The following is a 71,240-nucleotide window of genomic DNA, read 5'->3' as shown; positions in this document are numbered from 1 at the left end:
TCGCAAGGTCTATCATGTTTCTTGATAGTCCTTTTGTGAAAGGATCTACCAGATTTTTAGCACTTTGGACATAATACAATGCTATCACTCCGGAGTTCTTCAGTTTTCTGACAGACTTCAGTCTCCTCTTGATATGTTTGGAACTTTTCATATTATCCTTAGAACTTTTCACTTTAATAATCACAGTTTGATTATCACAGTTCATGAGGATGGCCGGTATTGGTTTTTCAACCATAGGCAAGTCCATCAAGAGCTCACGAAGCCATTCCGCTTCGACAGTAGCTGTATCTAATGTTGTGGGCTCTGCTTCCATAGTTGACCTCGTTAAGATGGTCTGCTTGCAAGACTTCCAGGAAACGGCGCCACCACCAAGAGTGAAGACATATCCACTTGTGGCTTTCATTTCAGCATCATAAATCCAATTGGAATCACTATACCCTTCAAGTCCACTTGGATACCCGGTATAATGAATTCCATAACTCATGGTTCCCTTTAGATAGCGCATTACTCTCTCAAGAGCATGCCAATGATCATCTCCCGGGTTGGCCACAAACCGGCTAAGTTTGGACATAGCAAACGAGATATCAGACCTCGTAGCGCAAGCTAAATACATGAGTGAACCAATGATTTGAGAGTATCTCAATTGATCTCTAGTTGCCTTTTCATTCTTTCGAAGCAAGACACTAGGATCATAAGGTGTGAGAGAAGATTTGCAATCATCATAGCCAAATCCGCTCAACACCTTCTCAACATAATGAGATTGCACAAGTGTAATCCCATTATTCTCATCTCTCAATAGCTTGATGTTGAATATAACATCAGCTTCTCCAAGATCTTTCATCTCGAAACACTGAGATAAGAAGGTTTTGACCTCCTCAAACACTTTGAGACTTGTCCCAAAAATTAGTATATCATCCACATACAAGCATAGGACAACTCCCTCACCCCCACCATGGCGGTAGTACACACATTTGTCGGCTTCATTGACAACAAAGCCCACAGATGTCAAAGTTCTTTCAAACTTCTCATGTCATTGTTTGGGTGCTTGTTTAAGACCATACAAAGATTTCTTTAATTTACACACCTTTCTTTCTTGACCTTGTAGTACAAAACCATCAGGCTGTTCCATGTAAATTTCCTCGTCCAACTCTCCATTTAGGAAAGTCGTCTTAACGTCCATTTGATGAACGAGAAGACCATGTGAGGCAGCCAATGACAGTAGTACTCGAATGGTGGTCAATCTCGCCACAGGTGAGTAGGTATCGAAGAAATCTTCGCCTTCCTTTTGGGTAGCCTTTGGCTACAAGCCGAGCTTTGTATTTCTCAATAGTACCATCAGCTCGAAGCTTCTTCTTAAATACCCATTTACATCCTACAGGTTTGCACCCAAAAGGACGCTCAGTTAACTCCCACGTTCCATTAGCCAAGATGGAATCCATCTCGTTTTGAACCGCTTCCTTCCAGTAGTCTGCATCAGGAGATGCGAGAGCTTCTGAAATGGTAGTGGGGGTATCATCCACAAGATACACAATGAAATCATTACCAAAAGACTTTGCAGTCCTTTGTCTCTTACTCCTTGTGGGAGCTTCATTGTCAGCTTCATCAGAATCTGAACTCTCATCATCAGATTCCTCATCAGACTCCATGGGAGTTTCATGTATTGGATCAGATTCCCAACCAGACATGCCATGCATATCTCTCATAGGGAATATATCCTCAAATAATGTAGCATCTCTTGATTCAAAGATGGTGCCAACATTCATGTCGTCCACTCCAGATTTCACAACAAGAAATCTATAAGCAATGCTATGGGCAGCATAGCCAAGAAAGACACAGTCCACGTTTTTGGTCCAAGCTTTCGCTTCTTGGTGATTGGCAAATTCACTTTAGCCAAACAACCCCAAGTTCGTAGGTAGGCGAGTGTTGGTCTTTTCTTTTCCCATTCCTCATATGGGGTAATCTCTTTATTCTTCGTTGGAACACGATTTACGACATGACACGAAGTCAATATAGCCTCCCCCCACCATTCCTTGGATAAACCCAAAACATCCAACATGGCATTAACCAAATCTGTTAGAGTGCGGTTTTTCCTTTCCGCAATCCCATTGGATTGTGGGGAATTGGGAGGCGTCCTCTCATGGATTATACCATGTTCCGCACAGAATAAATTGAACTCATTAGAAAAGTACTCTCCACCACGATCGGACCGAACCCTTTTTATCTTTCTTTCAAGTTAATTCTCAACTTCAGCCTTATAGATTTTAAATAAATCAAGAGCCTCATCTTTAGTTTTCAGTAGATACACATAACAGTACCTAGTGGAATCATCAATCAAAGTCATGAAATATTTCTTTCCACCTCTTGTCAACTCACCATTCATCTCACATAGATCTGAATGTACGAGCTCTAGTGGTGCCAAGCATCTTTCCTTCGCAGGCTTGTGAGGCTTGCGAGGCTGCTTTGGTTGCACACAAGCATGGCACTTAGAGCCTTTGACAAAGGTGAATTTCGGAATTAAACTCATATCAGCAAGCCGCGTCATACAACCGAAATTAACATGACAAAGTCGTGAATGCCAAACATTAGTTTCATTAACACTAGTGCTTACATGGTTCACAACATTATCACAGAAGTCTTCTAGAGAGAAGCGAAACATTCCCTCACATTCATATCCCTTTCCAACAAAAGTTCCATACTTAGACAGTACAACTTTATTGGACTCAAACACCAACTTAAACCCATCTTTCATAAGACGGGAGCCACTAACGAGATTCTTCTTGATAGATGGGACATGCAGCATGTTCTTCAGTTGCACGATCTTTCCCGAAGTAAACTTCAGATCTACCGTGCCAACACCACGAACAGTAGCATGTAACCCATTCCCCATCATTACTGAGGAACCTCGGGTCTGATAAGAGGTAAACATGGAGATGTCAGCACACACATGAACATTGGCACCTGTATCAACCCACCATTCTGTGGGCTGAAACACCGAAAGAATAGTAGGTAATATATTACCATACCCTGTAGTTCCTTCCTCTGTGTTGCCAATGACCATGCTGACAGAATTTGAGTTCTGTCCAGCCTGACATTTCTTTCCTTTGCGTTGTGGACAACGATTAGCCCAATGGTCTGTCTCGCCACACACCCAGCAAGGATCTTTCTTCTCCGTTTTTCCCTTCTTCTTGAAGTTGGTAGTCTGGGAGACTCCCTTGTTCTTTCCATTGGACTTGTTGGCATTTTTCTGTACCATGTTGGCAGCAGAACGTCCATCGGTTCCTCCAGTGTGTTTGTCTTTTGCCCTCTCCTTCTCCTCAACATCCAGAGAGCCCATGATATTCTCAACAGAAAACTCATGCCTCTGATGTTTCAGGGAAGTGGCAAAGTTCCTCCATGAAGGGGGAATCTTAGCGACAATGCATCCCGCGACAAACTTGTCCGGTAGCACACACTTGAGGAGCTCAAGTTCCTTTGCCATGATCTGTATCTCATGAGCCTGTTCTACCACAGATCGGTTCTCAACCATTCTGTAGTCATTGAACTGCTCCATAGCATACAGTTCACCTCCGGCATCGGCAGCACCAAACTTAGCGTCCAGTGCATCCCACAGTTCCTTCCCATTTCGGATGTGCAGATAAGCATCAACCAACTTGTCACCAAGCACACTTAGGACGGCTCCCACAAAGATTACGGTGGCATCCCCGAACGCTTTATCCTCTTCAGGAGTAAGCGGACCTCTGGGATTACCTTCCGCAACTCGGTGCACACCCATAGAAGTGAGCCACAAGAGGGTTTTATTCTGCCATCTCTTGAAATGAGAACCCGTAAACGGGCTCGGTTTGAGCGCAGCCGCAAAACCAGACGGTGAAAATTGCCTAAGCATATAAGGTTTTTGGATTGTTGGATTATTAGGCAATTTCCGTGTGAGTTTAATTACCGAAAGCAAGATTACAGATGCACAAGCATACTTAACCAAACACATCAGACTAAGCACATGCATCAGATCTGAACATGGAACAAGTAGCAGTGCAAGGTAGGAGAGGAAAAGCACGTACATCGCGACCGGAAAGGTCGCACCAGTAGCAGCACCACCATGGGAGTTGTTGATGTCGCCCATGGTGTAGTTGGATCTGTCGATGAAGCAGCCGAACCGTCGAAGAAGAAGACGAACAGCAGCGAGCAGTCGCGCCGAGACGCTCCCCAAAAACCTTATCGCCCGTCTCCCGGTGCAGAATCTCAACGGACAGGGTTTCGGGCCTGCTCTCCCGGACGGCTGTGCACGCAATCGTCGGGATGGGGAAGACTAGAGAGTAGCGCAGCAAAAGGAACTTCATGAGAGAGAGAGATCTAAGAGCACTGTTTTTCCAGATCTGATCGGTCTCCTTGTATAGCCTGGGAGGAGAGCCGCCCCGACCGCGTTGACACGCATAGGAAGCCAGGGACACGCGGCGAGCATGCACATGCAGGTCGACACGTACCCAACTCAGTTGGTGCACCAAGCAAAAAATTAGGCTTCCTTGAGTGTGTCTCGAACTCGAACTCGAGTCACGAAACGCGACGTGCGTGACGTGACGTGCCGAGGCGGGGCGGGCGGAGGAGGAGGAGTGCGCGAGGGCTCCTTCTATTCTCACTCACTTGGAATGACTAGAACAGTAGCCCTTATATACCACTCCAACTCTCTCCCAACTAGTAATGTGAGACTAAACTTTGTCCCCTAAGGCTGTCCCAAGCTGCCAACGTGATGGGCCTTGAGATTTTAGGAATTCTAGACTACATGGGCTACCTTACTGGGCTGCAGCCCATCTACATTTAACAGTATACGTGTAGGAGGGTGGAGCCGTCTGGCGTCATGGTGGCATCGACGGCAGGTCTTGCAAGGCTAATGCGATGATCTCTTTTGAAGATGGAGTCGAGGAAGACGGCGGGAGCAACTCCTGTGGCGTGTGGTGTGTGCGTTGACGTGCGCTGAGAGTCTGCTTGACTGGATGTGTTTCTCATCTGCTATTGGGCGGTTTGGGAAGACATTTAGTTTTGGATAATGTGAGTTGGTGTATTGTCACCCTCTTCATCCCACTGTAGGTATAGTAAGTTTGCTTCGAGTTTGATCTTTTGTATTATTTTTTGTAAGGTTTCGTGAATAATCTAATAAAAAAAGCCGTGTGTGGGGCGATACTTCCCCCATTTCGAAAAAAAAAAACAGGACAACTGAAGGATCCGGCCGCGTAGAACTGGACTTGATGTTGTACTGCAGCAGCCAGCAACTTGTCGCAGATAACCAGCTCGAAATCACCTCCTGCATCAAGGGATCCCAGTTCATTCAAAACCCGTGAGTGGGAACAGAGCCTTTGGCGGACTGGTGGAGATGCGACTCTGGGTGCACACGGCTCGAGTGGGAGATGCGCCAGTGCAGGATCAGCGCAAGCGACAGCTATCCATCCCACACAAGCATACTTTGTCGACGGAGATCGAAGCTCCTGAACAGCCATCATGGCCACTCTGCAGCAGTACAGACGGAGTCTCCCAGGGAAGCACCAGAGCATCACTTCAGAAGCTAGTGAGCCACCGTGTCAATGAAAGGCGTGCAAACCATGTCGTATTTTGCATGGGCCGGTAGGAACTAGGAACTAGCTTTGGCACAAAATAAATTTAACAGACGTTTAAGTCTAGTGTCTTGCTACCTAGCAACCAAGTGTTTGCTTTTGTACATGGTATCAAGTGTATTTACGTCAAATAAAGGACTAATTGTTATATAAAAATATATTTATTTAATTATGAATACTAATCGGGCGACCCATCGGGTTACCCACGGGCACAACCTTATGACCATGCCCTACCCATAACTAATCGGGTTACCCATGGGTACGACCAATGAGCGAAATAGTCGACCCATACCTACTCATTCGGGTTGGGTGCCCATGGGTGCCCACAGGCCCATGGGCAAGATTGCCGGCCTGAATAAATGGAGACCTGATGAACCGTGAGCTGAAACAAGCAGGTAAGCCTACACAGCTGTACAACATTTGACGGCCTTGTTTGGAACACTGGAGAAATTATTATTATTCATGGAAATATAATGATATCGAAAATCTTTTCAAATTTCTGCAAGAACTGGAGACAAATTCCTGCGTTCGGAACATGGCTTAATCAGTTATAATAATGCACATTCTGAAATCTGATCTTTCTCCCATATCCAAGAATTCACCATCCCTGACCTTTTCAGTGCCTCAAAACCAACTGCCACTCAGGAACTACAAAATAGACACCCCATCCAACAACACCACCATAAGCTAGAGAGGGAAAGGACACAGCCATGAGCCACATCATGAGCCCTGGCCATGAGCGCTTCGTGCACCACAGGTTAACTGATGATTCAGGCTTTGTAGTGGAGCTGGGATTGCAGAATCTGGTTGTCCTCCAACAGCCGGTCGTACTCCAGGAGCAGCTCCTCCGACTGCTTTTGCAGGGCGTTGACGTGGGCCTCCGCCTCCGACGCTTTCCTCTCGTGGTCTTCCGACTTGGATTTCAGCTTCTTCATGTCCTCGCGCAGCTTCGCGATGTCCTCATGAAGCTTCTTGATCTCTCCGGAAGACTTGTCCTCCTTCTCGCGCAAGGATCGGTTCTCCATCTGGAGCTTCTCGACCTCTTCTCTGGAGGTGCTGGCGGCTTTCCTTAGAGTAATGAGCTTCTGAAGGTAGTGGTGCAACCGGTCAATGACAAATGCAAGGAACAGTGTGTATCCTGTCAAGAGTGATGAGCTGTTAGAAGGAAATAGACCGAATTGGACAAACAACTTCGAATTTGAGGCATGCATTTCATTTAAAACAAGCCTGATTACTTATGGGTGCCTAGATGATTCATTTGTTGATAGCACTGCTCTTGGGTATGAATTGCAATTAAAAGGACAATGTGTGTATAAGAGATTGTGTTCCAGTTCGCTGACAGCCATATACCAAGTTCAAATGGGTCCAGAGTGATTTTAGACTTCCCCATATATCCACCGCAAAAAAAAGATTTCCCCATATATCGTAATTATTATTAACTGCACCAGATTCAGCTTTAAACAGGCCCTAAATCCCAAATTCAGTGAATCATGGCAGCCAAAACTAAGTTGTCTCTAATGTTACTAAGTGCAACTGCCGTAGTTTGCAGATCATGATTTCCAAATTGTAAGTAAGATTTTTAATCCAAGAATAGGACACAGGGAATAAAATGACAAATTAAAGGTAAACTGTAAGAAACTAAACCCTAATTAACTGAAAAGTAAATAAAAGTAAACGACAATATTCTTCTTCATTGCCCAATTGGTACATTTGATGTCATTTATATAGGAGGACTTACTTGACCCCTAAGTAATAATCTAAAGGATACAGATTTGATCTCTTAACTCTAAATCATCTCTTTTCCTATTTAAATAACTTCCATATATCTCAATATAGCATAATCCTATATTCCTACACATAACAACTACCGACACCTTGACAAGCAGCTCGTCCTCAAGCTGCTCAGGCGGTGGCCGAGGTAACGCCAGCTCCCTGTGTTCTGAGATGTGCTGAAGACAACTTGCTCCCTTTGTGGGTGTAGCAAAACATGATATTTCTTGATTAATTCTGACCCTGCTGCTGGAGGAGGTGGCCCGTTTGCACCAACTGCTGGTAGGTGGGGGGCAGAATTGGAAAGGGATTTGGCCTGGGATTTGAGCTGTAAGGTGGGGGTGCGAAGTTGTGGAGGTGACCATTCTGCCCAGCGGGCAGAGTTACAATGGCAGCGGCAATTCCACCGCTGGAGAAGAGGGCACCAGAGGTGCTGTTGGTGAGGGACATGGAGGTGGCGTCATGGGTGGCTGTTGCATCTGCGGAAACTGGTGCCGGGGGCTGGGCTGGCAGCCGTTGCTCGAGCGCCGTCAAGCGTTGGTCCAGCCCGGCGAGGAACCTGGTCCTCCTCTCGTTGGCGCGTGAGGTTCTCCAACTGCTTCGCGATGATCTTCATCTGCTCCACAACCTCTACCTTGATTTCTTTTCTCGCCATAGTAAATGGCTCTAATACCAAATTGTAAGAAACTAAACCCTAATTACTGAAAAATAAATAAAAGTAAACTACAATATTCTTCTTCATTGATTCCCAAGTGGTACATCTGATGTCCTTTATATAGGACTTACTTGAACCCTAAGTAATAATCTAAAGGATACAGATCTGATCTCTTGACTCTAAATCATCTCTTTCCTATTTAAATAACTTCCATATATCTCAATATAGCATAAATCCTATATTCCTACACATAACATAAACAGTAACTAAAAAGGCAAGTTGATTTCGGCAAAAATAAAATGCACCTTCTTTTCAAGCCATGCCTATCTAAATCTTAATATGGAGTACAAGATATGATTGAGTAAGATATTTGCTATCTGAATTTTACATACATGCTCTTGTCCCTTATTCAAACCTATCGTCTTCTTACAGAAAACTTACCTTCTTTTAGTCAGATCACTTGCTCACAAGGCTCAAATCTTACCATCGAACATATTTTCACTATACTGTTTGTTCAATCTTCTCTTATATTCAGACATGATGTTGACTTAACGCACAATATAAAATCAAAGTGGACCCTGGACAGCTTACTTTCAGCCAAAGGGCTGTCATCCGAACTACCACCAAACAATCAACTACAGTTATGTTCTACTGCCTGCGCAGTTACACCAGATCCAGCTACCCTGTTTTATAGTAACACCTAGGAGGCGATAACACAATATAAATCTGATACAAGCCTAAGCAAGATCAGTTCTTATTGTACACAGGCCAGACCACTGTTATATACTATTGCTTGACCAGTTGACCGCCAGGCACACCACACGAAAGACTAACGCTACTAACAATAACAATAAGATCAGCTGCACTAAAGTATATTAGAATTTTCAGCTTGAGATTCCAATTGTACAAACTACACTACACACTGTTATTCTACACGCCTCAACTGAACTATAAACTACCAACTGGATACACAAACAAGTACGTTAAGAAAGGACTGTATTTCGTTCAGGCAGAGACAAGAGTCAAACTATACACTACATATTCTAAACTACAGATTAGTATTATAACCCTAGGATTACAGATGGCATCTACAAAACTACCCCCTTCGCGGTGTAAGAATTAAATTCTTGCTTGCGGCATGATTTACACCCTACTTCAATGAACTGCAGATTACCAATTTGATCCAAAAGCTTAGGTTACAAAGTCCCGAGATATCCTAATAGCAGAGCATATTCTAAATTAGAAGTTGGTACCATAACGCTGTTATGTACTTCATTAAAATCGAAAGCACCTTCCTCTCCGAAGGCTAAGCAGCAATTGCAGATGCTAATTAGTTACTACTAACTACAGTATGTCAACAGCATTAGATCCAGAAGTAGAAGCGTCCCCTCCAATCGTGTAGAGTAAAACATCAACTCAAAGAACGAAGGCGAGAGATGCGTGCTGACCGATGAGGGATGCCTCGAGGAGGTGCGTCCTCCAGAGCACCTGGTCCATGGGGCTGACGGTGCCGAGCTTGTGTCCCCTATTCTGGATCTTGAGGATGGTGGTGACGCTGGACAGGAGGATGACGGAGAGCGTGCAGGCGATGGTCTTGACGGTGGCCGGGCCCCTCCCCATCTTGGCCTGCTCCACGCCCCGCATCGCCAGCTCCCGCAGCGGCCCGACCTTGACCATCAGCAGCAGCGCCACCGCCGCCTCCGCGAACAGCACCAGGAACAGCAGCTGGAACATGGCGGCTGCGCTCCCCCAATCTCCTCCCTTGCCGAAATTAATCAGCTGCTCTCGATTGCTGCCCTAACCGCGCACGGGTAAGGCGGCGGTTTTCAGCAGCTCCGCGGCAGCTGCCCCGGTTTTCAGGAAGCGGCGCAAGAATTAATGGCGAATTTGACGGGGAGATTTGGAGGGGGACAAGAACGCGCCACCTTTTTCTGGCCTGCGAATCAAGAGGGTTAACGCGTCAGCACTGAAATGACCAGATTGCAAAAGGGGGAGCAAATGGGAAAGAAAGAAAAATCAGACCAGAGGGAAATGAAGAAATTCCACTTCTTGCCAAGAACCAATTAATCCGAGGAACAAACGCTGAGCAGAGCAACTAGAAATCTGCAGCCTTGTGGGCGCGCGGATTACGGGACGACGACGGTAACTGAACCCAGGAAAGGGGAGTGAGAAAAGAAAGGAGACGGAGTGGAGCGGAGGGCGGCGGCGGCGAAAGGCGACGAGGAGGGGGAGCGTGCGAGCGCAGAGGGAGAGTGGAGTGGAGTAGGAATGGGAGTGGCCGAGAGGGAGGCCCCCTCTGCCTGCTCGTTCTGACTTGAGTACTTCCTCCTACTACTAGCTCTTTTGGACTCTTTCTTTTTCATTAACAATGCTGATTAACGCTGTCGATCTTAAAGTTCACCAACATGCTTAAGGAAAAGCTGGAGTACTTATTATGAGATCGGCAACTTTACCGAAACAGCAGTGCATGGTAATTTTGGCTATCTTTGTGTTACTTCACTTTTGGGAAAGGAGAAAGTATTCAGGAAAAAGGTCTGCAGGTTCATCTTTCTTCCTGGAAAAAATATACATTTGAACGACTTTTTTTTGCGAACTCATTTGAACGACTTTTTAGATTTAACCATTTTCAGGAATATTTGTAGGAGTTCACTTTTCATAGAAAACTTTTTTAAAATGAGTGATTAGTTGGTTTCCTAATTATGGTACTCTATTTTTTTATAAAATTCCGTGGCATTACATTGATATTTTTCTTATTATTTCCATCATCTTCAAGGGGATATTCCTCTGGAATTCATGTGATGTTCACCTCTATAATATTCAACATGATATAATCTTATAGAACGTTCTATTTTTTTGTATGTTTAGAGTTTCATTCATTCATAGGGTTTCATAAGGAAAAATAATAGAAAAATAAAATTAGCATGGTCCAGATGGTGTTTACACCAAAGTTTGTTTCGCTCGACCATAAAGAATCTTTCCAGTAAATTTAGATACATCGTCGTATTATATCCTACAATCAAACATAGCATGCTCTTGCATATGCACCCATGATCAGTTTTGGTTTTCCGGTTTTGGATCTCTTTATTTAGTTTCTTACTTTCTTATAGAAAGATGGAACAAAGAGGGCTCTTTTGGATCTTGTGACGCCACAAGGGATAGACTACTACTAGAGTACTAGTACAACAGATTCGCTGTAGTATCTTTTATGATCATAGTTTGCCTGCTTCTCTGAGGAAGTATTTTTTTACAGCAATGAGAAAGTAAATTATTATGGAACGTGCCTGTCTATGGGAATCTGCGACCCCTGTCTATAGCCTTGTTTGTATGTTTTATGATAAAGGCCCTTCGTCTTTCGGAAATAGCTAGTGTAACGTGGGTGTAGACGCACACTTATTTAAAACTTGAAATTTTGTTAATTAAAATTTTCTAACAATTTTAAATAAATTTTTAAATGTATATATTATCTTCATACTTACTCGTGCCTATTTTCAAGGAAAAATAAGATTGTATGTGACTTAGATAAAAAAAATATGCAAATGATACTATAATGATAGGATTACTATTCAAATAAATACAATTTTCACTTCAGAATTCGCATGAGTAGGTATCAAGATAATATGTACATGCAAAAAAAAATTGCCAAAACTTTAAATGGATTTTTTTGATTTTTTTAACGGGTGCATCTACAGTTCTACACCCATGTTCACCAAATCTGTGCTGCTTCGTCTTTCTGATATTCAATGTTACCATGTTCGAAGGCTTTCATCGGCGATTAATTTGAGATTCTCCATCTGGCACTTTTTATGGATCTGACGTAGTATGTTTTTTCAGGATAACATAGAATCTTTTTTTAGATTACAAGTAAACTATATGCATTAAGATTTCCAACGGTCTTGCATCTATTTTTTTCTAAAATATTGCATGCAGACCATAATTTTCTTAAAAAAAATATTACAATTAATTATGAAAGACGAAGCCATGTAAGGATGGCAACTTTATCCATGGATCTGGGTATCCACGAATATCTAGCCCGCAAGGCATGGATATGGAGGGACGGTTACGCCCACGGATTTCATGGGACGGATATCCGCTAACTCATGGGGTGGGCATGGGCAAAGTTTTTGCCCCATGGAATGCAGTTGATATGTGGGACCCACATGTTAGTGAGACATGAGATTTGACAATTATATGTATTTATGGTGTGATCGTGTGGGATTTTACATATTTGAAGTACTATGTGGTTGAAATATTGTTGCTTTGATATTCCTATGTATTTCCCATATAATTATCATTGATATTGATGTTGATATGTTGTTGTGGCAGTGAAATGTTGCTTATATTGTTGTTGAAATGTTGCTGAAGTGCTTAAATGCTGCCAAAATATTGTTGTAATGTTGTTTTTATGGTGAAATGTTGTTATGATGATGTATATAGTACGATAAAACCATGGATCTCCATGGATACTCAGATATCCAGCGGATTTAGATTTGGAGCGACATCCATGTGCATGGATATCTTCGTGGGTGGGGCACAGTGAGGCTGATGAATATGGATCTGGTTTCGGTAGATCCGTCCAAACCCGATTCATTGTCATCCTTAAAGCCATGTCTGCAAATGCATGAAAATATACTTTTCAAGTGATGTAAATGTTTTTTCCACACAAAAGTATGTTTCACAACTAATCTGATTTCATTCCATGCTGAAATTGGTAGATGCATCAGCCTTCCTAAAGAGTTGACTAATTATTTCCTCATCCCATTGAATAGTACTCCATTTTCGTAGTAGATCGTACCCAAAAATGCTACTCTTTGTGAGATAATTACTCACTCTGTCATCTATGTTTGTGCTAGGTATGTTTTTGGATTTTTTGGATTCATCCATGTACTGCATTGCAGCGGAGAAGGGGTATGCTGAGCCTAGACAAGAGGTGTTCGAGCGGCATGGGCGGAGCTTGGTGGGTCGTGGCCTACCCTGGACTTGGGGGGAAATCAGTATCTAGTACTATTTGAAAGCCCAATGTAATAAAAGAGCCCATTTATAAGTTAAACTGGGCTAGAAGTGAAAGAACGTATCGGAGTGAAAAAATCGGGATCTAGTACTCTTTGAAAGCCCAGTATGATAAAACATCCCATTTCTAAGTTAAACTGGGCCAGAAGTGCCTCCTCTGCTTGGCCGCGTGTGTCGTTGCCAGACGCCTAGACAAAGCGCCACTCAACCTCGACAGGCGACAACCTACCTTTTCCAAATCCCAAACGCGATCGAGCAAAGTGGCCGTCGCCGACACCGGCCGCCATAGAAGAACAAGAACTCCACCGACCTTGGACTGGCCCCGGTCCCTGACTCCCCATTTCCCAATCCCCCTCGCCTCAAATCAAGCTTGTCCCAGTGCGTGTGGTCGTGGACGGGCAGGCGGCGATGAAAGTGCATAGAGCCCTCATGTGTGGTTTTGGTAATTAATGACAATCCCTATGAACTAATGTTTGCATTGAGTCATATGTGTAGGAGTTGTCCATAGGCAATGCTTGAACCATGAGTTGGCTTCAAGATTGCAATACGAAGAAATGAGGTACAAGTTCAAGATGAGTCAACTTGGAGAGCTCACATGCTTGAAGCTTGCCATTCATATGTGTTCATGGATATGTGAAATTACACCAAAGAAGAATCTCATCCATAGTGGAGTATGGGAGAGCAATCCGCAGGACATCATCTTCATCAAGCAAGCATAATCAAGAATGGTGTTTCATCTTGTTGCGGTCAAGATCGTCATCATCGGGCTCAAGTGGAATGTGCAAGGTTAAGTTTTTATCTTTATATGGTTTATTTCTTACCAGTCTCGTGGTTTAGTTGGGAGACCGGGTTATAGGTTAGTTGCCGCACTATCAAGGGGCTCTCGAGTGAGTAACTTGATCGTATCGTTCGGAAAGAGTTCAAACCTTTGCATCCTTGTATCATATTTCTTGGTTGTTATTTGGATCTTATCCATATGGTGTTTTAGAGCTTGTACTTATTCTCATGAAAATCTCTAGTTCATCGAAAACGGATTCCGCATGAAATACTTGTTGTGTTTTCGATATTGGAGTTTTTCCCGATTCTTCATTTTGAAAGATTTCACCTCTAAATGAATGGAAAAAATCTACCCCACTTATTCTTTATATTTTCACTCTTTGTGGGGTAGCTCTTGTAAACCTATTTCCAACTAAATTGGTTTCACCTAAATCCGCGTTTTCTAACTCAAGTTGTTGCAATTTCCTTATTGGAGGTGTTACCGGTTTAGCTCTTATAGATAGGTTAAAACTTTCCCCTTTTGATCTTATACTCTGTGGTTGGACTATGATGTTTCCCTGCATGATCTTGTAGAGATTTTCGTTGTGATTCCAATGAGCCCAAGATCATCAAATTTGGAGTCCCGATGTGAAAATGGCGATGTTTTTTGTGTGCGGTGCGCTGCCATCCGAAGTGGTCGGGCCACGGGCCGGAAGGTCCGGCTGGGCCGGACCAGTCCAGCCCCCGATCCGTCGAAACGGTCCCGGCTCTCAGATTAGTCGTCGGAATGGGTCCAGGGCCGACCGGACAAGTCCGGCTGACCAGAATGGTCGGCCAAGCCCGAAAGGTCCGACCGGGTGCGAAAATGGAGCCCTTTTTCTCCAAACGGCTAGTGCTCCTCCTCCCATATAAAAAGGGGTCTTCTTTCCCTATTGAGCGATTGCTTCTCCTACTCTCTCTCTACTCCATTGTTGATCTTGAGAAACTTCCTCTCCCTCTAATTGCTCCATGATTCTTGCTCGTATTTGAGGAAAAGATAGAGGAGATCTAGATCTACATCTTGACCAAACAAATTCCTCTCTTTGTGAGGGAAATCCACTAGATCTAGATCTTGGAGAAATTTGGTGTTCCTCCTCCTATTTGTTCTTCCTCTCTTATTCCCCCAATAGCTTTTGTAGCTTTGTTGGAATTTGAGAGAGAAGGACTTGAGCATCTTTGTGGTATTCTTGCCATTGCATTTGGTGCATCGGTTTGATTTCTCCACGGTGATACGTGGAGGTAAAAGTTCATGAGACATACACTTCAGGAGCTTGTTCCTCTTGGGTCTTTGGACCCAAGACGGCTTAGTGGTCTTTGTGGTGTTCTTGGGGCCTCCAATTAAGTTGTGGATACTACCTCAAGCTTTGTGCTTTGTGGCTTAGTGGTGTTCTTGGGGCCTCCAATTAAGTTGTGGAGATTCCTCAAGGGCAAGGCCTTTGTGGTGATTTATTGGGAGCCTCCAATTAAGTTGTGGAGATAGTCCCAAGCTTTGTGCGGGTTCGGTGACCACCCTAAGGTTCCATAGTGGATCGAGGACACCCCTTTTGGTGGGAATTCTCGAGGAGAATACGGTGGCCTTCGTGCATTTGGAGTGACTTGTACTCCACACCGCTCCAACGGAGAGTAGCACTCGCAAAAGTGTGAACTTCGGGATACATCGTTGTCTCCGCGTCACTTTGGTTATTCCTATACCCGAAGTCTTTACTTATGCACTTTACATTGTGATAGCCTTCGTGCTTGAAATTATATATCTTGCTATCACATAGTTACTTGTATTCATTAGCATAAGTTCTCGGTGCACATAGGTGAACCCTAGGTATATAGGTTTTGTGCTTGACAAATTAAACATTAGTATTATTCCGCATTTGTTAAGCCATATTCGTAAAAGTTTTAAACCGCATATTCAACCCAGTCTAGGCGGCATCTGTGTCCTTTCAGGCGAGCCGACGACGACCAACAGCGTCGAGCAGCAGTGCAGCACTAAAACACGTCCGAGCGCAAGATATAGATTTTGGGACTGAAAATGAAGATGAAAAGGAAGCACCATCATCACCCACACATCCCGAGTCAAGGTATGAAGGTCATATGATATTCATCTCCTTCCTGGTGATCCAGGGAAAATGATTGCCATTTCAAGGTATGAAGTTAATGATCAATATGTTGTTCGAAGAGTTATATCACAAAAGTTTGGTTGAAATGTACGAGTGGCTAGAATATAATACCTCAAAGGATGCTGGGTTTTTCTTTGTATGTTATCTGTTCAAAGAGAAAACAAATTGGGGCCATCAAGTTGATACATTTGTTAATAAGGGTTGGAGAAATTGGAACAAACCCGATGCACTAGACAAACATGTGGGTGGAATAAGTAGTGTTCAGAGCCAACCTCAAGAGAAGTACAACTTATTTATGACACCAAATACATCAATTGACAATGTTATTATGAAGGTGTATAAAAAGGATCTTTATATGAAAAGTCTAACTTATTCACTTCGATGCTTGAGGTTTCTTTTTCATCAAGGGTTGGAATAATGTCGTGGACATGGTGAGAGTGAAGACTCTACTAACAAGGGCAACTTTCTTAAACTTTTGGGGTGGCTTGCGGAAAATAATGAAGATGTTAGCAAGGTCGTTTTGAAGAATGCTCTGAAAAATTGTAGATTGACTATTCCAATGATCCAAGTGCAAATAATTGAATGTTGTGCGGAGGAAACTACTAGGAAAATTATTGAAGATCTTGGTGATGACCACTATGCAATTCTAGCGGATGAGTCAAGTGATGTATCTCACAAAGAACAACTAGCTCTTTGCTTATGTTGTGGTGATAAATTGGTAAGAGTATGTGATCGATTTCTTGGGGCTGTTCATGTTGCCAATACAACCACATTGTCTTAAATATGCAATTTTGACTTTACTTGATGATCACCATTTGACTCTTGCTCAAGTTCGTGGACAAGGCTATGATGGTGCTAGTAGCATGAAATGGGAGATTAAAGGGTTGAAAACATTGATCATGAGAGAGTCTCCTTCGGCTTATTACATCCATTGCTTTGCACATCAAGTCCAATTGGTGCTTGTTGTTGTGGCAAAAGGTAATGATGCTTGTGTGTGGTTGTTTTATCATGTTACCTACTTGTTCAACATTTTTTGGAGTTCTTGCAAGCGTCATGACATTATTCGATATGTTAGAGTTCAAAAGGTTTTGGAAGCAATTGAATTGGGCGAACTTGAAAGTGGTCGTGGATTAAATCGATAGTGGGGTTAGCTAGACCTAGTGATACAAGGTGGGGTTCTCACTATAGAACTATTTTGCACATTATTACTATGTATTCCACAATCCTCGAGGTACTTGTAAAAATTGGAAAAGATCCTTCACAAAGGCTTGAGTGGACCAAAGTACGAGCTATGGCGATTGCCCTTGAGTCATTTAACTTGATTTCCATGCCCAACCTGATGCTTCTTATTCTTGGCTACACAAATGAGTTGTCTCAATCATTGCAAAAGAGAGATGAAGACATTTTTATGCAATGGGACTTGTTAAGATCGCAAAAGAGAAAATGCAAGGTATGAGAGGATGGGAAGAATTTCTTGCAAAGGTGACATCATTTTGCAACACATTTGGGATTGCAGTTCCTTTGCCGGGTGAGAATTATGTGCCTCATGGAAAATCACTACGGTTTTATGATAGACAAACAAATGATGATTGATACGTCCAATTTGCATCACTATTTTATATCATAATTTGCTGTTATTCATTGATATATTTCATATTGGGACACAATACTTATGTTATTTCATCTATTTTGCATGTTTCATCATTATTGGAGGATCGAACACCGGAGCCAGGATTCTGCTGGAAAAAAGCACCGTCAGAACGCAATATTTCGGAAGATCAACTCTGGAAGGAAATTATACCAAAAATCCTATTTTTCAAGATGACGAAGGAAGCCAGAAGGAGGAGCCAGGAGCCAGGGTGGGCCCACACCCTAGGGCGGCGCGGCCCAGGCCCTGGCCGCGCCGGCCTATGGTCTGGGGGGCCCACGACCCTTTTCGCCTCCTTTTCTTCGCCAAACCCTTCGTCCCGAAGACCTAAGCTACAGAGGGTACCTCGCGAAGAGTTACAGCCGCCTCTGCGGGGCGGAGAACACCAGAGAGAAAAGAGCTCTCCGGCGGGCAGGAATCCGCCGGGGAAATTCCCTCCGGGAGGGGGAAATCGACGCCATCGACACCGTCATCGAGCTGGACATCATCGCCATCACCATCATCATCATCTCCACCATCATCACCGCCGTCATCACCGCTGGACACCGCCACCGCCGTAGCAATTTGGGTTTGATCTTGATTGTTTGATAGGGGAAACTCTCCCGGTATCGATTTCTACTTGTTGTTGATGCTATTGAGTGAAACCATTGAACCAAGTTTATGTTCAGATTGTTATTCATCATCATATCACCTCTGATCATGTTCCGTATGATGTCTCGTGAGTAGTTCGTTTAGTTCTTGAGGACATGGGTGAAGTCTAAATGTTAGTAGTGAACTATGGTTGAGTAATATTTAATGGTGTGATATTTAAGTTGTGGTGTTATTCTTCTAGTGGTGTCATGTGAACGTCGACTACATGACACTTCACCATTTATGGGCCTAGGGGAATGCATCTTGTATTCGTTTGCCAATTGCGGGGTTGCCGGAGTGACAGAAACCTAAACCCCCGTTGGTATATCGATGCAGGAGGGATCGCAGGATCTCAGAGTTTAAGGCTGTGGTTAGATTTAATTCTTAATTACTTTCTTGTAGTTGCGGATGCTTGCAAGGGGTATAATCACAAGTATGTATTAGTCCTAGGAAGGGCGGTACATTAGCATAGGTTCACCCACACAACACGTATCACAACAATGAAGATTATTTAGCCGTATGTAGCGAAAGCACTAGACTAAAATCCCGTGTGTCCTCGAGAACGTTTGGTCATTATAAGTAAACAAACCGGCTTGTCCTTTGTGCTAAAAAGGATTGGGCCACTCGCTGCAATTATTACTCTCGCACTTTACATACTCGTACTTTATTCAACTGTTACATCAAAACCCCCTGAATACTTGTCTGTGAGCATTTACAGTGAATCCTTCATCGAAACTGCTTGTCAACACCTTCTGCTCCTCGTTGGGATCGACATTCTTACTTATCGAAGATACTACGATACACCCCCTATACTTGTGGGTCATCAAGACTATTTTCTCGGCGCCGTTGCCGGGGAGTGAAGCGCTATTGGTAAGTGGAATTGGTAAGGAAAACCTTTCTTGTTGTGCTGATTTTATTTCTGCCTGCTGCTATAAGTCATTATGGAGAGATCTTCTCTTCAATTTCTATTTGGGAAATCTACTACTACTGCAACGGTAGTGGATGAGGCGCCAGGTGAGGAAGTGATACCATATAAAATACCTATGAAAATTATTGAACGTGTTATGGATAACCGCTATGAAGGGGATGGAACTGTCCATCCTGGTGATCATTTACTGTTTTTGCATGAATTATGCGGGTTATTCAAATGTGCAGGTATTGCTATGGATGAAGTGAGGAAGAAACTATTCTCTTTGTCGCTGTCCGGTAAGGCGGCGCATTGGTATAACTTCCTGGATAATGGGGATTCTCTTGAATGGAATGATATTGTGCCCCGGTTTTATTCTAAGTTCTATCCTCCAAGTGAAATTCATAAGGATCGGAATCGCATATATAATTTTTGGCCTCATGATGGAGAGAGCATCGCCCAAGCTTGGGGGAGATTGAAGTCTTTAATGCTCAAATGCCCCATTCATGAGCTTCCTGGTAATGTTATTATTGATAATTTCTATGCAAGACTTTCTTTTCAAGACAAGACCTTGCTGGATACTTCTTGTTCTGGATCATTTACACGCAACAAAGAAGAGTTTAAAAGGGACCTTCTTGATCGGATCCAAGAAAATACTGAAGGATGGGAGAACGACAAGGATAGAGAATCAGGTATAATTTATGATTATAAATGCATTGAAGCTTTTATGGATACTGATAAATTTCGTAATATGAGTGCTATATATGGTCTTGATTCTCAAGTTGCTGTAAATCTTTATAAAGCTTTTGCCTCTCATTATGAATTGCCAAAGAAGAATTTTGATAAGTATCATGAACCGTATAAAGATAAAATTGATTCATCTATTAATAAATGCGTTGTAGTTGAAACTGCTGATCGTGTTATTCCTGAAGCTTATATTGAAAAAACTCCTTTCCCTGCTAAAATGAAAGAGTACTCTGTTATAAATAGTGCGGTTCATAAAAGTGAAAAGAAACCTGTAGAACCAGAAGAACAAATAAAAGTTGAACCTGCTTGTTGCAATAATTAAAGATCTTGTGGTGAAAGTGTGGAGGATGGTCACATTATTTTCTGTGAAGATGCTTCTAATATTGTTTCACATCCTAATAAACCCAAACAAGCTAGTGTTCCTATGATATCTGTTAAAATTGGTGATCATTGTTATTATGGATTATGTGATATTGGTGCAAGTGTTAGTGCTATTCCGTATGAGCTTTACACGGAGATTATGCACGAAATTGATTCTTGTGAACTTGAAGATATTGATGTGGTTATTCAGCTTGCTAATAGAGAAACTATTTCTCCAATTGGTATTGTTCGAGATGTGGAAGTTTTATGCGGTAAGATTAAATATCCTGCTGACTTTTTGGTACTTGGTTCTGCTGCTAGTGATTATTGTCCTATTATTTTTGGTAGACCTTTTCTAAATACTTGTGGAGCTATTATAGATTGCAAGAAAGAGAAAATTTTGACTAAATTCGCTGGTGAATCTTATGAGTTTAACTTCTCTAAATTTACTAAAACTCCTTATAAAGCTGATTTGCCTAGTAATGATTTTAAAATGGAGCAATGTGCATCTATTGTTCTTGTTCCTAATAATCCTTTGCAGCAACATTTGGAGGATAGCGAGAGCGAAATTTTTAGGAAAGAAAGAGATGAGCTTGAGGAAATTTTTCTTCGCCAACCTATTCTCAAGCATGATTTACCGGTGGAAGATTTGGGTACAACACCGCCACCAAAGGAAGATCCTGTTTTTGATTTAAAGCCTTTACCTGATAATCTTAAATATGCTCATATTGATGATAAGAAAATATATCATGTTATTATTAGTTCTAAGCTTTCAGAGATTGAGGAAGAAAAGTTATTGGAAATATTGAAGAAGCATCGAGGCGCTATTGGCTACACTCTTGATGATTTGAAGGGGATTTCTCCTTCTATATGCCAACATGCTATTAATATGGAAGATGATGCAAAGCCTGTTGTTGAACCTCAGCGTCGTCTAATTCCGAAGATGAAGGAAGTGGTAAGGAATGAGGTATTACGACTTCTTGAAGCTGGTATTATATATCCTATTGCTGATAGTAGATGGGTTAGTCCTGTGCATTGCGTTCCCAAGAAAGGAGGTATGACTGTTGTGCCTAATGATAATGATGAGCTCATTCCTCAAAGAGTAGTTGTAGGGTATAGAATGTGCATTGATTTTCGCAAAGTTAATAAATTTACTAAGAAAGATCATTACCCTTTACCATTTATTGATCAAATGCTAGAAAGATTGTCTAAAAATACTCATTTTTGCTTTCTTGATGGTTATTCTGGGTTTTCACAAATTGCTGTTAAAGCTAAAGATCAAGAGAAAACCACCTTTACTTGTCCTTATGGAACTTATGCTTATAGACGCATGCCTTTTGGTTTATGTAATGCTCCTGCTACTTTTCAAAGATGCATGTCTGCTATTTTTCATGGTTTTTGTGAAAGTATTGTAGAGGTATTCATGGATGATTTTTCCGTCTATGGGAATTCTTTTGATAGTTGCTTGCGAAACCTTGATAAAGTTTTGCAGAGATGTGAAGAAACTAACCTTGTTCTTAATTGGGAGAAATGCCACTTTATGGTTAATGAAGGAATTGTATTGGGACATAAAATTTCTGAGAGAGGTATTGAAGTTGATAGAGCTAAAGTTGAAGCAATTGAGAAGATGCCCTATCCGAGGGATGTTAAAGGTATTCGTAGTGTTCTTGGTCATGCTGGGTTTTATAGGAGATTTATTAAAGATTTCTCCAAGATTTCAAAGCCTCTTACTAATCTTCTTCAAAAAGATGTACCATTTGTTTTTGATGATGATTGTAAGGAAGCTTTTGAAACTCTTAAGAAAGCCTTAACAACTGCTCCTATAGTTGAACCCCCTGATTGGAACTTACCATTTGAAATTATGTGTGATGCTAGTGATTTTGCTGTAGGCGCTGTTCTTGGACAGCGAGTAGATAAAAAACTGAATGTTATTCATTATGCTAGTAAAACTCTTGATGCTGCTCAAAAAAATTATGCTACAACTGAAAAGGAATTATTAGCTGTAGTCTTTGCTTGTGATAAATTTAGATCTTATATTGTTGATTCAAAAGTTACTATTCATACTGATCATGCTGCAATTAGATACCTAATGACAAAGAAAGATGCTAAGCCGAGGCTTATTAGATGGGTACTTCTTTTGCAAGAATTTGATTTACATATTGTAGATAGGAAAGGTGCTGATAATCCTGTTGCTGATAATTTGTCTAGATTGGAAAATATTGCTTATGATCCTGTTCCTGTTAATGATAGTTTTCCAAATGAACAATTGGCTGTAATAAAGGTGAGCTCGCGAGACAGTCCTTGGTATGCTGATTATGCTAACTTTATTGTTTCCAAGTACTTGCCTCCAACCTTTTCAGCTCAGCAAAGGAGGAAATTCTTTTATGACTTGAGGCATTATTTCTGGGATGACCCACACTTATATAAAGAAGGAGTGGATGGTATTTTCCTGAGTATGAACAACAAGAAATATTGAGTAAATGTCATGGTAGTGCTTATGGAGGACATCACGCTGGAGAAAGAACCGCGCAAAAGGTTTTACAATCAGGTTTTTATTGGCCAACTCTCTTCAAAGATGCGAGAAAGTTTATTTTATCTTGTGATGAATGCCAAAGGGTTGGTAATATCTCCAGACGCAATGAAATGCCTATGAATTATACTCTTGTTATTGAACCGTTTGATTGTTGGGGATTTGACTTCATGGGACCTTTTCCGTCTTCGGAAGGTAACACTCATATACTTGTTGCTGTTGATTATGTTACTAAATGGGTGGAAGCTATACCTACAAAAAGTGCTGATGGTGAGACCTCTTTAAGAATGCTCTTAGATATTATTTTTCCTAGATTTGGAGTACCTAGATATATTATGACTGATGGAGGTTCTCATTTTATTCATGGAGGTTTTAGAAAAACTCTTGCTAAGTATGGTATTAATCATAGAATTGCTTCTGCTTATCATCCTCAAACTAGTGGTCAAGTAGAATTATCAAATAGAGAGATTAAATCTATTTTGGGAAAGACCGTTAATAAAACTAGAAAGAATTGGGCTAGTAAATTGAAGGATGCACTTTGGGCTTATAGAACTGCTTATAAAAATCCCATGGGAATGTCACCTTATAAAATGGTTTATGGGAAAGCTTGTCATTTACCTCTAGAACTAGAGCACAAAGCTTATTGGGCTGTTAGAGAATTAAATAAAGATCCTAAACTTGCCGGTGATAAGAGGTTGTTGCAATTGAGTTCTCTAGATGAATGGAGAAGTGAAGCATATGAAAATGCTAAACTCTTTAAAGAGAAAGTTAAAAAATGGCATGATAGGAGGATTATCAAAAGAGAATTTAATATTGGGGATAAAGTCCTATTGTATCGGTCTCGTCTCAGATTCTTTGCAGGGAAATTACTCTCGAAATGGGAAGGACCATATGTTGTCGAGGAGGTGTATCGTTCAGGAGCAATCAAAATTAGCTCTCTCCAAGGCAATGCTACGCAAGTGGTGAATGGACAAAGACTCAAGCATTATATCTCGGGTGATTCTTATAATGTTGATGTTGATATTATTCAAGTGGAAACACCGGAGGCCTACATCAAAGGGCAAATTGACAGTCCGCCAGAACTCGACTTCGAATAGGTAACGATCGGTAATGAAAAGTACGCAATTTACTTTCCGAACTATATTTTTGCTGATTTTGGAAAATATGAGAAATTACGAGTTCGAAACGGAGTGGAAAGGACGCACGAGGGGGTGCCACCATAGGGCGGCGCGGCCTGACCTGGGCCCGCGCCGGCCTATGGTTTGGCCGCCTCGTCACCCCTTTCCGACTCTGGTTCGATCTGGTGCTTTCCTTTTGACGAGAAAATTTTTGCTATATAATCCCCCGGACCCCTGGAGGTCCGTATATCGTGTTTTCGACGTGTTTTGTTTCGAGTTGTTTATGCCAGGATTTGCTTCGGATCTAGAGCCATCATGTCTTCGTCGGAAACTCCGAAGGACAGCTCCAGCAAGGATGTTGGCAAGTTGTACATGGAGGAGCTGAGGATGCACCCCAAGGAGTTGCTGCTCGTTGAAGGAGAACTGCAAGTCAAGGATGTCCAGGGCCCTAAAGGAGAAGGAAGCCTGGAAGACAGGATGGAGAAGCTAGAACAAGAGGTTTTCAAGTACAAGAAGATGGCTGAGCGTGAGGTGGATATCTTCCACAGGATTGTGTCTGAACTCATTGCTGAACATGAGAAGGAAACTGCAAAGCTTTGGAGCGACATCCTCTCACTTCACGACACCACCAACAAGCTCCAAGCACAACTCTATGATTTTCAGAATCAGAACTGTGAGTATGAAAACAGGTTTAAATACATAAGCCGTGCTGCTAGTTTCAGGACCCCCGAGACCAAGATGTCGTTTCTTGATGGAGAGCCTCTTCCTTGGAAGTTTCATGACGGGAATTCATCACCACCATCGCCGCAGGAGTAATTCATCATCGGTATTGGCATCCCCTTGGTTTGTTCCAAGCTTGGGGGAGTGCCGCGGTATCACATTATCACTACCTTTTACTTTTATTGTCAAGTAGTATCATATCATGAGTAGGGAAGTTATCATATAAGATGGGTTGCGTTTGGAAGTATCTCTCCTTTAGTTGGTTATCTATGTATCCCTTGGTGTGAGTTATCGTTATGGAATATTAATGAGAAGTCTTATCATTTACATATTGCACATCTTATTTTAGTTTGCAATCTCTACTATATGATTCACCTTGTTGTTAGTATTGGTATCACTTTGGGAGCATTGAATAAATCTATTTGGTTTTGGCAAACTTAGCATTGGTCAATAGCAACAACACTTTGAGGTTTAAATAGAAAAGAGAAATACATGTAGATGTTTCATTGTCTTTCTTGATTAGCTCATAGCTTATTATTCTGAAGTTAAAATTGTTTGTACTTACAAGGAAGATGCATGATTGTTTCTATCACATGTATATTTGTTTGTTTCCCTCGACTCTTATGCTTGCTAATTAACCTTGCTAGCCAAAGACATCTTGAGAGGGAATACTTCTCGTGCATCCAAACCTTAACCCAAACCTATGCCATTTGTGTCCACCATACCTACCTACTACATGGTATTTTCTGCCATTCCAAGTAAATACTTCATGTGCTACCTTTAAACAATTCAAAACTTAGTATCTCTTATTTGTGTCAATGTTTCATAGCTCATGAGGAAGTATGTGGTGTTTTATCTTTCAATCTTGTTGGGCAACTTCCACCAATGGACTAGTGGCTTCACCCGCTTATCCAATAATTTTGCAAAAAGAGCTGGCAATGGGATTCCCGGTCCCAAATTGATTAAACTAAATAGACACTCCTCCATGGTATGTGATTGATGGACGGCACCCGAAGGATTCGGTTAGCCATGGCTTGTGTAAGCAAAGGTTGGGGGGAGTGTCATCATCATAATAAAGCTAAAATAAAAAGGCACTCCTTCATGGTATGAGATTGTTGGCAGGCACCCGAGGATTCGGTTAGCCATGGTTTGTGAAAGAAAGGTTGGAAGGAGTGCCACACAAAATGAAAATAATATGGGAGCCGCTCTTAGGAGGTTGTCTGGCAAGGGGGTTAGAGTACCCGCTACCAGTCGTTGACAACAACAAACACCTCTCAAAATGTTACTTTTATTCTCTTTATATGATTGCAAAAATTGAAAAAGCTCTAGCACATGATTTAATCCCTGCTTCCCTCTGCGAAGGGCCTGTCTTTTACTTTATGTTGAGTCAAGAAACCTATTTCCCTCCATCTCAAGCAAGCATTTGAGTAGTTGTGATCAAACCATTATATTGTGATTTGCTACATCATGTCTTTTATTCTTCTTTGTTTAGTACAAGTTTTATCTGAATGAATATAGCTTTGCAAGTTATCAATGATCATGAGAAAACCATTATGATTGAGTATGCAAGTTGTGCCTTATGAACTTTAACATGGGAGCGCTGCTCAATGAGATATAATCTGTTAATTATTCTCTGACCAAGAACGAAGTTTGCCATCACCAATTATGATTTCTTATGCACCTTTACTTGTGATTACCTTATACTTGTTTCAATATGAGTTATAAGAGATTGTTTACTATAATGTCTGTGTGAATGAATATGATGCTTCTTGTCCGTATTTTATTCATCGACTCTTCACTCCATAAACATGTGGTCATGTCTATCGAGCTCAGTTTCGCTTGGGGACAAGCGAAGTCTAAGCTTGGGGGGAGTTGATACGTCCAATTTGCATCACTATTTTATATTATAATTTGCTGTTATTCATTGATATATTTCATATTGGGACACAATACTTATGTTATTTCATCTATTTTGCATGTTTCATCATTATTGGAGGATCGAACACCGGAGCTGTGGATTCTCGCTGGAAAAAAGCACCGTCGTAACGCAATATTTCGGAAGATCAACTACGGAAGGAAATTATACCAAAAATCCTATTTTTCAAGATGACGAAGGAAGCCGGAAGGAGGAGCCAGGAGGAGCCGGGGTGGGCCCACACCCTGGGGCGGGGCGGCCCAGGCCCTGGCCGCGCGCCGGCCTATGGTCTGGGGCCCACGACCCTTTTCGCCTCCTTTTCTTCGCCAAACCCTTCGTCCCGAAGACCTAAGCTACAGAGGGTACCTCGCGAAGAGTTACTGACCGCCTGCGCGGGCGGAGAACACCAGAGAGAAAAGAGCTCTCCGGCGGGCAGGAATCCGCCGGGAAATTCCCTCCGGGAGGGGAAATCGACGCCATCGACACCGTCATCGAGCTGGACATCATCGCCATCACCATCATCATCATCTCCACCATCATCACCGCCGTCATCACCGCTGGACACCGCCACCGCCGTAGCAATTTGGGTTTGATCTTGATTGTTTGATAGGGGAAACTCTCCCGGTATCGATTTCTACTTGTTGTTGATGCTATTGAGTGAAACCATTGAACCAAGTTTATGTTCAGATTGTTATTCATCATCATATCACCTCTGATCATGTTCCGTATGATGTCTCGTGAGTAGTTCGTTTAGTTCTTGAGGACATGGGTGAAGTCTAAATGTTAGTAGTGAACTATGGTTGAGTAATATTCAATGGTGTGATATTTAAGTTGTGGTGTTATTCTTCTAGTGGTGTCATGTGAACGTCGACTACATGACACTTCACCATTTATGGGCCTAGGGGAATGCATCTTGTATTCGTTTGCCAATTGCGGGGTTGCCGGAGTGACAGAAACCTAAACCCCCGTTGGTACATCGATGCAGGAGGGATCGCAGGATCTCAGAGTTTAAGGCTGTGGTTAGATTTAATTCTTAATTACTTTCTTGTAGTTGCGGATGCTTGCAAGGGGTATAATCACAAGTATGTATTAGTCCTAGGAAGGGCGGTACATTAGCATAGGTTCACCCACACAACACTTATCACAACAATGAAGATTATTTAGCCGTATGTAGCGAAAGCACTAGACTAAAATCCCGTGTGTCCTCGAGAACGTTTGGTCATTATAAGTAAACAAACCGGCTTGTCCTTTGTGCTAAAAAGGATTGGGCCACTCGCTGCAATTATTACTCTCGCACTTTACATACTCGTACTTTATTCAACTGTTACATCAAACCCCCCTGAATACTTGTCTGTGAGCATTTACAGTGAATCCTTCATCGAAACTGCTTGTCAACACCTTCTGCTCCTCGTTGGGATCGACATTCTTACTTATCGAAGATACTACGATACACCCCCTATACTTGTGGGTCATCAATGATCATTTTAGAAGACAAGTCTATCTTGGTGTTGTTGATAAAGTTATCCAAGAACTTGGCAGTCGGTTTGATGAGGTTATATGGAGTTGCTTATTTGCATGCCATCTTTGAATCCCGTCAATTCATTTTCTTCTTATGATGTACACAAGGTAATGAGGCTTGCCAAATTTTATCCCAAGGACATATCAAACACGAATTCGGTAAGGCTTGAATTCCCACTTGGCACCTTTATTGACGATATGAGAAGAGATAATATTAATCTTATGGTGTACTTGCTTCTCAAGTTGGTATATTAATCTTACCAGTTGGTACGCTGAGTGGAAAGAGGCTTCTCCACAATAAGCCTAGTGAAGAATACATTGAGAAATAGCATGTGTGACGACCTCCTGAACTATTGCTTGGTGGCATTTATTTAGCGAGAGCTATTGTTGGAAGTAACTGAGGATGATATAGTCGGTGCTTTCATCGCAATGCGAAAGCGTAGAGTAGAGTGATAATTTTCTACACATGTAATTAATGGTATATTTATGAAAGATTATTTAATCTTTCCAACTATTGCTATTTTTGCTAAGTTCGAACATATTTGGAGATATGTTATATTCAAAGACTGGTTTTGCTATTTGCGTTGCTGTTTTTGGCAAGATTTTGTATTATAGTTGATGCCTAAAAAAATTAGGAGGGTGACACACGCGCAGGAAATTTCCTAGCTCCGCCAGTTCGAGCCCGAGTCGCCCTAAAGCAGCTGGGGATGATGTTCAAGGTGGGACCCAGATTTTTTTTGAGAATATAAGGTGGGACCCAGATGGACCCCAAGGATCGGTCGATTGGGACTGCGACTCCAACGGTAATTTGCGCTTTTGCGGGACGAGATAATTACTGGTTAGAGCTCTGATCCATCAATCACGACCCGGTTTATCGCTAAGCCCCGCATAACAGGTCAGCCCTCGTCCGCTACGTACGACGCTGATTGTCTAACCCGTTAGACAGGTGGACCGGGCCTACCTCCGGACCCACACGTCAGTCGGCCAAATCAGTCACCACCAGGAAGCCCGTGCGCGCGCTTCCACGATTATCCAAACCCGAGCAACGCGCGCGGAGATTAGACCAGGCTAATCCCGCCGGATAAGATCAGATCAGATTAACCGGCCCCTCGGCCAAGCCAGCGCCTTTATAAGCCCCCGCCCTCCTCGTCGATCAACCACACCAGTCAGCCAGCAGCAGCATCTCGTTCCAAAGATCACCGTCCTCCATTCTCAACACTCCAGTTTCGTTCCGTTCAGCTCGTTTCCATGGCGCCTCTCGGTGACGGAGTTGCTCCCGCGGCGGCGGCCGCCCCAGGCCTGGTCGTCTCCTTTGGCGAGATGCTCATCGACTTCGTTCCCGACGTGGCCGGCGTCTCCCTCGCCGAGTCCGCTGGCTTCGTCAAGGCCCCCGGCGGCGCGCCCGCCAACGTCGCATGCGCCGTCTCCAAGCTTGGCGGCTCCTCCGCATTCGTCGGCAAGGTATACGATTGATCTTGCTACATCTGTTTGGTTCGGATCTGATCATCGGGTGGGTGTTGACTGTGAATGTTCGTCCGAAATTCTGATCGATGGATCGATGATGGTTTTTCGTGCATGCAGTTCGGCGACGACGAGTTCGGCCACATGCTGGTGGAGATCCTGAAGCAGAACGGGGTGAACGCGGAGGGGTGCCTGTTCGACCAGCACGCGCGCACCGCGCTGGCCTTCGTCACCCTCAAGTCCAACGGCGAGCGGGAGTTCATGTTCTACCGCAACCCGTCCGCCGACATGCTGCTCACGGAGGCGGAGCTCAACCTGGACCTGATCCGCCGCGCGCGCATCTTCCACTACGGCTCCATCTCGCTCATCACCGAGCCCTGCCGCTCGGCGCACGTGGCCGCCACGCGCGCCGCCAAGGCCGCGGGGCTGCTCTGCTCCTACGACCCCAACGTGCGCCTCCCGCTCTGGCCCTCGGCGCAGGCGGCCCGCGACGGCATCATGAGCATCTGGAAGGAGGCCGACTTCATCAAGGTCAGCGACGACGAGGTGGCCTTCCTCACCCAGGGCGACGCCAACGACGAGAAGAACGTCCTCTCGCTCTGGTTCGAGGGGCTCAAGCTGCTCATCGTCACCGACGGCGAGAAGGGGTGCAGGTACTTCACCAAGGACTTCAAGGGCTCCGTCCCGGGGTATGCTGTCAACACCGTCGACACCACTGGCGCGGGCGACGCTTTCGTCGGCTCCCTCCTCCTCAACGTCGCCAAGGACGACTCCATCTTCTACAACGAAGCCAAGCTCAGGGAGGTTCTGCAGTTCTCCAACGCTTGCGGTGCCATCTGTACCACCCAGAAGGGAGCCATCCCGGCGCTGCCCACCACCGCTGCAGCCCTTGAGCTCATCAGCAAGGGCAGCAACTAGAGCCACCTGCCGGTCGTCGCGTGCGCCCCCGGGGTTGATCGAGTTTAGTGGAGATTTTTTAGCTGCATTTTATCTAATCTAGGAGAGATTGTGGTTCCTGCGTCGGGTTAGATTTATTTTCTTTTTTTATTATATGTGTGCGTGAGACCTCGTGTGGGCGCTTAATAAAATGCAAGCATATCAATGAGTCTGAATGAATGGATATTTGTCCAGGAAGAATATTTCCTTCTGTCTCATGTAATGTTTCTTATTTGTGAACTCTGAAAAGTGGCATAATCATTAGTAATAATTTCCTTGTGTGCCTATTCCACTCTGTCAAGTCCTTCTAAAATTCATAGTTGACTTCTTAGTTTGTTTGGATCGGCGTGCGATCAAAACTTGAAACATTTGTGTTCTGAAAGAAAAATTAGTTTTGCTGCTTTGAGGTTGGCTCTTGTTTTCCTGTTTGTTTCATAAGTTCGCATCATGAGTAGTACTACTACCAATTTCATAATTAACATGATCTTATTCCGCTTGGCAGTCAGCAATAGACTTTATTTTGCTTAGCAGTTGGCATCAGGCTTGTCTTTTTTTATATAAAAATATAACCTTGACTTTTTAAAAGTTTCTTCCCTACTGTACAATCTTTAAGGTTCTTAGTTTATTGTTACTGGAGATCTTTTTTTTTTTGAGCAACGCAGCGGAGGGCGAAGAGCCCACCTGAAACTTTTTCATTAATATCATGGAAAACGGAGGATTACAAGCAGGGTTCAAGCCCTGTCTACACCCGAGAACACTAGGGGGTCAGGGGGGAGAGGGACGCACACCAAGCAACAAGGGGGGCACAGTCAATACGGCGCGGCGCCCTGACAAGCCAGAGTGTGAGGTGGTCACGCACTGATGCGAAGAACTCAGCGGTGGTTGTGTTGACACCATCGAAGACCATGCGGTTTCGCGTCTTCCAGGTGATCCAGAGAAGGAGAGTGGCCGCAGTCATACGGAGCGTGAGCGGCCAGCCCAAGTGGGCATCAGAGAAGGCATCCACAACATCCTCCACCGTGCGGTGTGACCCAACCCGGGGATCCGCAGATGCACACCTCCAGATTCGGAGTAGACGTGGGCAGTTGACAAACAGGTGATCCACATCTTAAGCAACACCGGGGCAGAATGGGCAATCCGACGACTGCAGGATGCCCAGACGGCGCAAGCGTGCCCTGGTTCGCGTCCTACGATGCCTTAGGATCCAGATGAAGACCTTGACCCGGACCGGCACAAAAGTGTCCCAGTTCAGGTCGTGGAGAGGTGGGCCGCAGCCCGAGCTGTGAAGGAGGCGGTACGCATCGCTTGTCTTGAAACCCGTGGGAGCGCCCCCAACGATCGCACGTCTGTCCGGCACAGGCGTGGGACGATGGCGCGCGAGGGCGTCTTCCAGCAAGGCGAAGTCCGCCACGGCGGCAGGAGAAACGCGATCGCGCCGGGCAAGGGCGGCGGCACCCATGCGCGTACCGGCGGCAACCGTCGCATCCGCATCCAGGCAGTGGGAGAACGCAGAGGGGAGCGCGGTATGGAGTGGGCCCGCAGAGGTCCAGTTGTCCATCCAAAAGGAGGTCATGCTACCATCCCCTACCCTCACAGAGGTGATCGACCTAAGGAGAGGTATGAGATCCGCGAAGCTTCTCCAAAGAGGTGTCGCGGGATGCGGGTCTCCTCGCAAGTACCATTGCCAGATCCACACAATCCATGGATTGTCCTCGCCCGTGAGCAGTCGATAGACATTCTTGAGCAGCAGACATGTGTTCTGCGTCCCAAGATCTATCAAGCCCAAGCCACCCTCAGAACGGAGCCGGCAAGCGGTTTCCCACGACACCAAGCAATCTCCACCGGAGCAGGTGGCAGACGCTTTCCAGAACATGGAGCGACGAGGCCTGTCCATCCGAACGAGCATGCCCTTCGGGATGGGCAGGGCTGACATGGAAAATGACGGCAGCGCAGAGAGCACGGCGGTGGTGAGTGTTAGCCGACTGCCAGGATCAAGAGTGTGTAGCCGCCAGCTAGGGATACGCGCCACAATTTTCTCAGCGAGGAAGTCCAGCGCGTTGGCGGGTAGCTTGCTGTCTGACAATGGCAAGCCCAGATATGTCTGGGGGAACGTCGAGATGGGGCACCCGAGAGTCGCCGCAAGAGAAGCAGCATCATCGGGGGGCACATAGATGGGCACAAACGTGCTCTTGTGGTAGTTGATAGTGAGCCCGGTCGCGGCGGAGAAGGTGTCCAGTGCCGTCTTGAGCAGCGACACCTCGGACGGAGTAGCTCGCACAAGGATCAGAGTGTCGTCGGCATACTGGATCACGGGGCAGGGGAGGTCATCGACGAGGGGGTGGAGCAAGCCGAAGCCGGTAATGATAAGCTGTCGTAGGAGACCGGCCACGATCAGGTAAAGGTAGGGTGACAGCGGGTCACCCTGACGCAGGCCATTCTTGCACTCCATCCATCTCCCCGGGACACCGTTGAGAAGAACGGCAGCCCTCCCTGAAGTCAAGAGCTCGCGAATGCAGGAGCGGAACAACGAACCGAAGCCACGAGCCTCAAGGATAGCATCGAGGGAGCCCCAGTTCACGGAGTCGAACGCCTTCTTAAAGTCCAGCTTGAGGGCGATGGTGGGGGCACCACGGATGCGACAACACTGCGCGAGCTCTGCAGCATACACGAAGTTGTCGGTAATGCAACGTCCAGCAATGAAGCCAGACTGCTCAAAGGCGACAAGCTGCTCGATGAACTGCTGGAGCCGCGTCGTAAGCATGCGGGTGATGATCTTCATGACGCAGTTCTGAAGGGAGATGGGGCGAAAACCATCCGTAATGACCACCTCCGCGGTCTTGGGGAGGAGCGCAATAAAAGCCTGGTTGACGCCGGAGAGGTGGGCGCCGCCGCTGTGGAATTCCATAACAAAGCTCAGAAGGTCGTCCTTCACCACAGGCCAGAAGGCCTTGAAGAATGCTGGACCAAAGCCGTCAGGCCCAGGGCTGCTGTCGGAGCGCATCGACCAGAGGGCTTTCTTCAGTTCCTCCTCGGAAAAAGGAAGCTCGAGAGAGGACAACCCAGCAATCGGGGGCAGCAGCGCCGCAAGGTTAGGATTCCAAAGAACGGGTGACGTTGTCCCGAGAAGCGCCGAGTAGAAGGCATGTAGTACCCGCTCTTTATCATCATGGTTCGTCACGGGGTGACCGTCGGAATGAAGGACCTTTATTTGGTTCCGCCGCAACCGCGCAGAGGCATTCGCGTGGAAGAATGCTGTGTTCTCATCTCCAAGCTTGCACAACCGATATGTGTACCGCTGTTTCCAGTAAGCATCGAGCTTTTTGTACTCCGAGGACAGCTGCATCTTGACGAGGGAACGAAGGAGGGATTCAACATGAGAGAGTGTGCGAAATTCCTCCACCAGGTCCATGAGGGAAATAACCTCCCTACAGTTTGAGATAACCGCATCGGGCCTTAGCCTGGATCGGGCCCATTTCTTCGACTCGGCGCGGACCCATTTCAGCTTACGCGAAAGACGACGGGCCGCACCGTCAATCTGATTCGACGGCCTGGCCCAAACATCTTTCACCAAGGCTCGATAGTCCGGGGAGGCGGACCAGAATTTTTCGAACCAAAAAACCTGGGAGGCGGGAGCGCGGGAAGTGGCCTCTCCACCAACAGCGGCACGTGATCGGAGGTGTTGTGGACGAGCGACCGCAGCGTCGAGTTGAACAACGCCTCGCTCCACTGGGGATTGATGAATGCACGATCGAGGCGCACGAGAGTGGGAACCTCCCTGTTGTTTGTCCAAGTGAACTGGCGATCGAGGAGCGGCAGTTCTTGGAGCACCAGCTCGTCGATGACATCGTTGAACGCCTCAGCGGTCGCGGCGTCGAAGTGGTGGTTGTTCTTCTCCGATGCAGAGCGGGTCATGTTGAAGTCACCCACAAGGAGCCAAGGAAGGGAGCATAGAGACGCGAGAGAGCGCAACTCATCGAGGAACTCTCCACGCAGGGTGGAGTCGCAGGGGGCATACACATTCGACACCGCAAACCGCGATCCATCCGAGGTGAATTCGAGGAACGTGGTGAGGGTGAAGCGCAGCTCCATGTCGCGGACGTGGCCGACCAGGTCGTCGCGCCATGCCGTGAGCAGGCCACCAGAGGCTCCAATGGAGGCCTTGGACGCAAAGTTCCTGAATCCCGGCGGCAATAATGAAGAGGCTTTGGATGGCGAAGCGTCAGTAAGCTTCGTCTCTTGCAGACAAATGATGGACATCGGCTGAGCGGAGAGGTTGCGTTTGACGTCGATGCATTTGCCTGAGTCGTTTAGGCCACGAGTGTTCCAGGAGCCAACGAACAGCTTTTTACACACACCACTGCTATTCATAGGAAACAGGGAGGGCAACAGGCTGCCATAGCTCTAGATTACACGAAGGCACAACACACACAACCCAGACAGCTGCAGATTGTACCACAGGACACAGCAAAACGCAGCATACACTCACGCTAGATAGGGGACAGCGATCCCTGGCGGTACACGCAACGGCAAGCTGTAGCATGCAGCAAGCAGCGGTAGCAACACCACGACAAAAAGGGGCGGGGATCGCCGGAGCGCAGCATGTAGGCTGCTCACCGTCGGGCACCGTCGTCGCTGCGTCGAGCTGGCGGACTGCATCGTCCGGGAGCTGGCAAGCAGCAGACATCGACTTGATCTCCAGGCAGGTGAAGGGCGGCGGAGGTGGGAAAGGGGGCTAACGACGCAGGCGGCGGACAGGGACGACCGTGAAGACGCCATCCGCGTTCTTGACATTCAGGTCCTGCGGGATGCGGGCGAAGTGCTCGTACTTGGCGACCGTCACCACGGAGATGAACTCCCGACCGGTCATGCAGAGCTCGGCAACCTCCATCGGGTTCGCCATGACGACGTGGGACGCACGGATGTGCGGGCGTGTCGAGTGCTCGAACGGGAACGCGACGAGGGAGAGCGCGACGCGTAGCCACCGTGGTTGAAGCGGAGACGGTTGGGTGCTTCCTCGTGTCGCTCGAAGTAGACATTGTGCTCCTCCGCCTGGAAAGGGCTCCCGTCGGCGGCGAACTCGCGTGACTCGCGCGTGCGGAACGCAACGAGCGTGGCTCCATGGGCGCTCGTCGCGGTTGCAGCCTCCATGCCATGCGGGATCTGCATGAACAGAGCAGACTGGACGATCGGTCCAGGCGAGGTGGCCTCCGGGTCGACTGTCGGTGGGGATGGTAGCGGCGAGGGGGCGGTGTGGTTGTGGGCGGCGCGCGACTCCATAGGAGCGGGAGGCGCAGATCGACAGAGCTTCAGGGGATCAGAGCACTCACGCGCGCGGTGGCCCTGGCCCGAGCGACGGCACAATCGACACTTGATGGGGTCTCTGCATGCATGCACGCACGCGGTGTAGAGGTGAGAGGCACCGGTAACAGAGGCCGGCCGGGTTAAAAGGAGCCCAACGGCGGCCGGCGGGGCGGAGTGAACGGAGAGCACGACGACTTCTCTGGATGGTGCGGGCCAGGCCCAGGTGGTGTTCTCGCCACGTCAGCCCACGTCCGGACCGTGGGACTCGGAGTGACCGGCACAGATGGAGCGGCCGTGGGGTCGGTGGCGTCCAGCACAGCCAAGCGAGTGCTTGAGGAGGAGGCACGTAGCAGGGGCAGTTGGGGCGCTGACCTGCGCGTCCGTCGAATTGACAGCGAGATCAGCGGCGAACGGGATGAATCGCTCAGCCTGAGTCATGGAGAGGGGCCCGCCGCGAGGTGGGTCCGGGAAGGCACCAGAGCCGGTGGGAAAAGTCAACCGGCCGAAGACGCACATGTCGATGTCGCTCCTGGCCTGGCGGTTCGAACTGTCGACCGAGTTGAGTTGGGGCTCGGGAGGCAACGAGCTGTGGATACGGAAGAGGACGCCGGCGAAGATGAACGCGGCACGCCGGCGGAGAAGCTTGGCCACCGAAACGCACGACACGGCAGCCGTGAACATGCCGGGCGAGGTCTCCGTGGCACGGAAGCGATCAGCAAAAGAGGAGAAGATGTAAGTGAGCCCGTTGGCAACCACGAAGCTGTTGACAGGACGGGAAACGGGATCGTGAGTGATCCAGATGCGCCTCACGGGGATCGGCCACCGCGGTGTGGAGCCGGCGCCGCACGCGTCGCGCGAACACCTCGCCGGGACGGCGCGAGCGGCACACGCGGTATGAGCGGCGCTGGTTGCGGGCTGGAGCACGCGGCTGGGAGCAAGGTGGGTGGAAGACGACGCGGAGAACGACACTGCGGCGAGGGCAGGCGACGAGCGGGAGTGCGGGACACAGGGGCAGAGTCAACGGGGACAAACCTCTGAAACGGCGGCGCGGCGCTCGCAGCCAGTAATGGCGTGGCGCGCGGCGCGGCAGCAACGGGCGGTGGGAGACTAGCTACGCGGCGGCGGCGGCGGCGAGCGCTGCCCTCTGAGCGAGGGCGAGAGCAGAAGCGGGAGCGCGGAAGACGCTCCATCCCCCGATGTTAACTCCAATCGCTCGCCTCTAACCGTGCTCCAATCGCTCCGCCGCCGGCCGATTTGCCCTGTGGTGGTAGCTGCTGATGGCAGAAGGCAGTCGCATGCCTTACTGGAGATCTTTATCTGAATTACTTTTGTAATTTGTAATATTTGGCTAGTTATACATACACATCTTACTTTAAATCCACTTGCCACTCAGCTATGGGTGTGACTAAGAATTATCTTAACGGTTTTGCTATGTCTCAGTCAACTGGAATTTTCTTAAGTCTAAGTCACTTACAAAAAAGTACTTGAGTTGCATTTTTCTGTTTAAAAAGTGCAATTGCACTTTTCTGCCAGAAATGTGCAACTGAACTGAGTTGCACTTTTTCTTTGAACTGCAGTTGCACTTTTCTGAGTTGACTGAGACTTAAGAAAATCTGAGTCAACTGAGACATAGACACACCCTTATCTTAATTCTCATTCAAGTGGTGTCATCTTACAACTTGATACTAGATAAATAGTTTTTATTATATTTTTTTAATTTAGTTATAACCTGCGATTGCAAAATTACAGTTGCAAACTTGCTTGTGAGCATATCAATGAGTCTGAATGAATGGATATGTGTTCAGGAAGAATATTTCTTTATGTCTCATGCAATGTTTCTTATTTCTGAACTCTGAAAAGTGGCATCATCATTAATAATTTCTTGTGTGTCTATTCCGCTCAGCCGTCAGCAATTTTATTTGGGTCGGCGTGCTTGAAAAATCAGGCGCCTAATCAAAACTCGAAACAGTTGGCACACTTTGAATGACAAGTCCTGGAATGAATGGAGTTGTGTTCTGAAAGAAAAAAAAAAGTTTTGCTGCATTAAGCTTGGGTCTTTTCATGTCTCGCCTTAGTTAAGTCTGTTAAAATTAAGATGTGTTTAGATACTACTTACTAGTATCTAGATACATTCAAATTTAGAGAAAATTTCCGACATGTTTCGCAAGATGGATGTAGTATTAATTTCAGTATTAACACGAGCTTACTCAGCGTCAAACTTTATTTTGCTTCGCAGTCAGCATTAGGCTTCTAATATACTCTTTCATTCTAGGCTTCTTCCATACTGTAGTACTACACTGTTTTAAGTTTCTTAGTCCACTGTTACCGGAGAGCTTAATCTGAATTAGTACTTTGGTAATATTGGGTTAGTTGTACACATCTTAATTTGAATCCACTTGCCATTCAGCTATAGCAGGTAAGATCTCATAAAACTAATCTGCACCTCACCGGAGGACCTAAGAAAATACTAATTGGCCAGCACACAAATCAGTTCAAGGTGACCCGGGAGATCCGTTCCGAAGTTCCGTTGCTGTGCGCCTGCGCCAGATCGCTGTACTGTGGAAACTAAGCTATACCAGACACGTGTCTTCCTCTCCGCCGGCCTGTGACAAGAATGAAAAGAACAAAAATATCAGCTCGCGCGCACGAACGGCAACCGGATGGATCGATAGCCCATGGCACCGCCGGAGCACGGCGATGCTCGAGGCGAAGCCGTTGTGCGACAGGTCGATGGATAGCTAGTCCGATCCGGCTCCGGGAGTCCAGCAAGACTGACCGTCTGCAGCGTTTTCCCCCCTGATGTGTGCGCAGTCGCTTTTGCTGAACGACGCGAGGAGCTTGGAGTGTTCATCGTCTCACCATTTCAGACAGGCATGCAACAGCTTTGTTTGAAAGTAAAATCATCTCATCCACATGAACCTTATCCTACAACATGAAGACATTGAGCTCGATCAAGATCTTGATTAGACCATGAAATAGGGGACGAAAGCAGTCCATCTCCTTGGCATGCAACTTCCTCTACCCCTGAAATGAATTGGCAGAACAACTGCAGCTATACCCTTAGAAAAACAAGTCTGATCTGATTCTAGGATCCGTATACTGTTCCTCATGCCCTTGACACGTACAATAATTTGGTAAGCCCGACGAAATATAATACAGCAAAACTTCTCTGAACAAATGGAGAAAATATGCATTATACATCATAGTTCTAAAGATTCCAGAAAAAAAAATCACAGCGGCAAAATAAGTCACGCTGATAGTTGCCCATCTTATCCAATGGTGCATACATGGTGTTCACACTAAAATATGCATCAACTCACTGGTGAGCAACTTGCGACCTACGATATCGTTGCAGTGTCAGAAGGCGCTCTGCAACATATGTCATCGTGGGTCTTCGATCCACATCAAGGTTAAGGCATTGCACCGCAATCTCCGCCAGGTATTCAAGAATCTCCAAATTTCCTTTTACTGCAATTTTCTTGTCAAACAGGTCGGTTGCTTTCTTCCCTTCTTTGTGAACTTCAAGGAAACCCTTCACTAAGCTGCTGCTGTCATCAGGACGAGTGGCCTTCTTCCTGCTAATGACCTCCAAGATCACAACTCCAAAACTGTAGACATCACTTTTTTCGGTCAGTAGGCCTGTTTGCATGTATACTGGATCCATATAAGACATGTCACCGATGATGAAGTGGGCATGTTCGTTATCACTCGCAATCAACTTTGATAAGCTAAAGTCTGAGATCTTCGGCATAAAGTTTTCATCCAAGATAATATTTTCCGGTTTAACATCACCATGCAGGATTTTGCAATGAGCTTGTGAATGCAGATAAGCTAGACCCTGTGCTGATTCTGCAACAATTGTTAGACGCACATCCAAGTCTAGAGGCACCTTCCCGCTGCTGTGAAGAATGTCATCAAGGCTTCCTCTTGAGAGAAATTCGTACACTAGCACAGGGCTGTCCATTTCTAGGCAACAACCTATAAGCCTAAGGATGTTCTTGTGAATGACTTGTGACTGGATGATGACTACATTTCCAAATTGTTCATTCTCTACCATACTACCATTGATCGGTTTCTTTACCGCCACCACTGTAGTACCAACAACACCTTTGTAAACTTCAAAGAATCCATCTTTTCCAATCAAATTGTTAGTCTTCAGCATTGACATGACCTCCTTCTTTTTGAATATCTTTATAAAATGCGACTTTTCTAATATAAGTCTGCTTTTTGTATCAAAATTCATGCGTGCCTTCCGGTTGAAAATGTCCAAACTGTTGAACTTGTTGAGCCCAGTAGAGATAGAACTAGAAATGTTTACGCCAGGGTGGTCCGTATCTTGCACTCCCCAAAATTGGCCTTCTTCGTTTTGCTCAGCAAATGAACTGCTGATGTCAGATTCATCTGAATAGTCACCACTTATATGCTGTGCATCTAACCTACGAGATCGGTTAAGTATGACAAGGCGCTCTGCAACATTAGTCATTGATGGTCTCTGATCGATATCAAGGTTAAGACATTCCATAGCAATCTCTGCCAGATAGTCAAGAATCTCCAAATTACCTGTTAGCGCAATTTCCTTGTCAAACAGCTCGGTTGCTTTCTTCCCTTTTTCATGAACTTCAACGAAACACTTCACTAAGCTATTATTATCAGAATGTCTGGCCTTCTTCCTGCTAATGATTTCCAAGATCACAATTCCAAAACTGTAGACATCACTTTTTTCGGTCAGTAGGCCTGTTTGCATGTATACTGGATCCATGTAATTCATGTCACCGATGACAGATTCAGCGTGTTCGTTGTCTCTCGTAATCAACCTCGACACGCCGAAGCCTGAGATCTTTGGAACAAAGTTTTCATCCAAGAGTATACTCGCCGGTTTAATATCACTATGCACAATTTTGGTATAAGCTTGTGAGTGCAAATAAGCTAGACCACGTGCTGATTCTTCAATGATATTTAGACGCACATCCAAGTTCAGAGGCACCTTGCTGCCGCTGTGAAGAATGTCATGAAGGCTTCCTCTGGAGAGAAACTCATACACTAGCATGAGGTTTTCCATTTCTAGGCAACAACCTATGAGCCAAGCAATATTCTTGTGGACGATCTGAGATTGGACGATGACTTCGTTTTCTAACATGTTAATCTCTAGCATATTACCAGAGAGCATTGTCTTCACCACGACCAGTGCATTACCTACAAAGCCTTTATAAACTCCACTGAAGCTACCTGTTCCAATTCGATTGCTACTCCTTACTATTGGCAAGAGCTCCTCCTTTCTGAAGATATTTATAAAATGTGACTTTCGCCTGTCGTTCCTATCAAAATTGCTGCGTGTTTTCGTGTTGAAAATGTCCAAAATGTTCTTCTCAGAGAACCCAGTACAGATAGAGCTAGAATTGTTTGCCCTATGACGGTTGACCTTTTCCTTCATATCTTGCACTCCCCATAATGGTAACTGGCCTACTTTCAGTTGGCTTTCCTGCATATGAAGCCATTCAAGGCGTTCTGCCACATCTTCCAATATTGAGTGTTCCTTGACATCTGTCTTCTGGAGGCTCTCAGCTCCAAGCTTTCCAATCCTTTCTCCAAATTGTTCCCTGGGTAAACTTATCTGCGATTCAAATGATGAACTGCCGATGCAAATTTCTTCTGAATAGTCAGCACTTGTCGTTTTATCAAGCCTATCAATTATGTGCCTTGCCACTGGTCTCTTCTTTGGATCCAGGTTCATGCACTCTATCCCAATCTTAGAGCATACTCTTACTTGTTCCAATTGCATCCGCCCCTCTGATGCATCCAATCGATTCATCCAACTTTCAACTACCTATAAGGTTGCAATCTAGAGTTAGTATTTATGTAATAAATTGAATAATATATATATATACGATTATTACATTACAGCTAGTAGAGAAAAAAAACTGGAAATCCTAAGAAATATGGATCGTAACGATTATCTAAAATGGAAGCCACTTAATTTCAGTCCACACATTTTAACTTAATTTGTGTATGTGCTGCTTACATCTTCCCCTGTGATTTTTTCAGCCAATTCACATTCCCCACAACTCAACCACCTCACTGAGAGGTTATTTTCATAGAACAGGTATATGAGAAAAATCTCCAACCAAAAAGAAAAAATGATGTTTTGCTAAGTTAAATTTAGACTTGAACTTGGAGCAAATGCCTAAACTGTTCTTACATAATCGTCATCGAGATACTGCTTCGTTCCTGTCAATATCTCCATGATTATGACGCCAAGACTATATATGTCTGAGGCGAATGCAATTTGTCTTGATCTGAGATATTCTGGATCCATATATCCCCTGTGAAGAGATTAAAGTTTGATCAATGAATGTGCAAATAAATATGAAGCGAGTCATGCCTAAGAAAACGAAGAGCTTTAAGTGGCTGGCTTACAGAGTTCCACTTAGGTTTTCAGTAATCGCACGGGTTTGATCTTCACCAAGGCATCTGGAGAGACCAAAGTCAGCAATTTTGGGTACCATCTGACCGTCAAGTAAAATATTAGCTGGCTTAAGGTCTAAGTGAAGAATTCGCATCTCATGAAGAAAAAGCAAACCCTCAGTTATCCCCTTAATAATTTGATAGCGTTCCCTCCAATTAAGCCCACAGGTTGCATCTGCACACACAAAGTGGTTGGGATTTGAGAATGCTAGGTATAGTAAGGAAAGAACATGCTACTGTATGTATTTAAATAACCTTTCACAAAATAAATAAAAATGGGAATAGTCGTTTTCGTCCTACCAGTAATGTGCTTATCAAGACTCCCTTTGCATACATACTCAAAACAGAGCAACCAGTTCCGTTGATCTGCCATGACAAGCTTCCCCTCAAACTTTTGCATTTTACCTTGAGTCTCAGCACAATAGCCCAGAAACCTTACAATATTCTTGTGCTTGGCATTTATCAGGCATTTGACCTCTTCATGAAATTTATTCTCGTGAAGACCAAATGTGTTGGACAGCTTCTTTACGGCGACCATACCTTTTCCAACCATTCCCTGTAGTAACAACATCCATTGTTAACAAGAACCAGATCGTGTATGTATGTTATCTCAAATAATTCATATCTGATTATATTTGTTTCATGTCTAGATCAACTGTGATTAGGATTGGAGAAGCTGATTAGATTGAATTTATGCTACCTTATAAACTACTGCAAACCCGCCGCTGCCAATTTGGTTATCAAGAGAGAAATGATTTGTTACATATTGCAGAAGTGATAACGGCAGGCTAGTGGGATCTGCGCTTTCATCAAGCAGTATCCTCTCCAGGACGTCGTAGCTTGTACTGGTTTCACGGTCCATTTGTAGTCACTGAAAATTAAATGAGTAGAGCATCCATAAAATTAAAATAAGAGGAATGTCTTTATTACATTGTATAACTAGTCACTACACGTAATTACACAATAAATTAGTCATGAATGGACCAATTACAAAATGAAGATCTCACGCATCAGACAGCACTAGAGTAACCCAATTGCATGCTTGTTTCAATTTATTTCAATATATCCAGGCGCCAAGTTTTCCACCAAAGGACAAATCTGGTCCGCTGTATCGACTACACCTGACATGATCTCTTCCGGGCATCAGATCCGATCAAGACTACTCATCAACCCCCACAATAATTTAATTTTATCAGCTTCCCACCGCTTATCAACCTAGTACTGGGTGGAAACATATTTTCGACACATTAAAAGGTAAATAATTTTTTTGACCTCGTAAAAGGTAAGGTAAATAATTACATCTTGGTATCACAAAGCCATTGACCACTTTCTTTTCACCAAAAGAGAATAGGCTTGAAGATGCAAGCTTGTCTAGCGGGTGCTTTTACCAAGATGTATCCTTCAGACGACGAGGAAATTATCTAGCAGCTAGCCAGGAGACTCGGAGAGGAAATTAGGATGAAACCAAAACATGCACCCACGGAAATGCAATATCTAGGATACCTTCCATCTGAAAAAAAAAACTAGACCGAGAAACTGAATAAGCTACAACTTAACACAGAAATACCTCGGCTACGACGAGCGGTCGATGAATCAAGCAAAGCAATCACCCAGCAGGTGTTTTTAGACAAGGTACGAAACAGATCTTGCTCACAACGGCCTGGTCGATTAGTCGATGGATATGTGAGGAAGTGCAAAGTCAATGCCAAGGCGAGCTAACTGGCCTCCTGACTCCCTTGCTTTGATCCTTCCCATCAACGCCCATGTAAGTACCCAGCTAATTGCGCATCTTTCCACGTGCAGCGGGACTAGGGTAATGAACAATTTGTCAGTGGCATCTATCAGACCCATTGACCATAATTAAGCAATTGGCATAGCACATGGTATGCTCTCGGTAAGTGTAACATTCAACCCTCCAAGATGTGAGTATAGTAAACTAGTAAAACAAATTGGTCAATTGCCAATAACTAATCAATTTGTCATATAAGAAAAGAGCCTAATTAATTTGGGCACATCGCTTGCCAGAAGGTGCATATAGTCATATACAGATATACTTGTACAAGGAAGTGTTCCACGAAAAAAGACAGTTGTGCTCACCGATAAGGGAGGGAGGCCTCGAGGAGGTGAGTCGTCCAGACTCCAGAGCACATGCTGCTCCATTGGGGCTGACGGTGCCTGCGGCTCCTGCTCTGGATCTTGGGGACGTGGGCGGTGCTGGACATGAGGATGACGGAGAGCGGTCATGAATCAATCTTGTAGTCTTCTTCAGGCAACGGCGCAAGGACCAAGGAGGAGGGTTGCAGCGGAGGGACGCGGTGAGGAGGGGGAGCGTGCAAGCGCAGAGGGGGAGTGGGGAGTGGGAGAGCGTGAAGGTGAAGCTGGGCAATTCCTATACGACGGCCGTTGCGTCGGTTACCGATCGACCGCGGCTCGAGCAGGGAGGGGCGGCGAGGTGGCACGGGAGCACCGCTGGTCGCGGGATGCGGGAGCAGGCGGTTACGATCGGTGGCGGGGCCGAGCAACGTTAATGGCGACGGCGGACGGAGTCGAGAATGGAGGTGCTGCTGCGGGATGACGATGAGGACGCTGGTGCGGAGTCCACCCGCGACCAGGTCGGCCGTGTTACCGCGCGCCGCACACCCTCCGCGAGCGGTATGCCCGGCCTGGTCGACCCAGATAGCTGTTTTTTCTGTTCTCTATTTCTTTTGTTTTTCGTTTTTACTTTCCTTCCCCTTTTTCTTCTCTGTTTCCTGTTTTTCTTTAATGTTTCTATTTATTTTTTCAGATTCGAAAATATTAAGATTAAAAAAAACAAATTTTTTTTAGAGACTTTAAAAAGTGTTCAAATCTCACAAAAGGTTTAAACTTGAAAAATGTTAAAATTCGGAAAAAGTTCATACCAAAAGATGTTAAAATTTTGGGAAAAAGTTCCCCAATTTTTAGAAAATGTTCAAATTCAAAAACCGTTCAAACTTGAAAGCCGTTCAAATTTATAACCGTTCAAATTTGAAAATTGTTCAAATCCAAAAAATGTTCATTTTTAAAAATGGTAAAATTTGAAAAAATATAAAATTCAAATTTTAAGAAATATTCAAATTTAAATATATTCATATTCAAAAATGTTCATATTTCAAAAAATCAAAATCTAAACATGCATTGAGTTTCAAAAGAATCTAAACATTTTTAAAAAAATTGTTCTTCGAAAATATTTTTTTAAAGTTACATATTGAAAAAGAAAAATACTAACAAAAAAGAAAATATAACTATCTTAATGGGTCGCGGACGGCGGCTGACAAGGGATTAACTTGTCAATGCCTACAAGTTGTAGACTAGGATTTTGTTTGAAGTAGAGGGCAAGTAGATCTCGAGGGTTTCAGCCGGGAAAGTACTCGACTGCTTATGAAAACTATGGTTGTGTTGACACTGAATCGATCCTCTCTTCGTCCCTCGACTCCCCCTTATATAGGAGGCGGAGCCGAGAGTTTCGTGATAAACAAGTTACAGAGTTCGGGAGACAATCTGAGTCTGTCCCGTAGTAATTACAAGTCGATATTCCTAATACAATTCTATCTTTCCAACCTCTCTCCTAACTGGGCTTCCGAACTTCATAATCTTCGGGTCGTGGGCCTTCAGTAAAACCCTGGGTACCATCTTCGGCAGGCCCATTGGGAATGCCTATGTCAGTAGCCCCCGAAATTTTGCTTGAATCGAAGAATCAGGGAATATCTCCAACTTTATAATTGCAATACAACTTCTTCGAGTTAACAAAGATTTTTAATAAATTAATCATATATTGCATAGGGATAGCGGTAATTGGGGCTAGTTCATCTGACGGATCAGGTACTAGTTAACTGCTTTTGCGGCAATCCACCAAAACCTACTTCAAGATCACGTCCCTGGACATGACCTCGGGATACTGGTGTAATTCGACATGCGCCGCTTAAGGTCTTACCAGATGTCGAATTTCAGTCATGTTTTATCGGATACCTAACGCGTCCGTTAGGATTTTTCTTCGCATCTGTTGATACAGAAAAAAGTAGCAAAACACCGTCAGAGACGATGCTACGCCGCACAGGACGGATCCCGGGGACTTACCTTCGCAAAGTATTGTGGCATTCAGAGATTAATTTGCGACTGAGGCACTCTGAGAATATATTGTCGAGTACTTTTTCGGCTGTTGGACTAGCACATTTATTCGAGTCATCGGATGACTTGTATATTTTTATCTTGACCTCCCGATGGGAGTACATGAAGAGTTATTTGTATAACTCGAAATATACTCATCACACTTTTTTTTATATTTTCATCGGGCACGCGAACAGCGTTCCCGATGGGAGTAGCCCCCGAGGCTACAGCCAAGTACTTGGACTTGGTTGTAGGCTCACCATTTTAACGCCTTTTGTTGCTATATTGTCATCTTTTTCGAGTTCTCCTATCTTTCTCGGGTGCACGACCAGCGCTCCCGATGGGAGTAGCCCCCGAGGCTATGGACAAATGCTTGCATTTGATCATAGGCTCTCGCCTTTTCTTTCTTGTCATACTCGAGATTTCCTTCTTTCTAAAGTAGCCCCGAGCATTTGATCAAAAACTTGTATTTGATCAAAAGCTCACGAAATTATCATCACTTCTTCCTTATCATCAATCTTCATAACACCGCAGTCGAAATTTTCCTTTGTTAAAGTGACATCAATGCTGACGATAGCCACGAACTTTGTATCGAGAACACGCGAATGCTGTCCACTCACTGAATTGTGGACCCAAAATCTGTGGCACGTTGACACGTTACGCAAGTGGGGACACACGTCCTCCGCTTTTTCTGGCACGCGCGTTGTAGCGCCTGTCCAGTTCCTTCTCAGTGAAAATACGTTTTTACCCCTTGAGACACGTGTAAATCATCAAGTCCATTACTACTCCATCCAACGGTGCGTCGATTCGCAAGGTTCCTATAAAGGACCTTCTTCTTCCTCCGTTCTCCCCTTCGCTGCGCCGCGCCTTTGCTCTGTCTCTTTCCAAAAATCTCCGCGCTTTAACCACAAAAGCTCTAGCACTCACGCACTGCCCTACTGCCTCGAGCACCATTGTTGATGCCACCACGCGCAAGACTCACGAGGCACAACACTCCTGAGTCGAAGATGGCGGCACAAGATCTGGGAGCCTCGGAGTGGGAGAGATCCAAGATCTCCAACCAAGATATCAACTTGATGAAGAAGCTCGGCCTCATGGAGAAGAAGGACGCGCTGCGCTTCCCCAGCGAAGAAAGCTACCCATCGCCCCCTATGGAATATCGGGTTAGCTTCGTTGACCATCTCATCCGTGGCCTTTCTGCCCCTATCCATGATTTCCTTCGTGGATTGCTTTTCGTGTATGGGCTGCAACTCCATCAACTCACTCCCAACTCCATCCTCCATGTTTCTATTTTCATCACCCTTTGCGAGTGCTTCCTCGGAACCCATCCTAATTGGGCTCTGTGGAAGCGTGCATTTTTTGCCTCCGCCGCAATGGCTCCCACAACATTGCCTATAACATAGGTGGTGTCGTTATTTGCGTTCGCCCTGATGTCGAATACTTCGACGTCAAATTCTCTGACTCTGTCCAAGGGTGGCGCAGAAGATGACTATACGTTCGCGAGGAGTGTCCTGACTCGCTAGAATACAACATCGCCCCCTTTGACGGTAGTGCAAAAATTCTTCGTCGCTAATCCTGGGATGCAGAGACCACCGAAGAAGAAAAATGGCGACAAAAGCGCTGATGACACGTATCCGCGAGCTTCAAAATACCCGCGGCAAAGAGTTGTCGGGTATTCAAATTACGGCGTATTTCCTTAGGATCAGGGTGCAGCCTCTGCAGGCTCGCAAGAACCCTCTCTGGATGTATGCTGGCGAAAAAGATGTGGACTGCCTCCCCAAGAGCCTTCCAGTAAAGGATCTGGAAAAGCTCGTCCGAAGGATCTCATCGCTGAGCAAAAAGGACGCCATTCCAACCTCGTGTCGCGTGGAGCCGTATAGCGGCGCCAACGCCCTCCCCAAGGTAAAATATCATTGTCCTTACTGCTATTTTGTCGACTGCTATTTTTTTAACATTTGTCGACTGCTATTTTGCTGACTTCCCTGGTATAACGTACTGTCGATATATGTTTTCTCCTTGTAGAAACATCAAGTTTTATCTTCTCTTCCTCCTCTTCCTGAAGGCGGGGAAGTCGAAGAACGAACCATCGTCACCGACGAGAACCAGGGCACTTCCCGCCCTGAGAGTGAAGTTGCGGGTTCTCACAAATCCATGACTTCCTCTGAAAGAGAAGCTGAATCTGAGGCCTCCGAGTCTACGCAATCCCTCCCTTCTATTGTTTCTCCGACAAACAAAAGAAAAAGGGATGAGATCGCAGACTCTGGCACCTCCAAAGCGGGTAAATCCCCTATCGAGGAAACTCCACCCGAAGAAGAGGAGAAAGCCTTCAACCCTTATGATGATGCCCTTGTCAGATCGTAAGTCTCTGTCGCCCCCTTTTTTTTATGCACCTGATATTTTGCCTGTGAAGCGTTTCTTATACTCTTTCTTGATGCCCAAGGGCGACGAGGAAGAGGATCCTCCTGTTAACGCGACTACTTTAACAAGCACGTCTCGTACTTTAGTGATCTCCGAGAATCGCCCTATTACTGAAGAAACCTCGCCTCCTCAACAGGACATAGGACATCCGACTCCTGTCGTGAGCCCCCGTGCCCCGTCACCGAAGAGAGCGAGGATTGAGACAGGCAAAGAGTCAAGTCTTTTGACTAGTAGCTCTGCGACTCCTCCTATGGACGATGTAAGGGCTCTTTTCATCCATGTTTCTCGAACTTTTCAACCTTTTCGGCCCACCCCTTTTTTTGCTGTCGAACTTTTGTTTCCTATGTTGATTTTTCGCCTCCATTTTCCTTTTCAGCCTTTGATGAAAGAATTTATTCGTCTTGGTACCCAATTTATCGGGTACCGTGATCAGGCTGATAAGTTGAAAGGTATTCCTCTTTTGCCTCTTTTCATCGAGTAGATTTTCCTCTGATATTTTGTCATAACGTTGTCATCTTTTATTTTGCTAGAGGCCCTTTCTGAGGCTAATAAGCGCGCCGATGACCTTGCCCTCAAGCTGGAGCACGAGGGTCTTCGAAAAAGACTCCATGACGCAGAAAATGCCTTGAGCGAGAACACAACTCGACAATCTGCTCGTGAGGAAGATATCATCGCCCGCTTAGAGTCGCAAAATCGGCGCTTCGTTAGTAAGTGCCTTAACCACTTCGATTCTTCGTAGACGTTTGCTTTTCCATGCGCTTGTTGACGACTCGACAATTTTGTTTCAGCAGGGAGGATTGATACGTCTCCGACGTATCGATAATTTCTTATGTTCCATGCCACATTATTGATGTTATCTACATGTTTTATGCACACTTTATGTCATATTCGTGCATTTTCTGGAACTAACCTATTAACAAGATGCCGAAGTGCCAGTTCCTGTTTTCTGCTGTTTTTGGTTTCAGAAATCCTAGTAACGAAATATTCTCGGAATCGGACGAAATCAACGCCCAGGTTCCTATTTTGCCCGGAAGCATCCAGAACACACGAGAACCACCAGGGAGGGGGCACAGGCCCACCAAACCCTAGGCCGGCGCGGCCAGGGGGGCCCGCGCCACCCTATGGTGTGGGCACCCCTTCGACCCTCCTGCGCCGCCTCTTCGCCTATATAAAGCCTCCGTCGCGAAAACCCTGAGGCGTTCGACGAAACCCACAGAAACCTTCCAGAGCCGCCGCCATCGCGAAGCCAAGATCTGGGGGACAGGAGTCTCTGTTCCGGCACGCCGCCGGGACGGGGAAGTGCCCCCGGAAGGCTTCTCCATCGACACCGCTGCCATCTCCATCGTCATCTTCATCACCGCTGCTGCTCCCATGAGGAGGGAGTAGTTCTCCATCGAGGCTCGGGGCTGTACCGGTAGCTATGTGGTTAATCTCTCTACTATGTACTTCAATACAATGATCTCATGAGCTGCTTTACATGATTGAGATTCATATGAGTTTTGTATCACTATTCATCTATGTGCTACTCTAGCAATGTTATTAAAGTAGTTCTATTCCTCCTGCACGTGTGTAAAGGTGACAGTGTGTGCACCGTGTTAGTACTTGGTTTATGCTATGATCATGATCTCTTGTAGATTGCGAAGTTAACTATTGCTATGATAATATTGATGTGATATATTCCTCCTACATATGCATGAAGGTGACAGTGTGCATGCTATGCTAGTACTTGGTTTAGTCTTTTGATCTATCTTACACTAAAGGTTACTAAAATATGAGCATTATTGTGGAGCTTGTTAACTCCGGCATTGAGGGTTCGTGTAATCCTACGCAATGTGTTCATCATCCAACAAAAGTGTAGAGTATGCATTTATCTATTCTGTTATGTGATCAATGTTGAGAGTGTCCACTAGTGAAAGTGTAATCCCTAGGCCTTGTTCCTAAATACTGCTATCGCTGCTTGTTTCTTGTTTCTTTGCGTTACTACTGCTGCAATACTACCACCATCAACTACACGCCAGCAAGCTATTTTCTGGCACCGTTGCTACTGCTCATATATATTCATACCACCTGTATTTCACTATCTCTTCGCCGAACTAGTGCACCTATTAGGTGTGTTGGGGACACAAGAGACTTCTTGCTTTGTGGTTGCAGGGTTGCATGAGAGGGATATCTTTGACCTCTTCCTCCCTGAGTTCGATAAACCTTGGGTGATCCACTTAAGGAAAAACTTGCTGCTGTTCTACAAACCTCTGCTCTTGTAGGCCCAACACTGTCTACAGGAAAGGAGGGGGAACGTAGACATCAAGCACTTTTTGCCGGGGAGGAAAGGTAAAAGGCACTCATACTCCGGTCCCAGGTTAAGTACTTTTCTGGCGCCATTGTGTTTGTGCTCGAAGCTATTTCCTTTAGATCCTGCAATTGCATCTTTTTGTTTCTTGTTTTACACTAGTAAGGCATAATGGAAAACATCTGTGAGCTTTTTATTCTATTTCCTGAGTCAAGACATGAATGGTTTAATGCGAAAATTAAAAAACCTATGGAATCTTATTTGCATGCTAGTAGCAATGATATTAGTATGAACGCTTTGAACACCATTGTTGATAATGATATAGAAAGTTCTAAGCTTGGGGAAGCTGGTTTTCATGATCTTTTTAGTCCCCCAAGCATTGAGGAGAAAATTTTCTTTGATGATACTTTGCCTCCCATATATGATGATTATAATGATAGTGGTCTTTTATTGCCACCTACTATGGAGAGTAAATTTTGTTGTGATTATACTATGCCTCCAACACTTGATGAGAATAATAATGATAGCTACTTTGTTGAATTTGCTCCCACTACATCTAATAAAATTGATTATGCTTATGTGGAGAATAATAATTTTATGCATGAGACTCATGATAAGAATGCTTTATGTGATAGTTATATTGTTGAGTTTGCTCATGATACTACTGAAAGTTAGGGCGTGTTCGGAAGCCTCCTAGCTTCTCTAAATCCTCAAATCCGGCTCTCAGATCCGACTCCGCACTTCTCCCACGAAGCTCAGAACGTTCGGCCAGCTCCCGTCTTTTATGTGAGACAATGACGGGTGGACCCCCACGTCATAGTTATCTTCCCCAAATGCCCAATCCTGCTTCTCCTCTGATCGGACGATTGATCTTGTTACCTCCTCCTCCCGCAGCTGTAGCAGCACCACTCCCTGCTTTCAGAGAGGACAAGGACCAAGGAGATCGTGGCACATATCCTCTTCTTGCTCTGGATTAGGAGCTCGGGATAATGGAATCGGAGCCGAGCGTGACAGCAGCGACGGGGCCGAGCGGGTGGGCTGGGAGAGGTGAAGGGGCGACGGGGAGGGTGCAGCACAGTAGGTGAAGGTCGGCTGCCATCGCAGGACGGGTACCGGCTTGGAGGCCGGGAGCGGCGCGCCGGCGGACGGACAGCTCCGGCAGCTCGGGCAGACGGCGACCTCGGGCGGACGGCCAGCTCCGGCGGCTCGGACGGACGGCCAGCTCCGGCGGCTCGGGCAGATGGCGACGCCGGAGTTGAGGTGCGGCGGCGGCTCGGGAGCCTGTGGCGGCTAGTTCAAGGACGGGTCGGGAGCACTTGGCGTGGTGTGGGAGAGAGCCTCGCTTGGGGAAGGATGGAATCCAACCGAGCAGTTTTTTCACTTGGCGGTGGCGGGCGTCGTAATCGCTGCTGCTCCGCGACAGGCTGCTCCGCGGATCAGCAAAATAGGTGCTCCGCGAATTACACAGCCGAATCGTCCTGCTCCGCGGATCTGGCTCCGTGGAGTTGCCACGTTCGGCGCTGCTCCGGGCCGGAGCACCGCGGATCTGGGAGCCGGAGGGTTGCCGAACACGCCCTTATTATGAGAGAGGAAAATATGGTTGTAGAAATTTTCATGTTACTAAAATACCTCTCTATGTGCTGAAATTTTTGAAGCTACACTTGTTTTATCTTCCTATGCTTGTTACTTTGCTCTTCATGAACTTGTTTATTTACAAGATTCTTATGCATAGGAAGCATGTTAGAATTAAATATGTTTTGGATTTGCTTCTTGATGCTCTCTTTTGCTTCAAATACTATTTCTTGCAAGTGCATCATTAAAACTGCTGAGCCCATCTTAATGGCTATAAAGAAAGAACTTCTTGGGAGATAACCCATGTGTTATTTTGCTACAGTACTTTGTTTTATATTTGTGTCTTGGAAGTTGTTTACTACTGTAGCAACCTCTCCTTATCTTAGTAAACAACTTCCAAGACACAAATATAAAACAAAGTACTGTAGCAAAATAACACATGGGTTATCTCCCAAGAAGTTCTTTTCTTTATAGCCATTAAGATGGGCTCAGCAGTTTTAATGATGCACTCGCAAGAAATAGTATTTGAAGCAAAAGAGAGCATCAAGAGGCAAATTCAAAACACATTTAAGTCTAACATGCTTCCTATGCATAGGAATCTTGTAAATAAACAAGTTCATGAAGAGCAAAGTAACAAGCATAGGAAGATAAAACAAGTGTAGTTTCAAAAATTTCAGCACATAGAGAGGTGTTTTAGTAACATGAAAATTTCTACAACCATATTTTCCTCTCTCATAATAACTTTCAGTAGTGTCATGAGCAAACTCAACAATATAACTATCACATAAAGCATTCTTATCATGAGTCTCATGCATAAAATTATTATTCTCCACATAAGTATAATCAATTTTATTAGATGTAGTGGGAGCAAATTCAACAAAGTAGCTATCATTATTATTCTCATCAAGTGTTGGAGGCATAGTATAATCACAACAAAATTTACTCTCCATAGTAGGTGGCAACAAAAGACCACTATCATTATCTTTACTATTAAACGGTAAAGCGACCGTGGTACGTACATCAAAGATTGATCGATTGATTCCAGCGTCCGTGGGCCTTGCACGACCAGACCAGCCCAGGTAAGTCGCTACATCAAAGATTGATCCATCGATTACAGCATCCGTGGGCCTTGCACGACCAGAACAGCCCAGATAAAATACATCAGCTCCGACAAAAAAACAAAACCCCGTCGAGCTGAGACCGAGCAGTCGATAGGTTCGCAGTGATTATATCCCCAAAGATCTTTCCTAACAGCCGCCATCACCACCGGCCGGCCGGGATAGGTTCGCCGGGGCCTTCAGCTGTCACTCGCATGAAGGAGCAAGCGCGATGCTGCGCGGGCGGGGAGACGGAGGAGGGCGCGCCGCGCTTCACATCCTACACGCTACAGCGCCAGCAACTATCAAGGGGAAGTGCTCCGGCGATCGAGAGAGCGGTGTCGACCACATCAAGAAACTAAAGTCAGAGGTCAAAAGAAGCTCGGCGAGGACATTAACCGTTCGTCCACCTACGCAGTGAAGACGGGGAGCCTACGAGGCTTCGCCGCTTTGGCCGTGGTGCCGCGCTGGGTGCTGCTGGCGCGGGTGCCGCACAAGGCCAAGCTGCCGCTGCAGAGTTTCCTGTTCTTGCCTTTAGCAAACCCAACGTAGTAGGTGAAGAGCACGCCACTGAGCAGCGGAGCAGATTTTTTTATAGCTTAATCAAGTAGCGTATGAGATCTTTTAAATGCTCACAGCTTATGTATGATTGAACCAGCATTTCTATCTAGGGCAATATTGTAACCTCGGAGATCAATGGAATGACCCATCGAGTTTTTTCAATTTTCACAAGAGTTTTTTTTTTGCAGAACACGAGCACAAATACTTACATACACTCACATCTATAAACCTATAAATGTACATACACACAACATACACCTATGAGCAAAATTAAGTCCAAGAAACCGGCGAGGCTCGAGATTGACGAAGTCACCACATGCGACTCGCTGTCAATGGAGACGTCGGCTACCGTTGAAAGAATTTTCCCCTTTTTTATCGCTACTAATAAAACGGCTACAAGACCGTGGTACGTCTCGCCTCGCGATCGCTAAGAAAACAAGTCATCCCGGTTTCCACTGCCGTCTAATTGGATCGTTTGGGCAAACCTCCGCGATGGGAAGGAAAGCAAAACTTCCTACCTCGCGTTTTCCTTTCCTTGCTAAATGGGCTCGCTCGCCAAAATAAAAATGTAGCAAAAAATCGTCTACTTTCAATTCTAGCATCAAAATCCAGAAGACACGCACTTGGATAGAAAAAAAACAGCAACCAATCGTAACGAGGTCGAATTAGTTTAAAAAAAAGGTCGCAGCGTGTTGAATGGTGTGAGCCATACCTATGCCCATCCAGTAGTACTTTCATGAGGTAAGTCACTTAGTTCACTTTTCACTATAATTAATTTCCTTGTTAATTAGTACTACTCCTTCCATTCATAAAAACATGTACCAATCTTATTAAAATTTACATATATCTAGGTTTATTTTAGTACTCCCACATTCATAATTTTGTAAAGTCACTTAGTATATAGATTTTTTTGGACCGGAGGGTTCATCTGACATGCTCATGACGTCACAGTCTCACTCGTGAGTCTGATGCAGTATGGTCGTTTTGCCAACCTTGCTTGAACCATGTCGTCTCACCATGAGTGTCGGTCCTTATGGTATGCTAAGCCTATCCTAGCCAAAAGAAAGGTATGTCATGGATGGAAAAAAAAAGAGGCCAAGATCCGTTGGAAAAAAAAAAACCCGTATAAGGTTGCAATCTAAGATTTTCCCGGCTTGGGTAAAGGAGGGGCTAAATTTATTCTTTTAGTTTCATTCTTATAATTTTTATTCTACCGGTTGGATAATTTTTTTTAGCCATGGCGAAGCACGGACATTCAACTAGTAATCATCATATATGGGAGGCAAAGTATCATCAAAGAAAATTTTCTCCTCAATGCTTGGGGGACTAAAAAGATCATGAAAACCAGCTTCCCCAAGCTTAGAACTTTCTATATCATTATAAACAATGGTGTTCAAAGCGTTCATACTAATATCATTGCTACTAGCATGCAAATAAGATTCCATAGGTTTTTTAATTTTCGCATTAAACCATTCATGTCTTGACTCAGGAAATAGAATAAAAAGCTCACAGATGTTTTCCATTATGCCTTACTAGTGTAAAACAAGAAACAAAAGGATGCAATTGCAGGATCTAAAGGAAATAGCTTCGAGCACAAACACAATGGCGCCAAAAAAGTACTTTACCTGGAACCGGAGTATGAGTGCCTTTTACCTTTCCTCCCCGGCAACGGCGCCAGAAAAGTGCTTGATGTCTACGTTCCCCCTCCTTTCCTGTAGACAGTGTTGGGCCTCCAAGAGCAGAGGTTTGTAGAACAGCAGCAAGTTTTCCCTTAAGTGGATCACCCAAGGTTTATCGAACTCAGGGAGGAAGAGGTCAAAGATATCCCTCTCATGCAACCCTGCAACCACAAAGCAAAAAGTCTCTTGTGTCCCCAACACACCTAATAGGTGCACTAGTTCGGCGAAGAGATAGTGAAATACAGGTGGTATGAATATATATGAGCAGTAGCAACGGTGCCAGAAAATAGCTTGCTGGCGTGTAGTTGATGGTGGTAGTATTGCAGCAGTAGTAACGCAGTAAAACAGTAAACAAGCAGCGATAGCAGTATTTAGGAACAAGGCCTAGGGATTACACTTTCACTAGTGGACACTCTCAACATTGATCACATAACAGAATAGATAAATGCATACTCTACACTTTTGTTGGATGATGAACACATTGCGTAGGATTACACGAACCCTCAATGCCGGAGTTAACAAGCTCCACAATAATGCTCATATTTTAGTAACCTTTAGTGTAAGATAGATCAAAAGACTAAACCAAGTACTAGCATAGCATGCACACTGTCACCTTCATGCATATGTAGGAGGAATAGATCACATCAATATTATCATAGCAATAGTTAACTTCGCAATCTACAAGAGATCATGATCATAGCATAAACCAAGTACTAACACGGTGCACACTGTCACCTTTACACACGTGCAGGAGGAATAGAACTACTTTAATAACATTGCTAGAGTAGCACATAGATGAATAGTGATACAAAACTCATATGAATCTCAATCATGTAAAGCAGCTCATGAGATCATTGTATTGAAGTACATAGTAGAGAGATTAACCACATAGCTACCGGTACAGCCCCGAGCCTCGATGGAGAACTACTCCCTCCTCATGGGAGCAGCAGCGGTGATGAAGATGGCGATGGAGATGGCAGCGGTGTCGATGGAGAAGCCTTCCGGGGGCACTTCCCCGTCCCGGCGGCGTGCCGGAACAGAGACTCCTGTCCCCCAGATCTTGGCTTCGCGATGGCGGCGGCTCTGGAAGGTTTCTGTGGGTTTCGTCGAACGCCTCAGGGTTTTCGCGACGGAGGCTTTATATAGGCGAAGAGGCGGCGCAGGAGGGTCGAAGGGGTGCCCACACCATAGGGTGGCGCGGGCCCCCCCTGGCCGCGCCGGCCTAGGGTTTGGTGGGCCTGTGCCCCCTCCCTGGTGGTTCTCGTGTGTTCTGGATGCTTCCGGGCAAAATAGGAACCTGGGCGTTGATTTCGTCCGATTCCGAGAATATTTCGTTATTAGGATTTCTGAAACCAAAAACAGCAGAAAACAGGAACTGGCACTTCGGCATCTTGTTAATAGGTTAGTTCCAGAAAATGCACGAATATGACATAAAGTGTGCATAAAACATGTAGATAACATCAATAATGTGGCATGGAACATAAGAAATTATCGATACGTCGGAGACGTATCAGCATCCCCAAGCTTAGTTCTACTCGTCCCGAGCAGGTAAAACGATAACATAGATAATTTCTGGAGTGACATGCCATCATAATCTTGATCATACTATTTGTAAAGCATATGTAGTGAATGCAGCGATCAAAACAATGTATATGACATGAGTAAACAAGTGAATCATAAAGCAAAGACTTTTCATGAATAGCACTTCAAGACAAGCATCAATAAGTCTTGCATAAGAGTTAACTCATAAAGCAATAATTCAAAGTAGAGGCACTGAAGCAACACAAAGGAAGATTAAGTTTCAGCGGTTGCTTTCAACTTGTAACATGTATATCTCATGGATAATTGTCAACATAGAGTAATATAATAAGTGCAATAAGCAAGTATGTAGAAATCAATGCACAGTTCACACAAGTGTTTGCTTCTTGGGATGGAGAGAAATAGGTGAACTGACTCAACATAAAAGTAAAAGAATGGTCCTCATAGAGGAAAAGCATCGATTGCTATATTTGTGCTAGAGCTTTGATTTTGAAAACATGAAACAATTTTGTCAACGGTAGTAATAAAGCATATGTATCATGTAAATTATATCTTACAAGTTGCAAGCCTCATGCATAGTATACTAATAGTGCCCGCACCTTGTCCTAATTAGCTTGGACTACCGGATCATCGCAATGCACATGTTTTAACCAAGTGTCACAAAGGGGTACCTCTATGCCGCCTGTACAAAGGTCTAAGGAGAAAGCTCGCATTGGATTTCTCGCTATTGATTATTCTCAACTTAGACATCCATACCGGGACAACATAGACAACAGATAATGGACTCCTCTTTTATGCATAAGCATGTAACAACAATTAATAATTTTCTCATATGAGATTGAGGATATATGTCCAAAACTGAAACTTCCACCATGGATCATGGCTTTAGTTAGCGGCCCAATGTTCTTCTCTAACAATATGCATGCTTAACCATAAGGTGGTAGATCTCTCTTACTTCAGACAAGACGAACATGCATAGCAACTCACATGATATTCAACAAAGAATAGTTGATGGCGTCCCCAGTGAACATGGTTATCGCACAACAAGCAACTTAATAAGAGATAAAGTGCATAAGTACATATTCAATACCACAATAGTTTTTAAGCTATTTGTCCCATGAGCTATATATTGCAAAGGTGAATGATGGAATTTTAAAGGTAGCACTCAAGCAATTTACTTTGGAATGGCGGAGAAATACCATGTAGTAGGTAGGTATGGTGGACACAAATGGCATAGTGGTTGGCTCAAGTATTTTGGATGCATGAGAAGTATTCCCTCTCGATACAAGGTTTAGGCTAGCAAGGTTATTTGAAACAAACACAAGGATGAACTGGTGCAGCAAAACTCACATAAAATACATATTGTAAACATTATAAGACTCTACACCGTCTTCCTTGTTGTTCAAACTCAATACTAGAAATTATCTAGACCTTAGAGAAACCAATTATGCAAACCAAATTTTAGCAAGCTCTATGTATTTCTTCATTAATAGGTGCAAAGTATATGATGCAAGAGCTTAATCATGAGCACAACAATTGCCAAGTATCACATTACCCAAGACATTTATAGCAATTACTACATGTATCATTTTCCAATTCCAACCATATAACAATTTAACGAAGGAGAAACTTCGCCATGAATACTATGAGTAGAAACCAAGGACATACTTGTCCATATGCTACAGCAGAGCGTGTCTCTCTCCCATAAAGTGAATGCTAGGATCCATTTTATTCAAACAAAACAAAAACAAAAACAAACAGACGCTCCAAGTAAAGTACATAAGATGTGATGGAATAAAAATATAGTTTCAGGGGAGGAACCTGATAATGTTGTCGATGAAGAAGGGGATGCCTTGGGCATCCCCAAGCTTAGATGCTTGAGTCTTCTTGAAATATGCAGGGATGAACCACCGGGGCATCCCCAAGCTTAGACTCTTCACTCTTCTTGATCATAGTATATCATCCTCCTCTCTTGACCCTTGAAAACTTCCTCCACACCAAACTCGAAACAAGCTCATTAGAGGGTTAGTGCATAATCAAAAACTCACATGTTCAGAGGTGACACAATCATTCTTAACACTTCTGGACATTGTCCAAAGCTACTGGAAGGTAATGGAACAAAGAAATCCACCCAACACAGCGAAAGAAGCAATGTGAAATAAAAGGCAGAATCTGTCAAAACAGAACAGTCCGTAAAGACGAATTTTAAAATGGCACCAGACTTGCTCAGATGAAAATGCCCAAATTTAATGAAAGTTGCGTACATATCTGAGGATCACTCACGTAAATTGGCATAATTTTCTGAGTTACCTACAGAGAATTTTGCCCAGATTCGTGACAGCAAAGAAAACAGTTTCTGCGCAGTAATCCAAATCTAGTATTGACTTTACTATCAAAGACTTTACTTGCCACAACAAAACACAAAACTAAGATAAGGAGAGGTTGCTACAGTAGTAAACAACTTCCAAGACACAAATATAAAACAAAGTACTGTAGCAAAATAACACATGGGTTATCTCCCAAGAAGTTCTTTTCTTTATAGCCATTAAGATGGGCTCAGCAGTTTTAATGATGCACTCGCAAGAAATAGTATTTGAAGCAAAAGAGAGCATCAAGAGGCAAATTCAAAACACATTTAAGTCTAACATGCTTCCTATGCATAGGAATCTTGTAAATAAACAAGTTCATGAAGAGCAAAGTAACAAGCATAGGAAGATAAAACAAGTGTAGTTTCAAAAATTTCAGCACATAGAGATGTGTTTTAGTAACATGAAAATTTCTACAACCATATTTTCCTCTCTCATAATAACTTTCAGTAGTGTCATGAGCAAACTCAACAATATAACTATCACATAAAGCATTCTTATCATGAGTCTCATGCATAAAATTATTATTCTCCACATAAGTATAATCAATTTTATTAGATGTAGTGGGAGCAAATTCAACAAAGTAGCTATCATTATTATTCTCATCAAGTGTTGGAGGCATAGTATAATCACAACAAAATTTACTCTCCATAGTAGGTGGCAACAAAAGACCACTATCATTATAATCATCATATATGGGAGGCAAAGTATCATCAAAGAAAATTTTCTCCTCAATGCTTGGGGGACTAAAAAGATCATGAAAACCAGCTTCCCCAAGCTTAGAACTTTCTATATCATTATAAACAATGGTGTTCAAAGCGTTCATACTAATATCATTGCTACTAGCATGCAAATAAGATTCCATAGGTTTTTAAATTTTCGCATTAAACCATTCATGTCTTGACTCAGGAAATAGAATAAAAAGCTCACAGATGTTTTCCATTATGCCTTACTAGTGTAAAACAAGAAACAAAAAGATGCAATTGCAGGATCTAAAGGAAATAGCTTCGAGCACAAACACAATGGCGCCAAAAAAGTACTTTACCTGGAACCGGAGTATGAGTGCCTTTTACCTTTCCTCCCCGGCAACGGCGCCAGAAAAGTGCTTGATGTCTACGTTCCCCCTCCTTTCCTGTAGACAGTGTTGGGCCTCCAAGAGCAGAGGTTTGTAGAATAGCAGCAAGTTTTCCCTTAAGTGGATCACCCAAGGTTTATCGAACTCAAGGAGCAAGAGGTCAAAGATATCCCTCTCATGCAACCCTGCAACCATAAAGCAAGAAGTCTCTTGTGTCCCCAACACACCTAATAGGTGCACTAGTTCGGCGAAGAGATAGTGAAATACAGGTGGTATGAATATATATGAGCAGTAGCAACGGTGCCAGAAAATAGCTTGCTGGCGTGTAGTTGATGGTGGTAGTATTGCAGCAGTAGTAACTTGATAAAACGATAAACAAGCAGCGATAGCAGTATTTAGGAACAAGGCCTAGGGATTACACTTTCACTAGTGGACACTCTCAACATTGATCACATAACAGAATAGATAAATGCATACTCTACACTTTTGTTGGATGATGAACACATTGCGTAGGATTACACGAACCCTCAATACCGGAGTTAACAAGCTCCACAATAATGCTCATATTTTAGTAACCTTTAGTGTAAGATAGATCAAAAGACTAAACCAAGTACTAGCATAGCATGCACACTGTCACCTTCATGCATATGTAGGAGGAATAGATCACATCAATATTATCATAGCAATAGTTAACTTCGCAATCTACAAGAGATCATGATCATAGCATAAACCAAGTACTAACACGGTGCACACACTGTCACCTTTACACACGTGCAGGAGGAATAGAACTACTTTAATAACATTGCTAGAGTAGCACATAGATGAATAGTGATACAAAACTCATATGAATCTCAATCATGTAAAGCAGCTCATGAGATCATTGTATTGAAGTACATAGTAGAGAGATTAACCACATAGCTACCGGTACAGCCCCGAGCCTCGATGGAGAACTACTCCCTCCTCATGGGAGCAGCAGCGGTGATGAAGATGGCGATGGAGATGGCAGCGGTGTCGATGGAGAAGCCTTCCGGGGGCACTTCCCCGTCCCGGCGGCGTGCCGGAACAGAGACTCTGTCCCCGGATCTTGGCTTCGCGATGGCGGCGGCTCTGGAAGGTTTCTGTGGGTTTCGTCGAACGCCTCAGGGTTTTCGCGACGGAGGCTTTATATAGGCGAAGAGGCGGCGCAGGAGGGTCGAAGGGGTGCCCACACCATAGGGTGGCGCGGGCCCCCCCTGGCCGCGCCGGCCTAGGGTTTGGTGGGCCTGTGCCCCCTCCCTGGTGGTTCTCGTGTGTTCTGTATGCTTCCGGGCAAAATAGGAACCTGGGCGTTGATTTCGTCCGATTCCGAGAATATTTCGTTACTAGGATTTCTGAAACCAAAAACAGCAGAAAACAGGAACTGACACTTCGGCATCTTGTTAATAGGTTAGTTCCAGAAAATGCACGAATATGACATAAAGTGTGCATAAAACATGTAGATAACATCAATAATGTGGCATGGAACATAAGAAATTATCGATACGTCGGAGACGTATCAAGGATGCACCAAGATTTTGAACTCGAGACGCCCGAAGACGATCGCCTTCTTGACGCTCTTTCTCTCCTGGAAATTCACGGGGATGAAGTGCGAAAAAGCATCTCTGATGCTAGGTCAGCGTTTTCTCGGCTTTTACCCTACTTCTTCGCGAAGAAAGAAGAGCTCGACACTTTTGCTGCCCTGACCAAGTACTTCATCCCCAAAGAAGATCTTGGGCTGGGTCTCCGGCAAGAGGGCTTGAAGATTTGTGTTGAAGGCACCATCGCTTTGGTTGCCGAAAGCCAACAAGCCGTCGACTGGGCGAAGGTTGGTGATGTGAAGAACATGGAGACGAAGAGGTGGCAATCGCTGATTAAGGCTGCCAAGCCTAACTCGAAGAAGATCCTCTCCTTCCTCGGATGCAAACCAACTCTGATCCTTCCCCTAGTTCGTCAAAGCCGGAGGTCAAGTAGACCGTCTTGTCTCTGATTTTGCTTTGTTCTTCCTCTTTTGTCGCTGTCGCCATAGTAGCTTTTGCGACAGCTTACGATTGGTTCATTAGGGACCCTCTTTTGTAATGCTCATATAAATATCCGAATGAATCAATGGAATGCTATTGTTGCCAAGTTATTGATGTCGAAATTTTCCTCTCCAGTTGGTTTTTGACAACTATACCGTGGTGCCTCGTTCTTCGGATGCGTTACCAGCCACGTCCTATTCGAGGAAAACTTCCATTGACAATTTTATTGAAGGTTCCTCGAGCGCTGATCAAATAGAAGATTTGAACGAACTTCGACAACAACTTCAGTCGATGAAGAAATAGGCTCTCGTGATAATGGAACAGTCTCGAAGGTCCTCTGAGAAGGAAAAACTTGCTCTTCAACAGGCTCAGGAGGCCTTAGCACTGAAGGAGGCCGCGATTACTGAAGCTGCAAAAGCTACTTCGCGGGAAGATTATATGCTTCAACTGATGAATGACTCCAGCTTGGATATGGCGGGTACACTTCTTGAATTTGACCTTTTTCAACTTTGTCCTTCTTGTTTTCTAATTCCTGCTGGTACTTCCGCTGTATAGGTTCTTTTTTGGATATTGCTGCCGAAGATCAACGTGTTGAAGCTAGGTCCAATGTGCTTCTCAAGCTTGCACTGGAACATGGTTCTAACTTCTGGGCTACGCCTGAACGTACCCGACAAATCGTCAGATTTCAAGACCGCGCGGGTCAAGTCCGCGGTATTCTCGACTTCTTTACAAGGACGTTAGCTTTAGTTTATAACACCATGTTTCTGTTGGAGATATGCCCAAGAGGCAATAATAAAAGTGGTTATTATATATCTTTGTGTTTATGATAAATGTTTATATACCATGCTATAATTGTATTAACCGAAACATTGATACATGTGTGTATGTAAACAACAATGAGTCCCTAGTAAGCCTCTTAACTAGCTTGTTGATTAATAGATGATTATAGTTTCATAATCATGAACATTGGATGTTATTAATAAACAAGGTTATATCATTATATGAATGCTGTAATGGACACACCCAATTAAGCGTAGCATAAGATCACGTCATTAAGTTATTTGCTATAAGCTTTCGATACATAGTTACCTAGTCCTTTCGACCATGAGATCATGTAAATCACTTATACCGGAACGGTACTTTGATTACATCAAACGCCACTGCGTAAATGGGTGGTTATAAAGGTGGAATTAAGTATCCGGAAAGTATGAGTTGAGGCATATGGATCAACAGTGGGATTTGTCCATCCCGATGACGGATAGATATACTCTGGGACCTCTCGGTGGAATGTCGTCTAAATAGCTTGCAAGCATATGAATAGTTCATAAGAGACCACATACCACACTACGAGTAAAGAGTACTTATCAGGAGACGAGGTTGAACAAGGTATAGAAAGATACCGATGATCATACCTCGGACAAGTAAAATATCGCGTGACAAAGGGAATTGGTATCGTATGTGAATGGTTCATTCGATCACTAAGTCATCGTTGAATATGTGGGAGCCATTATGGATCTCCAGATCCCGCTATTGGTTATTGGTCGGAGAGAGTTCTCAACCATGTCTACATGGTTCGCGAACCGTAGGGTGACACACTTAAGGTTTGATGTCGTATTAGTAGAACTTGAATATGGAATGGAGTTCGAAGTTTTGTTCGAAGTCTCGGATGGGATCCCGGACATCACGAGGAGTTCCGGAATGGTCCGGAGAATAAGATTCATATATAGGAAGTCATATTCCAAGTTTGTAAATGATCCGGTGCATTTATGGAAGGTTCTAGAAGGTTCTAGAAAAGTCCGGAAGAAATCACTTTGGAAGGCGGAGTCCCTAAGGGACTCCACCTCCCATGGCCGGCCAACCCTAGAGGGGTGGAGTCCCAGGTGTCCTCCACCAAGGGTGGCCGGCCACCCCCCTCATGGAAAGGGTGGGAGTCCCACTTGAGGTGGGAATCCCACCTTGGGTAGGTTTCCCTACACATGGAAGGTTTTGGGTTGGGGTCTTATATGAAGACTTGTAGTCCAACACTTGGGGGTTCCACCTATATAATGAGGGGCAAGGGGAGGGGGCCGGCCACCACAAGCCCATAGCTTGGCCGCACCCCTAAGTGGCCGGCCACCCCCTCTCCCCAAACCCTAGCCGCCCCACTCCTCCACCTCTCCCACAACGCTTAGCGAAGCTCCGCCGGAGATCTCCATCGCCACCGCCACCACGCCGTCGTGCTGCCGGATTCAAGGAGGAGCTACTACTTCTGCTGCCCGCTGGAACGGGGAGAAGGACGTCGTCTTCATCAACACCGAACGTGTGACCGAGTACGGAGGTGCTGCCCGATTGTGGCACCGTCAAGATCTTCTACGCGCTTTTGAAAGCGGCAAGTGATCATCTACCGCAGCAACAAGAGCCTCATCTTGTAGGCTTTGGAAATCTTCAAGGGTGAGTCTCGTTCATCCCCTCGTTGCTCCCGTCTTCTAGATTGCATCTTGGCTTCGATTGCGTTCTCGCGGTAGGAATTTTTTTTGTTTTCTATGCAACGAATCCCTACAGTGGTATCAGAGCCGTGTCTATGCATAGATGGTTGCACGAGTAGAACACAATTGTTTTGCGGGCGTTGATGCTTATGTTGTCTTTAGTTTGAGTACTTTGCATCTTTGTGGCATAGTGGGATGAAGCGGCTCGGGCTAACTTTACATGACCGCGTTCATGAGATTTGCTCCACGCTCGACATGCAACTTGTATTGCATAAGTGGCTTTGCGGGTGTCTGTCTCTCCTACTATAGTGAAGATTCAATTTACTCTTCTATTGACAACACTAGTATCACCGTTGTGGTTCATGTTCGTAGGTAGATTAGATCTCACTCGAAAACCCTAAACCACGTAAAATATGCAAACCAAATTAGAGACATCTAACTTGTTTTTGCAGGGTTTTAGTTATGTGATATGGCCATAATGTGATGATGAATATGTATGAGATGATCATTATTGTATTGTGGCAACCGGCAGGAGCCTTATGGTTGTTTTTAAATTTCATGTTGAGTAGTATTTCAAAGAAGTTGTAATAGTTGCTACATGGGAGAACAATCATGAAGACGGCGCCATTGACCTTGGCCTTCTACGCCGACGATGATGGAGATCATGCCCGTTGATGATGGAGATCATGTCCGTGCTTTGGAGATGAAGATCAAAGGCGCAAAGACAAAGGGGCCATATCATATCACATATGAACTGCATGTGATGTTAATCCTTTTATGCATCTTATTTTGCTTAGATCGCGACGGTAGCATTATAAGATGATCCCTCTCACTAAAATATCAAGATAATAAAGTGTTCATCCTTTGTAGCACCGTTGCCAAGACTTGTCATTTCGAAGCATCTCGTGATGATCGGGTGTGATAGAATCAACAAGTGCATACAACGGGTGCAAGCCAGTTTTGCACATGCGGATACTAAGGTTGCCTTGACGAGCCTAGCATGTACATACATGGTCTCGGAACACGTGATACCGAAAGGTAGAGCATGAATCATATGATTGATATGATGAACACTTTGAGTGTTCGCCATTGAAGTTACATCTTGTCTCGTGATGATCGGACTTGGTGTGGTGGATTTGGTTCGTGTGATCACTAATGACAATTCGAGGGATATTGTTTTGAGTGGGAGTTCACCTAGTTTTTAATTATGTTGAATTAAAATTTGAACTCAATTTGTCATAAACTTAGTCTAAACTATTGCAAATATATGTTTTAGATATGGCGTCCCCAATCAATTTTAACCAGTTCCTAGAGAAAGAAAAGCTTAAGAGCAACGGTAGCAACTTCACCGACTGGTTCCGTCATGTGAGGATTTTCCTCGCTGGTGGAAACCTGCAATATGTGCTTGATGCACTGCTAGGTGACCCTCCTGCAGAAACTGAAACCGATGAAGTAAAGAATGTTTACGCAACTTGGAAAACTCGGTACCCTCAAGTTCAGTGTGCCATCCTATGCAGTCTGGAAGCCGATCTTCAAAAACGTTTTGAGCACCACGATCCACATGAGTTGATCAATGAGTTGAAAACTATCTTTGAAACTCATGCGGCCGTGGAATGCTATGAAGCATCGAAACACTTCTTCAGTTGCATGATGGAAGAGGGTAGCTCCGTTAGTGAGCACATGCTCGTTATGACCGGGCATGCGAAGAAACTCAGTGACTTGGAAATAGTTATTCCTAACAGACTGGGGATTAATCGTATCCTTCAATCACTGCCACCTAGTTACAAGAACTTTGTGATGAACTACAATATGCAGAACATGAACAAAGAGTTACCTGAACTCTTCTCCATGATTAAAGCTGCTGAGATTGAGATCAAGAAAGAGCACCAAGTGTTGATGGTCAACAAGACCACCAGTTTCAAGAAATAGGGCAAGTCTAAAGGCAAATTCAAGAAGGGTGGCAAGAAAGCTGCCACACCTCCTGTGAAACCTAAGACTGGCCCTAAGCCTGATGCTGAGTGCTATTACTGCAAGGAGAAGCGACACTGGAAGCGTAATTGCTCCAAGTATTTGGCTGATCTGAAGAGCGGCCTTGTCAAGAAGAAGAAAGAAGGTATATCTGATATACATGTTATAGATGTTTATCTTACTGGTTCTCGTACTAGTACCTGGGTATTTGATACTGGTTCGGTTGCTCATATTTGTAACTCGAAACAGGAACTAAAGAATAAACGAAGACTATTGAAGGATGAAGTGACGATGCGCGTTGGAAATGGATCCAAAGTTGATGTGATTGCTGTCGGCACACTTCCTCTACATCTACCTTTGGGATTAGTTTTAAACCTCAATAATTGTTATTTTGAACCCGCGTTGAGCATGAACATTATATCTGGATCTTGTTTAATGCAAGACGGTTATTCATTCAAGTCTGAGAATAATGGTTGTTCTATTTTTATGAATAATATCTTTTATGGTCGAGCACCTGAAAAGAATGGTTTATTTCTATTAGATCTCGATAGTAGTGATACACATGTTCATAACATTGATGCTAAACGAATTAAATTGAATGATAATTCTACTTATATGTGGTACTGTCGTCTTGGTCATATTGGAGTGAAACGCATGAAGAAACTCCATACCGATGGATTACTTGAATCACTTGACTTTGAGTCACTTGATAGATGCGAAGCATGTCTAATGGGAAAAATGACTAAGACTCCATTCTCCGGTATTATGGAGCGAGCTACAGAATTATTGGAAATCATACATACCGATGTATGCGGACCAATGAGTGTAGCCTCGCGCGGTGGTTATCGTTATGTTCTAACCTTCACAGATGATCTGAGTAGATATGGGTATATCTATTTCATGAAACATAAATCCAAAACTTTCGAGAAGTTTAAGGAATTCCAAAGTGAAGTAGAAAATCAACGTAACAAGAAGATTAAATTTCTACGATCTGATCGCGGAGGTGAATATCTGAGTTATGAGTTTGGCATGCATTTAAAGAAATGCGGAATACTTTCACAATTGACACAGCCGGGAACACCACAACGAAACGGTGTGTCCGAACGTCGTAATCAAACTCTCTTAGATCTGGTTCGTTCTATGATGTCTCTTACTGATTTGCCGTTATCATTTTGGAGTTATGCATTAGAGACAGCTGCATTCACTTTAAATACGACACCAACTAAACCCGTTGAAACGACACCGTATGAATTATGGTTTAATAAGAAACCTAAGCCGTCGTTCCTTAAAGTTTGGGGTTGCGAAGCCTATGTAAAAAAGTTACAACCGGACAAGCTAGAACCCAAAGCGGAGAAATGCGTCTTCATAGGTGATGACCCACAAGTATAGGGGATCGCAACAGTCTTCGAGGGAAGTAAAACCCAATTTATTGATTCGACACAAGGGGAGACAAAGAACACTTGGAAGCCTTAACAACGGAGTTGTCAATTCAGTTGCACCTGGAAACAGACTTGCTCGCAAGAGTTTATCAGTAGTAACAGTTTTATAGCAGTAGCAGTAGTGAAATAACAGAAGAGAGTAATGAGACAGCAGTAGTGATTATAGTAAACAGCAAGATTAAAATACTGTAGGCACGGGGACGGATGACGGGCGTTGCATGGATGAGAGAAACTCATGTAACAATCATAGCAGGGCATTTGCAGATAATAATAAAACGGTGTCCAAGTACAAAGCAATCAATAGGCATGTGTTCCATATATAGTCGTGCGTGCTCGCAATGAGAAACTTGCACAACATCTTTTGTCCTACCAGCCGGTGGCAGCCGGGCCTCAAGGGAAACTACTGGATATTAAGGTACTCCTTTTAATAAAGTACCGGAGCAAAGCATTAACACTCCGTGAACACATGTGATCCTCACATCGCTACCATCCCCTCCGGTTGTCCCAATTCTTGTCACTTCGGGGCCATTGGTTCCGGACAGCGACATGTGTATACAACTTATAGGTAAGACCATAAACAATGATTATCTTCATGAAACAATAACATGTTCAGATCTGAGATCATGGCACTCGGGCCCTAGTGACAAGCATTAAGCATAACAAGTTGCAACAATATCATCAAAGTACCAATAACGGACACTAGGCACTATGCCCTAACAATCTTATGCTATTACATGACCAATCTCATCCAATCCCTACCATCCCCTTTGGCCTACAGCGGGGGAATTACTCACACATGGATGGGGGAAACATGGCTGGTTGATGTAGAGGCGTTGGCGGTGATGGTGGCGATGATCTCCTCCAATTCCCCGTCCCGGCGGAGTGCCAGAACGGAGACTTCTGGCTCCCGCGACGGAGTTTCGCGATGTGGCGGCGTTCTGGAGGGTTTCTGGCAACTTCGACTTCTCCCCTGGTGTTTTTAGGTCGAGGCGAATAAGTAGTCCGAAGGAGGGCGTCGGAGGCCGGCCGAGGGGGCCACACCACAGGCCGCGCGGGCCCCACAGGCCACGCCGCCCTATGGTGTGGGGCCCTCGGGCCTCCACTTCAATTGCCCTTACGGCTCCGTTAGTTTCCTGGGAAAATAGGGCCTTCTGCATAAATTCGAGGTTTTTCCCGAAAGTTGGATTTCTGCACAAAAACGAGACACCAGAGCGATTCTGGCAAAAACAGCGCTAGTCCGTGTTAGTTGTATCCAAAATATACAAATTAGAGGCAAAACAATAGCAAAAGTGTTCGGGAAAGTAGATACGTTTTGGACGTATCAACTCCCCCCAAGCTTAGCTTATTGCTTGTCCTCAAGCAATTCAGTTAACAACTGAGCGATAAAAGAACTTTCACGAACACATTTGCTCATATGGTGTATATATTCTCATGCAATAGCTAATACTTAAGCAGTTCATAATGAGATACATGCAAATAAGATCATCTAACAGCTATGTCAATCATGGAGAGGTACCAACAATTAATAATAAGCATCATGAATCATGTATATAAGCAAGATTGCAATGTTCATAAGAGAGTATGATAAAGTGGTATCTCGCTTGCCTGTATTTGATTGGCAAAACATAAATGCCCGGGCACCTCTGGAGTTCATAGAAAGACTAGAAGTAGTGATTGTCAAAAGATAAATGCATCAAAGTTATACCACAATCAATCATATTTTGAGACAAGCATATTGTACTAAGAATGCCAGTTGTGCTCTCAAGATAGTGCTCAAAGAAATAATGGAGACACAACATAAAAGTAAAAGATTGACCCTTTGCAGAGGGAAGCAGGGATTAACATGCGCTAGAGCTTTTCATTTTTATAAAGACAGGAGTAAAATTATTTTGAGAGGTGTTTGTTGTTGTCAACGAATGGTAATGGGTACACTAACTACTTCGCCAACCAGACTTTCAAGAGCGGCTCCCATGGATTATTGCATATTTATTTGGCACTCCTTCCAACCTTTCTTGCACAAACCATGGCTAACCGAATCCTCGGGTGCCTGCCAACAATCTCATACCATGAAGGAGTGCCTTTTTATTTTGGTTTTGTTAAGACGATGACACTCCCCCCAACCTTTGCTTACACAAGCCATGGCTAACCGAATCCTTCGGGTGCCGTCCAACAATCACAAACCATGGAGGAGTGTCTATTTAAGTTAATTAATTTGGGACTGGGAATCCCATTGCCAGCTCTTTTTGCAAAATTATTGGATAAGCGGATGTGCCACTAGTCCATATGAGAGTCCGTCAAAAGTAAATGACAAGGTTGAAAGCTAAACACCACATACTTCCTCATGAGCTATGAAACATAAACACAAATTGAGAAGCATTTTGAAGGTTTTAAAGGTAGCGCACGAGAATTTACTTGGAATGGT

The 71,240-nt window shown here is 44.5% G+C and overlaps 4 protein-coding genes and 1 pseudogene across 5 annotated transcripts; 2 read left to right on the top strand and 3 right to left on the bottom strand.

Moving 5' to 3' along the window:
* Positions 1-6,074: 6,074 nt before the first annotated feature.
* LOC127291796 (uncharacterized) lies at positions 6,075-9,950 on the bottom strand. Its single transcript, XM_051321118.2, has 2 exons — positions 9,474-9,950; positions 6,075-6,738 (listed from the first exon to the last, which is right to left on the bottom strand). Exons 1-2 carry the CDS (start codon positions 9,757-9,759, stop codon positions 6,371-6,373), a joined length of 654 nt encoding a protein of 217 aa, XP_051177078.1. The 5' UTR covers positions 9,760-9,950; the 3' UTR covers positions 6,075-6,370.
* Positions 9,951-16,023: 6,073 nt separating this feature from the next.
* On the top strand, positions 16,024-28,484 carry LOC139838839 (uncharacterized; annotated as a pseudogene).
* Positions 28,485-29,202: 718 nt separating this feature from the next.
* LOC127291794 (fructokinase-2-like) lies at positions 29,203-30,629 on the top strand. Its single transcript, XM_051321117.2, has 2 exons — positions 29,203-29,492; positions 29,613-30,629. Exons 1-2 carry the CDS (start codon positions 29,280-29,282, stop codon positions 30,408-30,410), a joined length of 1,011 nt encoding a protein of 336 aa, XP_051177077.1. The 5' UTR covers positions 29,203-29,279; the 3' UTR covers positions 30,411-30,629.
* A 907-nt stretch (positions 30,630-31,536) lies between these two features.
* On the bottom strand, positions 31,537-35,295 carry LOC127346567 (uncharacterized). Its single transcript, XM_051372854.1, has 5 exons — positions 35,182-35,295; positions 35,043-35,094; positions 34,861-34,868; positions 34,048-34,769; positions 31,537-33,853 (listed from the first exon to the last, which is right to left on the bottom strand). The coding sequence occupies exons 1-5, from the start codon at positions 35,293-35,295 to the stop codon at positions 31,537-31,539; spliced, it is 3,213 nt and encodes a 1,070-aa protein (XP_051228814.1).
* Positions 35,296-38,829: 3,534 nt separating this feature from the next.
* Positions 38,830-43,910, bottom strand: LOC127291793 (uncharacterized). 2 transcript variants are annotated; one of them, XM_051321115.2, is made up of 6 exons: positions 43,759-43,910; positions 42,892-43,062; positions 42,492-42,747; positions 42,144-42,366; positions 41,926-42,049; positions 38,830-41,553 (listed from the first exon to the last, which is right to left on the bottom strand). In XM_051321115.2, the coding sequence occupies exons 2-6, from the start codon at positions 43,051-43,053 to the stop codon at positions 39,046-39,048; spliced, it is 3,273 nt and encodes a 1,090-aa protein (XP_051177075.1). In that variant the 5' UTR covers positions 43,054-43,062; positions 43,759-43,910; the 3' UTR covers positions 38,830-39,045. The 2 variants fall into 2 exon arrangements, with proteins under 2 accessions (XP_051177075.1, XP_051177076.1); XM_051321116.2 differs by lacking the exon at positions 42,892-43,062.
* Positions 43,911-71,240: the final 27,330 nt, after the last annotated feature.

This window comes from Lolium perenne, chromosome 4 (assembly GCF_019359855.2).
Source record: "Lolium perenne isolate Kyuss_39 chromosome 4, Kyuss_2.0, whole genome shotgun sequence".
Classification (NCBI taxonomy): Eukaryota; Viridiplantae; Streptophyta; class Magnoliopsida; order Poales; family Poaceae; genus Lolium; species Lolium perenne.
The sequence above is the reverse complement of the archived record's forward strand: the minus strand, read 5'-3'. Positions and strand labels throughout refer to the sequence as shown.

What these genes read in the sequence shown, in the direction of transcription:
- LOC127291796 (XM_051321118.2), bottom strand. Translation starts at nt 9,759, where the DNA reads ATGTTCCAGCTGCTGTTCCTGGTGCTGTTCGCGGAGGCGGCGGTGGCG. An exon ending in CCTCGAGGCATCCCTCATCG is followed by an intron (nt 6,739 to 9,473) that starts GTCAGCACGCAT and finishes CACTCTTGACAG; the next exon opens with GATACACACTGTTCCTTGCA.
- LOC127291794 (XM_051321117.2), top strand. Translation starts at nt 29,280, where the DNA reads ATGGCGCCTCTCGGTGACGGAGTTGCTCCCGCGGCGGCGGCCGCCCCA. An exon ending in CCTCCGCATTCGTCGGCAAG is followed by an intron (nt 29,493 to 29,612) that starts GTATACGATTGA and finishes TCGTGCATGCAG; the next exon opens with TTCGGCGACGACGAGTTCGG.
- LOC127346567 (XM_051372854.1), bottom strand. Translation starts at nt 35,295, where the DNA reads ATGACCGGTCGGGAGTTCATCTCCGTGGTGACGGTCGCCAAGTACGAG. An exon ending in GCGTCTTCACGGTCGTCCCT is followed by an intron (nt 35,095 to 35,181) that starts GTCCGCCGCCTG and finishes GCTGCTTGCCAG; the next exon opens with CTCCCGGACGATGCAGTCCG. An exon ending in CCCGCGCTCCCGCCTCCCAG is followed by an intron (nt 33,854 to 34,047) that starts GTTTTTTGGTTC and finishes CTCAAACTGTAG; the next exon opens with GGAGGTTATTTCCCTCATGG.
- LOC127291793 (XM_051321115.2), bottom strand. Translation starts at nt 43,053, where the DNA reads ATGGACCGTGAAACCAGTACAAGCTACGACGTCCTGGAGAGGATACTG. An exon ending in GGTTTGCAGTAGTTTATAAG is followed by an intron (nt 42,748 to 42,891) that starts GTAGCATAAATT and finishes TTGTTACTACAG; the next exon opens with GGAATGGTTGGAAAAGGTAT. An exon ending in AGTATCTCGATGACGATTAT is followed by an intron (nt 41,554 to 41,925) that starts GTAAGAACAGTT and finishes GCAACCTTATAG; the next exon opens with GTAGTTGAAAGTTGGATGAA.